This window comes from Schistocerca cancellata, chromosome 9 (assembly GCF_023864275.1).
Source record: "Schistocerca cancellata isolate TAMUIC-IGC-003103 chromosome 9, iqSchCanc2.1, whole genome shotgun sequence".
NCBI classification, from domain to species: domain Eukaryota; kingdom Metazoa; phylum Arthropoda; class Insecta; order Orthoptera; family Acrididae; genus Schistocerca; species Schistocerca cancellata.
Genome location: NC_064634.1, coordinates 505,742,007 through 505,814,095, shown reverse-complemented (window position 1 = coordinate 505,814,095; position 72,089 = coordinate 505,742,007). Strand labels below are relative to the sequence as shown.

Genomic DNA, 72,089 nt, shown 5'->3' with positions numbered 1-72,089 from the left:
GTTTGTATAAAGCGTTTATTTTGCATTTTGTTTACGACCTTCCACTAAGGAAGGGATTCTATTTGTGTTTATCTGCTCTGCATAGTAACTAACAGTTCTTGATAAAACTTTACGTAGTTTTCGTGTTAGATTTCTTAGTGTTTTCTTGATCGTTTAGAACAGAAAGCGCCCTAAAACCATCTTTTGTTTGTTTCGCGGCCGTTAGCCACTAGTCACTTGAATCAGCAGTTGTCTTGTGACAGCCAGAGCGAGAGCACCAGCAGCAGCGAGTACTGTTTGTATAAAGCGTTTATTTTGCATTTTGTTTACGACCTTCCACTAAGGAAGGGATTCTATTTGTGTTTATCTGCTCTGCATAGTAACTAACAGTTCTTGATAAAACTTTACGTAGTTTTCGTGTTAGATTTCTTAGTGTTTTCTTGATCGTTTAGAACAGAAAGCGCCCTAAAACCGTCTTTTGTTTGTTTCGCGGCCGTTAGCCACTAGTCACTTGAATCAGCAGTTGTCTTGTGACAGCCAGAGCGAGAGCACCAGCAGCAGCGAGTACTGTTTGTATAAAGCGTTTTTGTACTTATTTGCTGCGCTTAGCTTTTAAATAGTTTTTCTGGGAAAACCTAGCGTAGTTTTCGCGTCTCGTATTTCAGTGAGTGTTTCTTGATCATCAGAGTAGCTCATCAGAAGATTATCTTGGGAATTTGTCACCGTATAGAGTAGGGTAAACATAGTCATGTGTAGGGACTGTGGTTGTTGTGAGCGGACGCAAGGAGAATTGGCCACTCTTCGGGGGCAGGTGGAGGCTTTGTCTGTTAGGCTCATCGAGCTCGAGGCGCAGGCGTCGGCTCGTAGTGGCGTTGGGGCAACTGTGGTGAGACCTATGCCTACTTCGGTGGCCTTGGAATCACATGGAACCCCTGATGTCGCTGCGTCTTCCGGCAGTGAGCATCTTACCGGTCAGCCATCACTCCAGGGTGAATGGCGGACAGTGGTGGGCTCGCGCGTGCCTGGCCGAAAGGCGAAGGTGGGATCTGGCCGCGTGGCAACTGCCTTACCCCTTTCCAACAGGTACGGGGTGCTTCCTAGTGGTGATGACATCGTTTCCGAGCCACCACAGGATGCCTCGCCTGTTGGGCCAGTGGCCGATTCTCCGGCAAGGTCCCGACAGTCACAGAGGGCGGGCCTATTAGTTATAGGGAGCTCCAACGTTAGGCGGGTTATGGAGCCCCTCAGGAAAATAGCGGGTAGGTCGGGGAAGAATGCCAGTGTGCACTCGGTGTGCTTGCCGGGGGGTCTCGTCCGTAATGTGGAGGAGGCCCTTCCGGCAGCTATTGAACGCACTGGGTGTGACCGGCTGCAGATAGTAGCACATGTCGGAACGAATGACGCCTGCCGCTTGGGTTCTGAGGCCATCCTTGGTTCCTTCCGGCGGCTGGCTGATTTGGTGAAGACAACCAGCATCGCACGCGGAGTGCAAGCTGAGCCTAATATCTGCAGCATAGTGCCCAGAGTCGATCGCGGTCCTCTGGTTTGGAGCCGTGTGGAGGGTCTAAACCAGAGGCTCAGACGACTCTGCGACTATAATGGTTGCAAATTCATCGACCTCCGTTATTGGGTGGAGAACTGTAGGGCCCCCCTAGACAGGTCAGGCGTGCACTACACACCGGAAGCAGCTACTAGGGTAGCAGAGTACGTGTGGCGTGCACACGGGGGTTTTTTAGGTTAGAGGGACCCCCCCTTGGGCGAAACGATAAAATACCTGACGGCTTACCAGAGAGGACATTATCATCGTTGATAAAGAACGTCCGTCCTCAGAGACCAAAAACAGGAAAAGTTAACGTAATATTGGTAAACTGCAGGAGTATCCAGGGCAAGGTTCCTGAATTAGTATCTCTTATTGAAGGAAATAGTGCGCATATAGTATTAGGAACGGAAAGTTGGTTAAAACCGGAAGTGAACAGTAACGAAATCCTAGACACAGAATGGAATATATACCGCAAGGATAGGATAAACGCCAATGGTGGAGGAGTATTTATAGCAGTAAAGAATTCAATAATATCCAGTGAAGTTATTAGCGAATGCGAATGTGAAATAATCTGGGTTAAGCTAAGTATCAAAGGTGGGTCAGATATGATAGTCGGATGCTTCTATAGACCACCTGCATCAGCAACCGTAGTAGTTGAGCGCCTCAGAGAGAACCTGCAGAACGTCGTGAAGAAGTTTCGTGATCATACTATTGTAATAGGGGGAGACTTCAATCTACCAGGTATAGAATGGGATAGTCACACAATCAGAACTGGAGCCAGGGACAGAGACTCTTGTGACATTATCCTGACTGCCTTGTCCGAGAATTACTTCGAGCAGATAGTTCGAGAACCAACTCGTGAAGCTAACGTTTTAGACCTCATAGCAACAAATAGACCGGAACTTTTCGACTCCGTGAATGTAGAAGAGGGTATCAGTGATCATAAGTCAGTGGTTGCATCAATGACTACAAGTGTAATAAGAAATGCCAAGAAAGGAAGGAAAATATATTTGCTTAACAAGAGTGATAGGGCACAAATCGCAGAATATCTGAGTGACCACCATCAAACGTTCATTTCTGAGGAAGAGGATGTGGAACAAAAATGGAAAAAATTCAAAAACATCGTCCAGTACGCCTTAGATAAGTTCGTACCGACTAAGGTCCAAAGCGAGGGGAAAGATCCACCGTGGTATAACAATCATGTACGAAAGGTACTACGGAAACAAAGAAAGCTTCATCATAGGTTTAAGAGTAGTCGAATCATAGCTGATAAGGAAAAGCTGAACGAAGCGAAAAAGAGCGTAAAGAGAGCAATGAGAGAAGCATTCAACGAATTCGAACATAAAACATTGGCAAACAATCTAAACAAGAACCCTAAAAAGTTTTGGTCATATGTAAAATCGGTAAGCGGATCTAAATCCCCTATTCAGTCACTCGTTGACCACGATGGCACCGAAACAGAGGACGATCGAAGAAAGGCAGAAATACTGAATTCAGTGTTCCGAAACTGTTTCACTGCGGAAAATCGTAACACGGTCCCTGACTTCAGCCGTCGCACGGACGCCAAAATGGAAAATATTGAAATAAACGATATCGGAATTGAAAAACAACTGCTATCACTTAGTAGCGGAAAAGCATCCGGACCAGACGAGATACCCTTAAGATTCTACAGTGATTATGCTAAAGAACTTGCCCCCTTTCTATCAGCAATTTATCGTAGATCGCTGGAAGAACGTAAAGTACCTAGCGACTGGAAGAAAGCGCAGGTCGTTCCCATTTTCAAGAAGGGTCATAAATCAGATGCGAATAATTATAGGCCTATTTCGCTTACGTCAATCTGTTGTAGAATAATGGAACATGTTTTGTGTTCTCGTATTATGACGTTCTTAGATAATACAAATATCCTTCATCATAACCAACATGGATTCCGCAAACAGAGATCATGTGAAACTCAGCTCGCCCTATTTGCCCAAGAAATTCACAGTGCCGTAGACACTGGCGAGCAGATTGATGCCGTATTCCTGGACTTCAGGAAGGCATTTGATACGGTTCCGCACTTACGTTTAGTGAAAAAAATACGAGCTTACGGAATATCGGACCAGGTTTGTGATTGGATTCAGGATTTCCTAGAAGAAAGAACACAACATGTCATTCTTAACGGTTCGAAATCTGCAGATGTAGAGGTAATTTCGGGAGTACCGCAAGGAAGCGTGATAGGACCTTTATTGTTTACAATATACATAAATGACTTAGTTGACAACATCGGTAGCTCCGTGAGGCTATTTGCAGATGACACGGTTGTCTACAAGAAAGTAGCAACATCAGAAGACTCGTACGTACTCCAGGAAGACCTGCAGAGGATTAATGCATGGTGCGACAGCTGGCAGCTTTCCCTAAACGTAGATAAATGTAATATAATGCGCATACATAGGGGCAGAAATCCATTCCAGTACGATTATGCCATAGGTGGTAAATCATTGGAAGCGGTAACGACCGTAAAATACTTAGGAGTTACTATCCGGAGCGATCTGAAGTGGAATGATCACATAAAACAAATAGTGGGAAAAGCAGGCGCCAGGTTGAGATTCATAGGAAGAATTCTAAGAAAATGTGACTCATTGACGAAAGAAGTAGCTTACAAAACGCTTGTTCGTCCGATTCTTGAGTATTGCTCATCAGTATGGGACCCTTACCAGGTTGGATTAATAGAAGAGATAGACATGATCCAGCGAAAAGCAGCGCGATTCGTCATGGGGACATTTAGTCAGCGCGAGAGCGTTACGGAGATGCTGAACAAGCTCCAGTGGCGGACACTTCAAGAAAGGCGTTACGCAATACGGAGAGGTTTATTATCGAAATTACGAGAGAGCACATTCCGAGAAGAGATGGGCAACATATTACTACCACCCACATATATCTCGCGTAATGATCACAACGAAAAGATCCGAGAAATTAGAGCAAATACGGAGACTTACAAGCAGTCGTTCTTCCCACGCACAATTCGTGAATGGAACAGGGAAGGGGGGATCAGATAGTGGTACAATAAGTACCCTCCGCCACACACCGTAAGGTGGCTCGCGGAGTATAGATGTAGATGTAGATAATAATATGTGCAAAATATTAACTTTCAGTGGTTTATATGTATTATTAGGTAAATATAGCTCCAACTACTTGTATCAACTCAAAACTAGCCAATGAAAAATAATTTCTTTAAAAGAGCAGAAGTTTCAGCTAAGCTGTCAACAACTCGATCCTGAAAGATTCGATTCCCATTATCCTTGATCAGATCTAATTCTGTGTTTCAAATAATCAACGAATCCAACACTTCTCGCCCCAGTAAAGACCTAAATCTCGTCTTAAAGCGCTTCAGTGCACTGAAAATCGTGTTTCAGAAGTCACTTGCGTCAACGAAATTGTCAGTATTACACAGTAAAGCAACGTACAGGTTGGCGAAGGTACCGCTGTGCTGTGTCATACTGTGACAAAAGTTGACATGCACGTCGTACGCAACTTCGCCAGGCGTCAGAATCGCTTCGGGATAAACAAATGACGTCCTTTGCAATTTGGTCCAAGCCGTTTTCGATCGGCGTCTTGTTCCTCTGAGAATATGAACCGTTCACGTCTTGTTTCCTAGGTGGAACGTGTTGATCCCAAAGAGTTTCAGACGGTTCATTAAAACTTTTGGTGAAATATTGTAATTCTTTTCACAGAAATTCTCGATCGGCATTTGCAGCTGATGCGAGAGACTTTAATGCGGCATTAGGAAACCCATTTTTGTTAATTTCGTCGAAGTTTTTCGGGTACAAAAACGCGAGCGTCTTCATTAAATGTTAGTTGCAACTGAACTTTGCATCTGATTTAACTAAATCTGCGTTAGTAATGACTCTGTAGACGGAAACGGAATAGAATCTCTTCGGGTCCGCAGACAGTAATGCCACTTCGTCCTGGCATAACACACCGTGGTTTTTGATTTTTTAAGATATTCTTCGTAATGGCAGCGTGCACCGTTTGACGATATGAATATTTTTAGCTTGCATTAATCCTTGTACGTGGGATCTAAACACAGTTGCAGTTCTGGAAACGTCGTCAAAATTACCTGATTGGCTTCTTTAAACTTATCTCCAAACATTTGATAAGACCCCAAGCTTTACGATAGTCTACTGTTGCGGTTTGGGGATACTGGCTTACCGCAGTTAGTATGTCAAAAATTTTGTTGAATGTAAAGGTTGTCAGGATGATTTCCGATTTCAAAAATGAATCCATCAGTGCCTACGCTTGCAACGAAATCTGTAACTCGAACTCCATTCTCGAAGATATGACAGTTAAAACTTTTTTTATCAACGCGACGTGTCGAGTGTTCTCCGCAATAGTTGTCAAGGCTCTGTATTGGGCCGACAATCCCGTTTTCCGATGCTCTGTAATCGTCTCAGTTTGCCTTAACCAGTTGTTAATTCCAAAATTTTGTCCACCCATACAGATGTGCGCTCAAATAATTCGTGCATAAATACACTGGTAGACTCCAAGGAGCCAAACACACTCTTTGCTTCAGCGTAGCTTGGAGTCACGCCTCCCAGCACTGAATTTAAAACATGCGCGTAACAAGGCGCGAAAATTAATTCTGGCACTTCTTCCTTCGGTGCCGCTGAAGACCAGTATACTTGCTGTCATCTTTCGACCGCCATCAAAAGATACGCTAATTAGATCTGGAAAATTTAAGCCTCACTGGGCTAATTCGTAAGTTACAAGAGCTCGGTAAGCTTCTGCTATCGATTTCTGAACAGGAACCACACTGATCGCCAGTTCTTGTGCGACTGAATTATTAACATAGCGCACGCAGGTTAGAGACTGATCAAAAACGCCAACGTCTTGGCGAGAACCCGCATTGAAGCTGAAAGATTACGCTGTCTGAATTTCCTTCACGATCTATTCTTTAACTTGAATTGGATATATATTTATTAATTTATTTGTAATGAATTTTGACCAAATGGTAATAAGACAATCTCTACCCTTACCTTTTGCTGACTTTTTTTAACTTTCGATCATTGCGTCGAATATGTGGCCTTTAGCCACTGGATCTTAGTTCAATAACACGACGACTACATTTAGAAAGTCACAAAGAAATTGCAGATATTGTCTGCGAGTGGGCATTGATGAACATCAATGTGGAATATTGTAAATTTGTGCCTGACCGAGATTCGAATCCAAGTCTCCTGCTTACCAGGACATATCGACCATAAGAACAGACACCAACTGTACGCAGTTAAGGCGAAAACGGCCAGTGATCATTTCGAATGCCCACCCGGCTCGAAATCTGCAAAATGTGTAGCTCCTCTCGCAATTTCCGTCAGTTGTAGGTGACATTTTTTTAATCTGCCTTCATTGTTTTTTTTTGTAATTGAATTAAACATTTATGTTCAATATTATTTAAACACAAAATGATCTCTAAGAGTAGCAAGCAAAGGAATAAAATAATGTTGTGCTGTAGATTGTTTCGGTCTATACAGTCTACTACACCACATTGATAGCTCTCTTTTGTTTCTCGCTTGCTGATTGCTGCAATTGTTGCTAATTTAAGGTTACTGATTGCATTTCTGGCGTTTTCACTAAAACTGCAGTTAAAGTTTTATTTATTTGTGCTGTGTAAAGAAAGTATTAAACATACAACGAAGTTGATTTTAAACAGTGTACGTCTTTCGCGAAAGGCAAAGGTCCCGAGTTCGTGTCTCGGTCGGGCTCACAGTTTTAATCTGCCAGGAAGCTACTATTTGACGTTCACAGAAACAGACTGAGTACCAGATACGCTTCCCTACGTCATTATTTTACTGACAAAACGGAGATTCGAATACTAGATAACAATTCTATCATCGCAAATGTCCCGCAGATGGGTTTCTCTCATATTGGGCAAAGACTTTGAGATAGTCTCGTAGATATACAAATCGCGCCGATTTTTGGTACAACTTTGCCATGTCAACTGGTGAAACGCGACGGATAGCACGTTTAATAAGAGGAAATAAAAATGACAAATTTGTTTTCTTGGTCATCAAAAAAATTGCGAGTTTGTTTTAACATATAGCAAGAATGTGAAACCGTCTACGGCAGAAGTTCGAGATGTGAGACGCTGCAACAGAGAGCACGTGATCCCTTTGTCGAGGCGAACACAAAGCCACGAGGAGCGTAAAATCTTGCGCTTGTAGGCCGGTGAGTTAAAACACGATCGGACATATCTACCATTTACACGCTTTCAAAGTGTGTTTATATCTATACTAACAAAAAGAGTCGTATTAAATGGGGAAAAAAATAATCTGTCCATAAAAGCGTGATCTTTTTAGTGTACTTAATGCATTATTCTAGTAAGCTAAAAGGCCCTGCTCACTTGATTCCAGGGATAGGATATGTGGCAGTGCAGAACTGTTCGTAATGAATGAGACGCGAGTCTGGATGTTAGGACGTCACCATAGGGCATCAGAAACAGACGCCTGCCGTTCCTTTAGTTAATGAAGTCCTATCCAATAAAATAAAAATAAAAATAAACTGCACAGATACTCACTAAACTCTTGATAGTACGAGATAAAAATAATAAAAACTTTTTCTTTTCGCGTCGGAATGGAAAATGCCATAATAAGGACAACATATCAAGCAGTCAGCTCCTAGAAAACGAGCAAGGCCAGAGTAATTACATGTAGGCGACAGAATTGGAAACGGTTACATACAGCCGGCCGCGGTGGTCTAGCGGTTCTAGGCGCTCAGTCCGGAGCCGCGCGACTGCTTCGGTCGCAGGTTCGAATCCTGCCTCGGGCATGGATGTGTGTGATGTCCTTAGGTTAGTTAGGTTTAAGTAGTTCTAAGTTCTAGGGGACTGATGACCATAGATGTTAGGTCCCATAGTGCTCAGAGCCATTTGAACCATTTTTTTGGTTACATACAAACGGCTGAGATGTTTTTAGAGTGTATCGAAGCTAGAGCCAGACGAAAAGTAAGCCCTCGAAATTCCTTAACTTCCTACAACGACGGAGCTGCTCGGGTGCTAAATGTATTGTCTTAGTGTGGCCAATAATAGACCAAGCTCTGTCGCTTCCAGAATACTTGCAAACTATAATAACCAGTTTTCTAGGCTAGCAAATTCGTCTCAGATGCTGGTTTGACGGCGGTGAGTTTTCTGCACTGCTAATGGTGCATTTGTTTGCCGAGGGCCAAAAAAACACATGGGAAAACGGTGAAGATATTACGAAACCTGAATATATTTAGGACGACAATGCGAGAAAACAGTAATAAATGTAAATATTCGCTGCAGTGTTTTAGGCAAAATGAATTACGTTATTTATACTGAGGTACAACCAAGGGACATCAGTTCCGTGAAAAGACAGGCCGCAGAGACGACAATGTGCGGCAGCGACTTCTACCGCCACGCCGGCTGTTGTCTTAGCGTCGAGAAGCTACAAAGGATCTCCGAGACCTGATAACGTGTCAAGCATGGTGGAAGCAGCGTCGCAGACATCGTCACCTTGTTTACCCTTTTAGTTAGTTTGATGGGGGAGGGAACCAAACTGCCAGGTCATCGGATTAGGGAAGGATGGGGAAGGAAGTCGGCAGTGCCCTTTCAAAGAAACCATCTCGGCATTGACCTGAAGCGATTCAGGGAAATACGGAAAACCTAAATGAGGATGGCCGCATTCGGGTTTTAACTGTGGTCCTCCCGAGTGCGAGTCCAGTGTGCTAACCGGTGCACCACCTCGTTCGGTCTACATAAGCACATTCATTTTATCGAGGAATGAGTGCTTAACTTTACGTTTATCGAAGTTGTGAGCGAGTAAACTTTTAAACTGTAAACTACCTTGGTGGGGCATGCCTAACTGTATGTAGTCTATATAAACTAGCATTTAGAGTTAGGTCTTCTACACACAAACTCGGAAAGGTATCGTTCTGTCCAATCGAAATTACGCGTCGTATCCTTCAATGAAAAATGATACTGACTTCTACTAATGACTTGTGGTGTCTTGCTTGCGTAACACTTCCACGTTTCGACAGCAAACGATTGTGTACTACTTTACACATTCTGTCCGCACATAAAAGCACATCAATATTTCCCAGTAGTAATGGGCGAACTATAAAGATTTATCCCTTCTTAATTATCATGGCGGCATTCTCATACGTAATGTGAGCTTCGAGCACCGGTTTGTTAAGATGCAGTGATAACGGTTTATTGCTGTGCAATAGCGGTTAAAATTCGATTGCAGACGTGGAAAGCGAATCGCAAAAGTCGTCGTTCGTTCCAACAGAAACTACCTACCGTATTCATCACTACAAAATGATATTAACTGATATAAGCCACAATAATCTACATAATCGTTCTCTTTCCAAAGATAATTGGTTTGTTGGCTCATCATCGTAGAATGAGGAAAGACAGGAACTGATGAATAAGTACCCGACCAAAATTGAACGTAAAATTGTTAATAATCATTCTGGTCTTAACAAAGTATTATAAAGATCGTTTAAATTTATTATATTTGTGGTGTCACCGCCAGACACCACACTTGCTAGGTGGTAGCCTTTAAATCGGCCGCGGTCCGTTAGTATACGACGGACCGCGTGTCGCCACTGTCAGTGATTGCAGAGCGTGCGCCGCCACACGGCAGGTCTAGAGACACTTCCTAGCACTCGCCCCAGTTGTACAGCCGACTTTGCTAGCGAAGTTACACTGACAAATACGGTCTCCTTTGCCGAGACTATAGTTGGCATAGCCTTCAGCTACGTCATTTGCTACGACCTAGCAAGGCGCCATTACCAGTTTATATTGAGATTGTAATTATGTACCATCAAGAGCGATGTTCTCCAATTATGGATTAAATTTAAGTATTCCAGAAACTATGTACTATTTTTGGCTACTATAATTCCTTGTGATTTTCCAGACCTCATGCCAGCCTGCGTGACCTAAAACGCATGCCTTTCGGCTTCCTCCAAACTCCGTGAATTGGCTCCTGCCAATTCACAACACATGGCGACGAGTATAGAAACGGTCTTCTTCTTTATATTGCACTAATTTACTTGTGTCATGGCTTCGCCACAATCTCCAGATGTACTGTCCGAATTTTATCGCTTGCAGAATCAGCAGACGCAGGCCTTATTGGATGCCCTTGGACAGCTCTTCCAGGGTCAACATGCAATGCAAAACGATGCGGCCGCCGCCGTTTCACCGCTACCGCAGCGACAACATGCTGTTTCACCACCTTTTCGTCCTTTTGATGCGGCCGTGGGAAGTTGGACGGAGTGGTCACGCAAATTTGGATTCCATCTCGCCGCCTACAGAATTCAAGGTAATGAGCGGCAGCCTTTTCTCCTTTCCGCTGTAGGCGTCCACACGTACCGTGTGATAGTGAAATTATTTCCCCGAGGCGACGTAGCAACTCTGTCCTAAGACATTTTGTCTGCATTAGATGCATATTTCAAAGAATCAGTCAATGTAGTTGCAAAAAGGTATGCCTTCTTTCGTACAAACCGTACGGCAGGTCAGACTAATAGGGAGTGGGTTGCAACTTTGCAAGGCCTTACTAGGGATTGTGCTTTTGAGTGTGAATGTGGACTCCCTTATTCAGATACCATGGTACATGATGCAATTGCACAGAACGTTTCTGATGTTCGTATACGGGAACAAATTTTGAAACTAGTCAATCCCTCCCTTCAACAAGTGATGGACATATTGGATCGGCAGGACACACTTGACTTTGCTCAGGAATCATTTGAAACTTCGCCACCTGTGTGTCAGGTTCACCGGCCCGCCAGGCGAGCTGCACGGAACGGTAAACAGTCCTCGCGCCCGGTCGCGCCAAATCCGCTTGGCCCTCAGCCGCGAGTCCCGCGCCAGCAAGCACATGCAGTGAAATCATGCCCACGGTGTGCTACTAGACATTCGCGTGAGAATTGCCCTTCCCGCCAAGCTATTTGCTTTTTCTGTAATAAGAAAGGACATGTTCAAAGTGTTTGCCGGAAAAAGCTCAGGTCGGACACTCACAACCATTCCAGGCCCTTTGCTTCGCGCTGGAATCGAACCAAGAATACTCGGGCTCGTCAACCTTCGCCCATGGAAATTCATGTAGTTCATTCCACTCCGCCCAGTGCTACTCTCTCTAACAGTGACTGTGTTCGTCCCACAAATAGTGTGCGTCGACGTCGACGGAAATCCCGTCAAGTCGCAAGTGATTCTGTACCAGCGTCAGTTCACGTTGCACGAGACAGTCGCTCTTGTCGTCAGCAGGACAATAAACTTTTTGTGGACTTGGACATTAACGGTACAGTAATACCATTCCAGATCGATACCGGAGCTGCAGTTTCACTACTCAGTCACGACACGTATAAACAGCTGGGCACACCTCCGTTGTGTGCCGCAAATGTTAAGTTAACTAGTTATTCAGGACAAGCTATCCCTGTGTGAGGACAGTGCAGCCTTCTTGCAACATACAAAGGACAAACAAAACTTGTGTCTTTTTACGTCCTTCGTTCTTCTTCTGCAGTGAACTTGTTTGGTTTGGATTTATTTCAGTTGTTTAACTTGTCTATAGTAAATCAGGTCCTCTCAGTGAACCAGACTGCCTTCAGCCAGTGTTTCTCGTCTATGTGAAGAGTTTGCAGACATTTTTGCACCGGGCCTTGGTTGCGCTAAGAACTATAAAGCACATTTGGAACTGAATGTAAACGCTTAACCGAAATTTTTCAGAGCGCAATGTTCCCCACGCATTGCATGATGAGGTCGCAAAAACGTTACACGATTTGGAATCACAAGGTGTAATTGAACGTGTGCAGGCTTCTCTCTGGGCATCACCTTTAGTAATTTTCCAAAAACCTTCCGGAAAATTGAGACTTTGTGTGGACTTCAAGGCAACAGTGAATCCACAACTAGTGACTGCAACTTTTCCTTTACGCCGTCCGGAAGATCTTTTTGACACACTGTGCCCGGGTAAATATTTTTCGAAGTTGGACCTAGCAGATGCGTGCTTGCAAATACCGGTGGACGAAGAATCCCAGCGCGTCTTGGTGGTTAACACACATCTTGGTTTGTATCGATTCAAACGACTGCCATTCGGGTGTGCATCCGCCCCTGCATTGTTTCAGCAATATCTACAAATTGTTTGTGCGTCGGTCCCTACTGCAGCAAACTATCTGGACGATATTGTGATCTCCAGAAAGACGGAAACAGAACATTTAGCCAACCTCCGAACATAATTTCAGGTCTTGCGACAAAATGGTCTTTGCTTGCGAAAGGGCAAATGTGTGTTTTTTGCTCGTGAATTGCCATATCTGGGACATGTACTCAATGCCCAAGGCATACATCCCAGTCCAGAGCACCTCTGTGCCATACAGGACTTGCCTTTGCCTCAGAATTTGAAGCAGCTACAGAGTGTGCTGGGAAAAATCAATTACTATAACAGATATGTGCGCCACGCCTCTTCCATTTCAGCTCCGCTTCATCGCTTACGCCGTAAAGGTGTTCCGTTCGTCTGGACGACGGAATGCGAAGGCGCTTTTCGCCAGTTGAAATCGGAGTTGCTTTCCACTACTTGCCTTACGCCATTCGATCCCCAGAAACCCCTTTTGTTCATGGTAGATCCATCGGATTTCGGGATCGGTGCTGTGCTTGCGCACAACGATGGATCGCATGATCGCCCTATTGCCTTTGCGTCCAGATTGCTCTCGTCTGCGCAAAGAAATTATTCACAGATAGAGAAAGAAGCTTTAGCTCTCGTATTTGGTGTTACAAAGTTTCATGATTTCTTGTATGGTCGTCACTTTACCATCATCAAACCTTTGACATCGCTTTTTCCGAACAAGCCTGTACCTCCACGTACAGCGCAGAAATTCATTCGCTGGTCAATTTTCCTCTCGCAGTACCCCTACGATATCTTGTATCGGTCCACTGCTAAGCACGGAAACGCCGATGCGTTGTCCCGTTTGCCTGATGCTGAGGATAGAGCATTCGATTCCTCTGCACTTGCTTGCATGTTCATTGATGCGGAAACCGATGACGTGGTTGAATCGTTTCCGATTGATTTTCGTCGTGTAGCTACAGTCACAGCTGCTGACCCTGTCCTTGCTACCGTTCTGCGTTTTGTTGCTAAGCAATTGCGCTTGTCAAAGTCACGGATCGATGATCCGTTGGTTCGCCGATTTTTTTCTCACAAGGAGACTTTTTGTACGACGTGGTGTTTTGCTGTTGCGTTCTGATAATGATCAGTCCAGGGTCGTGGTCCCACGTTCGTTACAGTCCTCTGTCTTACGGCTTCTCCACCAAGGACATTGGGGTATAGTGAGAACGAAACAACTTGCTCGTCAGCACTGTATTTGGTTCGGAATCGATGCTGCGATTACGAATATGTGCTCTTCTTGCATGGCGTGTGCCGAACAACAATCCGCACCACCGCGGCAATTCTTTGCGTGGCCAAAAGCCACTTCCCCTTGGCAACGCTTACACGTCGATTTTGCTGGTCCATTCTGGAATGCTCGATGGTTGGTTGTGGTAGATTCATTCAGTAATTTTCCTTTTGTTGTCCGGATCTCTTCCACGACGTCATCTGCCACCATCCAAACATTATCCGCTATCTTTTGCATCGAAGGTCTTCCGCAGACTGTTTCCGACAATGGCCCACAATTCATGTCCGTAGAATTTGTCATTCTGCAAGGCCAATGGTATTCAACATCTGACGTCCGCACCGTTTTCGCCACAGTCCAACGGTGCCGCTGAACGATTGGTCAGGACTTTCAAGTCACAGATGTTGAAGTTGAAAGAGTCGCATTCTTGGGAGGACGCGTTATTGCTCTTTTTGTCATCGTATCGCTCTCAGCCCCGCGATGGTCGCTCGCCGGCTGAGTTGCTTCACGGTCGCCCTCATCGCACCTTGATGTCTTTGCTACATCCGCCGCATCAGGTTCCTGTGCAGCGGCAGACACCTACTTTTGCTCCAGGCGACGTTGTATACTATCGCAACTTTCGAGGTTCACGGCGTTGGCTCGCAGGGCGCATTCTTCGCTGCCTCGGCCACGCTGGTTTTGGGGACCTCTGGTGAGGTGCGTCGGCATCTCAATCAGCTGCGCCTCTGTCGTCGCCTGGGTTCTGCCGCTCCCCGTCTGCTTTCAGCGACGGTGCCGTCCGGTCAGCGCCCTGGGGACCCATCTACTGGCTCGCCTCATCCCCAGGTGTTACTGACGCTGCCTCCCCCGCCGCCGCCGCCTCTTCTCCCGCCGGCGACGCCCGCAGTGGACGCGTCGCTGCAACTGCCGGGCGCCTCCCTGGGTCACGCGCCGCCGATCGCTTCCCGTGACCAGTTGTCCTCCGCCATGGAACTCTTGCTCGCTCCGGACCATCTGTCGTCTTCACCCGTCGGGTGCTCCGACCCGATGGAGGTCGACCCTTCGGCCCCTCCTGTCTCTCTACGGACGCGTACACCGCATGTTGGCGTGCACCCTGGACTAGGTTTTCAGGCGTTTCCTAGCTCCCCTCGGACCGAATGGCCGGGTGCGGGTGGCACAGGCTCGCCTGTTGTTAGGCTCCTCACCTCGTCGCATACGTCAACGTGGGGTCCTCCCCACGTCGGGCGGAAGCCTTATAACACAACCGTACGCCGATTTGCGGGGGAGGAATGTGGTGTCACCGCCAGACACCACACTTGCTAGGTGGTAGCCTTTAAATCGGCCGCGGTCCGCTAGTATACGACGGACCCGCGTGTCGCCACTGTCAGTGACTGCAGAGCGAGCGCCGCCACACGGCAGGTCTAGAGACACTTCTTAGCACTCGCCCCAGTTGTACAGCCGACTTTGCTAGCGAAGCTACACTGACAAATACGCTCTCATTTGCCGAGACTATAGTTAGCATAGCCTTCAGCTACGTCATTTGCTACGACCTAGCAAGGCGCATTACCAGTTTATATTGAGATTGTAATTATGTACCATCAAGAGCGATGTTCTCCAATTATGGATTAAAGTTAAGTATTCCAGAAGCTATGTACTATTTTTGGCTACTATAATTCCTTGTCATTTTCCAGACCTCACGCCAGCCTGCGTGAGCTTAAACGCGTGCCTTTCGGCTTCCTCCAAACTCCGTGAATTGGCTCCTACCAATTCACAGCAATATTGATACCTACAAAATATAGTGGTGTTCGAATGTGATGATATGCTCGATAAGGAGAAATAAATGATTAGATACAGCGAAACACGTAGCGCGTGGTCCAGGGAGACAGGGTTGCCATGTGACGTCACACGTCCATGTGGGCTGCTGCTACGTCTATAACGGACATCAGCCGCTGTGGCCGCCATTAAGATTTCACGGACGTGTCAGCTGTCATTACGGCTCTATGATGGCCGACATCTGTAGCCGAGTCTTAGTATTTTGTGCTCGTTGTTCTTTGCTGTCGCCAAAATTGCAGCATTCATTCACACTATGCAGTACGTAATTCGGTTCGCCCTTTTACTAAATACTCAGTTTATAAAGTTAAATATGAATTACATGCAGAGGTAATTGTAAAATCATTCCTGTGTCGCAAAAGGAATTCCTGTGGCTGGAGGAATTATTTCCTGGATGACTGCATGACAGACGCAAGACTGCTGTCTCGTGTGAGCATTTTGCTCATTCCTTACCTAAGAAAAATACGAGAGTGGTAGTAGAAATAGTCAACTTTGTTATGAATTACTGGCTCGGTTATGTGTAGTTCATAAGAAATAGTGTAATTCAGTTGCGTGTAAAATGAAACTTGGCAAGGACGATAACTTTAGTGAGTTTGTCTGTGGAGGCCCCAACTTAAAACCTGGGTTTGTGTAATTGCTGTTAACTCAATCGCATCACGAAACTCATCGCTCAATATTGTCACCGCATTAAGCTAACAGAAACGTACTGCTTGATTCCTAGTGGCCCCGTCCGATACTTCTTTGTTTTCATTGCTTTAATAGAAGCCCAGTTACTCCGGAGTAACTCTGGATGTAACTGCCATCATTCTGTGGCGCCAACAGCAACAATCGACCGCTGATGCAGCGACAGAGTTCTGTGGACTGCAGTAGACGGAGAATTAACGGAAAGATAAACTCGGCTTCTACATTACTATGATCTGCATTTGCGATTAATGTCTGAATGTGCTTACAATCAGTACAGTGTCACTATGCGAATCTGGTACTGGTTTCGTGATTTTGTGGATCGCGTGCTGGCTTTCCAGAGACGTGGCGGAACATAGGGGGACAATCTGGCTGGGTGTCATTCAGTGACATACGTGTAACGAACGTATAAAGTGAATAACTTACACAGTGCTGTAGGAGCTAGTTTTGGCATCCAGCATCGATATACAGGGCGTGCAGAAACAATTTGACCAATATTGCAGGGCTGAAGGACAGCATGTAACATAGGAATTTGTGTATGGGAACTAAAAGTCGTAAATGTATATTTTCAGTGCTGCAGAACCGTAATTGAAATCTGACATATGGAGGTCCTTGTTCAAAATGATAGGTAATTTACAGAAAATGTATACGTAAACAGAACGTTCGGACTGACCAGTCGTCACGTTGAGAACAAGATAAATTTAAAACATCACTAACATGTCTATCGTATCTAGCTGACGAACGAGATGGTACTTCTTCAGGAATGAGGAAAATCACATGTTTCTTGTTTGGATATATCTCAAAAAGGTCAAAATTAGTGAAAAATGAGGCACCACTTAGTTAACATGAGTATGTATAGGAAATGTTCAAACTGACCACCGTTTTCATGCTGGCATAGTGGTTTAAAGATCTAATTGCGACCTGTATTTTCTATACTCAGATTCCTTCATTTGATACTGTCTTCGTCAGATTGGTTTTCCGCGCCCTGTGTATGCCAGACGATGCATTACACTCTGTTGTTCGAATTCTCACGAGTCAACTACACTTAATCTTTGGTAGAAAGTGCTAAGAACGGCAAAATGGCGGAATGCGTTGGTAGCGATTAGTAACTTTAAAATTCAGTAGACAGTAACTACGTAAAAGGAAATGTGACACTTATAACGAAGCACTACGGAATTAGACGTGAAATACGTTTCTTGATTACAAAACGTCCTCTAGTAGAGTGGTGAACGCAGAAATGTCGTGACAAGAGTGTCAGTCACGCTATTGCAGGGCAACGTATGAGGCCCCACAGAATAGGTATTAGTGAAAGCAAGCACCGTTGGTCGGTTGCCAAAGCGTTTAAAATTAAAGACGAAATAAATTTATACCGTCTATGATGTTGAAGTGATGTTTCGGAGCAGCATGAATACGGTGAAATTGATTACTCTTTCTTAGTTCGATATGTATCTACGACACAAGGACGATACTCTATGGAACCAAGTTGCCCCTACTCCTTCTCCTGACCAGAAGCAAACACTATTCTACTTATTAACTGTTTTGACAATACTGAAATGTGGTGAATATTGTTTCTAGCCCTGCATCAAGGTGGGCTAACAGAATCGGATACCTGCTGCGAGTTTCCATATTTGTGCTGAGCAGTCAAGGTGAACGGCACGACACAGACGGTGACCACGCGGGACACAACATTGGGATGACCAAAATTTCGGAAACCACTTTTCTGTAGTCATGTTTACATGTTAAACCTTAATCGATTCTACTAGCCGGAACGAACGTCTGCGGTACGTTCCAAGATTCATACGTTTCAGACCCATGGCCTCCGCTAAGCAACTCTCGACGATGAAACGAACTTAGTGGTGTTTTCGTATTGCGCAACGAAGAGGTCAACAAGTCACGTAGAGTACGAATCCCTTGCGGACGCCAGTGAAAATATAAGATGGAACAGTATGATGAGAAGATCAGACGTAAGGGGATGTTCAAAAGTTTTGTCCAGGCCCATTAAATCGTTGGTGGCTCCTCTGTTAACCGACCAGGATTACGCTCGTTGTCGAAAGAAATGCGAGGCGGGCACTGGTGGAAGGGTTTTGCACCTGAAAAGATTAGGCGTTTAGGGATGGCCAGAGAACTTGTGATCGAGTAATCAATCAGTGTTGTGTACTGGAGCCTATGCCCCCAAGCGAGAGGTTGGCTGTGGTTATAAGGACATTTGCAGCATCGATATTGCAGTGTTTCCGTGATAAGACAGAACTGCTATTGACAGATCGATTTGCAATGACGGCCCTATGTGGAATGTATTAAGAGTCCTACTATTTTACTGTCAAAGAGACGATTTGAAGATCTCGTGCATATCCCTAAAAATGTATATCACCAACAAATCAGAGATTCTAACAGTAGATAATAATTGTATGATAACAAATTTCTCGCAGATGTGGTTGTCCCACACTGGGGAATGATTTAGAAAGAGTACACAGATATACAAATCGCACTGACTTGTGGCACAACTCTGCGATGCGACACGAGGGACAGCTCATTCAGTAAGAGGAAATCAAAATGATAAGTTTTGTTTCACGTGATAATAAAAAAAATTGTCAGAGTGTTTTATGGCAGGAATATGAAGGACACTACGGCAGAATTTCTAGGTTGGCCGAAGGTACGGAAAATAGTGTGAGTCCAAAGTTTTACACTGGCCAACGAGCGGGAAAAAACGCATTCAGGCACCGTGAATGAAGCTTTGGTGGCGTTCGATCACGCGACCGGCTCTGCCCAGCAAAAGGACAAAAGAATATGGGTGACACAAAGTTTTTATTCTAATTCTCTACCGCCGTTTGTCTAGAACGTGATCTTTGTTCTCATAGATGCAGTGTGTGAAGGTCCTGGATAGATCTTTATTTTTCAGTTGCCAGTTACTAATGGAACATGTACAAGCAGAGAAGCAACTGCTGGACACATTGCCCCAAGAAAGGAAACAGTTTCTCACACTGCCTTTAAATTCCGCATCGGCACAAAACAGATGATACTGACGACTGTTTTTATTACATTTTCACAATCCATGCCTGTTGACAAAATACACGTTGATAATACATATACGATTAAGATTTCGCCTCGACTCAAGACGAATCTTTCTAGCCGTTGCAAGTCTTCATAATCTTGGAGCGCATCGCGTGTCATCTAGGTCAGCATAATAAAGCAGAATCACATGCGTTACCTGGCACGGATAAATATGTGTAGACGGTATTTTTTGACGTTTTCCATCCGTGTTTTCCTGAAGATTTGACCGCACGAGGATTCTGGTACAGACGTCGAAATACTGGGACAGCGTTGTTAGAGAGGCCATCGAAATTCGCACCAACGACGACCTCATAAACCGTGACTGCGGCTATAATCTTAGCAATGCTTGGGAACCAGCGATTGGGTTAATCAAGAGTAAATCTAGCAAACGTATAGTTGTGACGACCACGGCGGACAGAGCCATCACACCGACGTCATCTCAGACGCCGTCGCAATCTGTTCCACCGCGCGACCGTGGCGCGGGGCGCGGACGGCGGAGGGAGCGCGCCGCGGGCGGAGGGTATTTAAATCGGCCGCTGCCGCGACCGAACCCAGTTCCCTCTGAGCAGCCATAGCGTACGGATCTCCTTGCCGGCACGTTCACAGGAGCTCAGTCCGTCAGTTCACCTGATGATGGCGACATGTATGATCGCCGAAATATTGTGCCCGTTGGACACTATAGACCGGCAGCACACCCGTGGATATTTTGACTATCAAATACGCCGGGAGAAACTCAAGAATCACAAAGTCCATTATCTTTAAATATTAGTCTCAATTATTTTCTAAGTTTTAATAACTTTCACTTATAGAAACACACGAAAATTCATGAGCTAATTTAATATTGATAATCTTTTTCATACCTACACAGACACTCGGTTTCAATTTATAATGACACGATAGGTTCTCACTTGACAGTTTTTCAGATTAATGCCCTTGTGGCACACTGTTAACGATATGTTGGTAATTATTCACAAGATGAAATTGATACGCCGGCTAGCCTTGATACAGTTCTAAACATTATAGTTGGTCTGAGCTTGTTTCAGTGAGTGGCTGCTGCAGCTGCGAAAGGTAATAATCGTGGCAACAGGCTCTTCCTAACGTCACTTTGCAATAAACAGTATTATGTGTTGTCATCCGTTTCTGGGTACGAGAAATCTCAAAACTGAGCTTTGTCTCACCCCTGAATGTCACATTAGGCTATTTAGAGGTGAGACCGATTTCAACTTTGATAGTTCCCATCCCCAGCAACAAATGGAATTTTTTTTTCATTTGATAGTTAGCCTGTTTTTCCAAGAATGTCTTCAATTGCGAGCACAAGGTGTTCCTCTTTCATATTAATTCCTCTTGGTTATGTTTGCACTGTGCCTAGTTAACGCTGCAATTATGCCTAGCCATAACGTGCAGTTCCTCCAGTTTCTCGCTCTACATGCCGCTAGCAACCACTACGCCTGCGCGCTCCTGACAGACTCCACTGCACAACAGCTCGCGCCATGCGCAACTGCACTGTGCACGACAATGTTCCCTACTTCAGATATACTCTTTGACTGTCCAAGGTAGCAAATCGCCGTGACTAGACCAGCGTTTTTACTACATGATATTACAAATTCATTTTTGACATTGTGTTGAAAATAATTAATCATATTCATTCATAAGAAAATAATTGCAAAATAGTGACAAAATATATTACATTTTTATGTTTTCATTTACGATTCTGCCACAATCTTTCGTAGCAGTGAAAGAACGCATGTCCTAACTCAATAGCAATTTTATGCATTACATCATTATCAGTACTGCACGATCGATTTGATTGTTCATTCAGTCTACTGCGAAGAGCAGTCTAGATGTAAAAATACAGGGGAATCAAATAAAAGTGGCGGGGGAACAGAGTCTCGGGGTACAAAGAAACACAACAAAGGAAAGGAAATGCAGTACTAACATGACTGTAGCAGATGTTGAAAGTGACCACCATTCATCTCTTGGCGCTTCTGAGGGGTCGCCAGCAAGATGCTGAAGGCGGATGGAGGCTGGAGTTCTGGAATTGTTGCAGTCTCGTCCGGGATGTTCTTCTGCAGTTCATGAATACCGTGAGGGTTGTTGCGATACATCTACGACTTAAGGCCACCCCACACAAAGTAATCGCGCACTGACAGATCACGTGACCTAAATGGCCAGCTAAGGCCACAATCAGACTGGCCTCTGCTAATAAATCTACCAGGTGTGGAGGTTGTGCAAATGTGCTCCAAGCATCGGCCGACGGTATGGGCAGCTGCTCGATCCTGTTGGAAGTAATTGAAGGTCTTTTCCTCCACCATTAATGCTGCCACAAATGGTTACAAAATGTTGGCAACGTAACACGCCGAAGTTAACGTCTGATGAAACAAGATGGGACCAATAATTCAGTGTGCAGGCACTGCACATCAAATACCAACATTCCGATCATGCAACGTGTTTCGTGGACGATACGTGGATTCTTCGCTACCCAGAACCTGTGATTCTGTGAGTTGACGTAATCACTCAGGTAAAATCAGTCTTCATCAGACACAAAGAGCAGGCCCATATCTCAGCCATTCATTGTTACCAATGTCAACAACCACTCACAAAACCGGAGGCGCTCAGGAGCATCTGCTGGCTTTAATCCACGAAGAACAGACACTCGGTAGGGATGCAAATGCAAGTCCACGTGGAGTATGAGTCTGCAGGATTGCCGTGATATTTCGGCTTCTTGCGACAGACGTCAGGTTGATTTTGTAGGACTCTGAAGCATTTTCTGGCGACCAGGCACCTTTATAAATGTTTTTTGATTCGGTCAGTACAGATCCCTCGTGAAGCCATTTTCGGACTAAGCGTTTCATGGCACACTCTGCTGGCACTTTCACACCATCAAACTTCTCAACAAACAACGGACCACATCATTTCCACTTCGTTATTATGTAATTTTCCTACTGCACCACTGTGAGAACCATCATCCTATTTTCAACGCTCCACTCACACTGACACAGCCCGCACTACACTCTGAACATGTTCGGTTCACGTGACGGTGTGCACGTCACAGGGTGTGTTTATGCGCCTACATACACGTCCTGTAGTACCAACTGGTCGGGGCCACTTTTGTTTGTCCCACCCTGTATAACTGTTCATAACGTGATGAAAGACCACATGTAAAAGTCATTGTACCTCATCAATGGTACAAAAATTCTGTATCTAAAAGTGATGCACTCCATGTAAATCTCTGTGCGAAATGTAGGTCTCAGAACTGCGCCGGCCGCTGTGGAAGTGCGATTCTAGGCGCTCCAGTCCGGAGCCGCGCTGCTGCTACGGTCGCAGGTTCGAATCCTGCCTCGGGCATGGATATGTGTAATGTCCTTAGGTTAGTTAGGTTTAAGTAGTTCTAAGTTCTAGGGGACTGATGACCACAGCAGTTGAGTCCCATAGTGCTCAGAGCCATTTTCTCAGAACTGCTGTAATGAAATAATTGTTTGATTTCTCTTGAATTCTTGATTCATGTGAAGTGCGTCCTCGATAAAGTGCCTCGAAAATAAAAATTGTGTGTTAACGCCGGCAAATTCACTCTTCCCGTACGATAACACATTTTGTATGCCCTAGTATCAAGTATAGTAACCTCTGCTATGAAACGTTTTCTATTACAAAATCCGCACTGTAAATTGATCAAACCACAATTGTTACTGGCAGAATGGTGTGGCATTAAAATGTATCATTCAATAAAACATCATTTGAATGTCCACATTACTATTACTTTCTCGAGGCAAAAACTGCGTCTGTTTCGCTCTGCGACTTTTGCTCTGATCCGTTAGTGTTTTTCTTCTAGGCGAAGCCTAAAAAAAATATGGTTTCCGTGTAACAAGGGAAGCTGGAACTGGTAGTTACTCAAAATGAAGAAATGGTGGCAAATGACCAGAGTGTTATTCTTGCAGAAAAATAAGCGACATAACTACGCCAATATACAACGTAATTTACAGACTTTGTTACAGCGATATATTGATTTCCACTGTGAACATCATCATCATCATATTGGCAGCTGTCGCACTGTAGCTGTCGGGTATGTGTGTGTTACTGCAGACGAACCGCGTAAATATGAAGGTTACTAGAATTAGATTTCACGATACATCGTTATTTTCGTAGGCCTTTTCTACCATAGCAGATGATCAGCACACAGGGCAGTAGTTGGTAGCACTTCATTTGTAGATCACGTATTTGAATTCAATGCATGATAGTGAAGTTATCACCTGAGTTGCGAATATGAGAGCATCTACTTCCCGACGCCACTCTTAACGGCTACATACACACACGGGTTTTTCTTTGTGCACATCTATGGCAAAGTACCTTTCGAATCAAGTAAGTTTCATTTTCCTCCTTCCATAATTAATATTAAAATTGTAGACTTCAGTTTTCGTGTTCACATGTTAACATTGTGATGTATTTACCAGACGCTATCAAATAAAAATTGCCCACTGTTCTATTTACAAGTACATAACATCAATGGTTTTCAAGATGTGTAAATGGATGTAATTCTCTGAACTCTCACTTTTCGTAAAGTTAACTTTACTGGCACCCTAACATGCCACTGTATATTTATAGCAGAAGTGTTGTAGCTGTACTCATTTTCAGATGGTGTAAGGAACAGCTTGTACTAACCGGAATGCCCTAAGATCATACCTTAGCAGCGTAGCTGATGTGTATTATTAAGTAAAATCAATTTTCAATGCACAGAGTATGGCGGTGCAATGAATGAGGAGTATATCTGAGAGATTCATCTAGGAACTAAATATTTTAAGTATTTATAGGCATGTACATAATGCTGTGTAATCAGTTAGTGCATCAGATACACTAAGTGAATAGATGTTTATAAAAGAGCCCAGGCAGATAATATCTACACTTTAATCCATCAGACACTGCTGTCCAGAATTAGTCTAGTTTCCTTATAGATCATAATTTGACAGAAGTCTCAAATTGTCTTCACAAGATAGATAAATACTTCAGTCTATATGGAAAATGACCATTCGGAACCGACACCTAATGAATTGTGCAAAGTCTTTTTCGCGAGTTAGTTTCTTGCCGTGTTTCAATACATCGTCACCAGATCATAGCTCCGTAAAACGTAAAAGAAGAAATACAACATAAAACACGACAGACAATTATATGCACAATGGTCAACCGTTAAACAAATATTTATTAACCGAATGCTTTCAGTTGGTCAAACGGAGGAAGTACCTGGTTATGCGGGGGCAGCAGCAATGTTCAGTGCCACACTTTGACTCAGCTAGCAAGCAAGACATGAGCGCTGTACGAGGAAGACAGTTGATCTCTAAAACACTAGGAAAATACTCAGATATGATATTTTTTAACAACATTTGATCAAAGGCTACTTAAACGGGAATGATCGTGAATGTCCGGTATGGAACATTTTATTGAGAATTTTTGTACGCCAAGTCGAAATCTGTGTTCCAACAAGCCGTAATACAAGTGCTCTGGGATGCTATCTCACTAAATCACTATGAAGAAAGGAGCACAAATAATTTGTCACACTATGAGAAAAACTTTGATAGTGAGACCGCCCTTAGTGCGTTTCTAACCAGAAATTCATTCCTTCGATATGGACCGTGGCTGTTTATCTTTGTTCTCAGATTCACTGAATTAAATAAATATTAAGAGTTGTACACAGAAATGTGCGTTAGGAATACTTATTGTTTAATATGACTTGATTGCAGTATTTGTAAAAAAATGTAAGACATCTATTTTTTACTTCAGTTAGTGACTCTAGATGTGACGTCTACAACAAACTTACAGGAGACCAACATTTAACATTGCGCAGTTCTGGGAGACGAATACTTCAATCAGTTTTTGTGCAGGTCTAGATTGCTCTAGAACGTACAGACGTAAGTGAAGTATTGGAAGGTTAAGCCAAGGTACAGAGCCAATGTTCTCATCCACACATTAAGCACAGCCATACTACTACCGTCCAACCCTTTTATCCTCTATACCAACGTTAAATCCAATTCCGTTATTCACCTGGTGTCTTCATTTCATAAACGGCGTTTTACTCCAGTTTAAAGCTCACCTTGTTGAACACATAATTTGCATTCCATAGAGCATTTCCTTTATTCTCTTTCTCACTGTCGTCGCTTCTGTCCCATACGTCTCAACACTTTGCACAAAAATCTTCTATAACCACTTTTTTCTGTCTTTAGATACAACTGCACTCAGAACATTCATGATTTTCACAGTGAGTGGTATCAAGTATTTCGGATATACAAGTTGAAGTCAGACAATCAGCTACTTAGATCGTCGCCATCCAAGCTGCACGGGAGACTTGCATTTGTTAGGAGGATTCTCTGAAACTGTGGTGTAATTCGTATAAAAGGGACCACTGCAACCTACTCTAGGACACTTACCCAGTGTTTGCGATCTGTGGCTGTAGCCCCCACTGTGACCTTAATGGGATTGTATTCTGTAGACGAAGGGGTAACTGCAAAGAGCTGGGATTTAAATGGCACTTTTGGAAGAAAGACATCATTTCCAAAGAACCCAGTTCGATAAAAATGTAGGAAACTGGTGCTGAAGGTTATATAAGCAGCCTTTCCGCTGGTTGCTTGCTTTATCAGTGCAGAGATCTCTGGAATTATCTAAAGGAGGCTATGGACCATATGAATGCAGTACGTACTGGCCTAGTCGTCTAAGATATCAATCAAAATTGTTATGGGGCACACTCTGGTCTGTATTTTACATGGCTCTGGCAGGTTTCTGAACGTTTCTACATCAACATCCGTACTCTGCAAACCAGTGCTTCTCATCATACTACACAATATCCTCTCTTTCCGTTTCATTCGTTTAGGAACTGAGGGAAGTATGATCGCTCAGTCACATTTGTGCACACTGTGATTAGTCCGATTTTGTCTCTGCGATCGCTTATGTAGGGGTGGTTTGCTATTAGCATAAGTTTCTCAAGTAATACCAGTTTCTTCAACATACAAGTATATTTCCATGTGGTCGTTGTCGTCTAAGTTAATATGTCTACTACTTACTGTTTTTAGCCATTTCTATGATTCTCTGACATGGATTAGACAAATCTTTGACCATTCGTTCTGTCCATTTTGCAAATATTTAATACCGCCTGTCAGTTGTATTTGCTGTGAATCCAACACTAAAGGACAATATTCTATTATTGATGAACAAGTGATTTGTAATGGATCTTCTTAGATGACTGAATGCATTTCCCCAGTGTCGTATCGATGAACGAAGATCTACCACCTATTCTACGTACATCTAAGCCCACGCTATCTTTATATCCCTAGAAACGGTTTCCGCCAGGTATGTGTATCAGTTGAAAAATTCTAGTTTTAATTCAGTGATATTGAAATCAAAGGAGACGAGATTTTGCATTTTTTGAAGTGCACAGTTTTACATTTCTGACCATTTAATGCAAGCTGCTAATGTTTGCACAATCCTTAACTCTTAAACGATGTGAATATTTGTAATGTTTTTGTGTCACAGAACACTTCATTCTGTACAACTGCATAAAATGACAATATGTATAATGTTGTGCTAAGTCCTTATCATACAACATAAACAACAAGGGTTGCAACGTATTTCCCTGTGGCACACTCGCAGTTACCTCTACTTCTTCCAATCATTCCACGTCCAAGATAACATGCTGTGTCCTTACAAAATAATCCAAAACCCAATCTCAGATTTATTTGGTGCCCCATAAGGTCTTACTTTAACTAGTAACTTAGCTCTAGTCATGATCCCAACGCTTCTTGCAAACAAGAAATGCTGCATTCACTTGTGTATGTTGAGCCATTTCTTTCAGGGTAATATGTGAGAAGAGCGCAACGTGCATTTTGCTTGATCAATGTTTTTGAAACTCATGTTGGTTTGCAGGGATGAGGTCTTCCTTTAGGAGATAATCATTCACTGAATATTAATCGACGCCTCATTTACATCTGATGTCCTAGCGACAGATCAACAGTACTCTGCATATACGAAATCTTAGTCCTCTAAAAGAATTTTGAAATAATTTTCGTATGAAATATGGTCATTGTAGTTTTAGTCTGTAGCTGATGACTCCCTCAGTGAGGCATATTAGTGGTACAGCTGTATTGAGGTACTGATGTACGAAAGGCTCCTAATAGTTACACTAACTTTTGCTGCACTTTACTGAAACTATATAATTTACATTAATGAGGATATAAACAATTCATTTAATTAAAGTAACAATAACTTAAGTAGTTTTATTTACTTGATGGCAATAAAAATACACTGAAAAAATCATACAGACAATACATAAACTTCTGTTTACTGTCCCAAAAAAATGTATAAATATATTACTCAACTTTGTGCTAATCAGCATCCTCATAGTAATCCAACCAGCGCATTTTTAAAAAAGAAATAACTGGTGGTCTCAATGCGGTCACACACACTGCCGGCTGCTCTTACTTCAACAACCCGTACATTAGGGCAACCAAGCAACAAGTACACTCGCTGCAGCGCAAATCGTTCAACGAAGCGAAGACACCAAAATCACTTAAACCTTCGATGGAGAGCGTGGTTCGAGATGGTCTCCAGGGATGGGTCTCTCCGAGACTGCATCATCTGGACACAGTGGTCTTCACAGCTGCAGACTACCCTAGCACTCCCCCTGTCAGACCAAAATCTAAACTTATCCACACACTATTGATCTAGTGCACCTTGCCTGTTATCCTCAGTACCATAAAAAACAACAAACTTCACATATAATTAAGTTGAGGATGGCCAATGATCACTTTAATGCAGGTGCACACCACGCTCGAACTTTTATTGGAATAGGCGAAGTGCCACAAGTAATGAAGATAATTATCAAGTGGTAGTACAACAGTAGTGGGTGGTATATGTTGAGAACTTAAATCTGTCAGGAGGTGTGCTAGGGTAGTCTGTGCAGTTGCTATGATCACTGTGTCTGTATGGTGCAGTTGTCTGGACATCTGCCTAGTAAGCAGAAGACTCGGGTTCATATCCCAGCCTAGTACAAATTTTCCTCATTGATTTAATCAGTGCTCCCCAGCAGCTACATAATTGTACCCTTTGTATCTTGATATTTGAAAATACGACTTTTCACCCTTTCAAAGGCGTATAGCACTCCTGAAAAGTGTTTACAATTCTGACTGGATTACCTACAATAATTCGTCGTTCATTTTTACTGTTCTTGAGAGCCGTAGTTTGTCAGACTGCCAGCTCGGTCAATGAGGGCGCTCTTGGCAGAGTTTATAAGCAGTGGGTTGCATGGCGGCCACTGCGGAAGCTCCAGCAGCATGACAGTGGCCTGAGGGAAATGCACTGCAGATACACAGAAGGGAAATGTGGAAGAAGAGAAAATCCGCTGCAGCACTCTGTGGAGTGTGATTGGAGATACGCGTCACCTGGTACGTGGTGATACATCTTACAACAGCAGCACTACGACTGTGTGGGAACTGTACTATTTGATGTTGTCCTAAGATCGTTTCCAAATGGTGATAAACTAATGATGAGATTTCAAATAAGCAGATCGTGTGACTATTGCAACCGACACCACATTGTAATTAAACACAGTAGCTGTCAAACGATCTGTACTGCAGACACGTGAGTTAATTCAGTTTGGGTTGATAACTAATGCCGTGTGACTATTGCTAATGGTGTCACACTGTAAGTACAGACACAAATTACTGCACAGGAGACACAGAAGTAATTTCAGTGCTGGGTCTGACATGAAGATGCATTCAAGCTATAGAGCAGTACGTGGCTGTTACCTTGGTAGGGTTGGAATCCTGCCTGGGGCATGGATGTCTGTGATGTCCTTAGAACCACTTAAATCTAACTAACCTAAGTTCTGGGGGACTGATGACCCCAGATGATAAGTCACATAGTGCTCAGAGCCATTTTGAACCTGGGTAGGGTGAAACCTGCAGTAGTTTCACTTGGCACAAACCACTACTTTTCTGTGTTCAGATGCTGTAATAACTCGTGTTCTTAGTAACAGACGAGTTTTAGATTTTTGTTGTTTGCACAAAAGGAAGCTTGAGTCTTATTGGATTAGTTTTTAAGAGGGTGTGATGAAAAAGATACCTCCAAATTTTTTATATTTGAAAACTCATATCTTTACTCTTCGCGTATGCAAATCTATATCGAAACATAGTCACCCTGCAGGAGAACAGATTTCTGACAACGAGAGACGAGTTTTTTGATACCGTCACTACAGAATGTTTGCTGACGAATCCACAACCTGCGCTTTTCCATCTGTATCAAAATCAAAGTGAAGCCCTCCAAGGCGTTCTTTAAATTTTGGGTACACACGAAAGCAGGACAGGGCCAAATCAGAAATGTATGGAGGATGGTCAAACAGTGAAGTCTGGGTATTGGACAGTTGCAGACATGCAGCGCTCTAGTGTGGTACAGCATTGCCGAGCAGAAGGAGAGGATGGTCCGCGTGTGGACAGTTTTCTGAGAGTCTCACAGTATGCTGAGACAGTTACGTTACACCAAGCCTTGTCACATGCTACAGTTTAGTCGCAGCAAGCAGTAGCCTGTGCCATATCAGTGGTGTAAAGAAAGCGTTGTAGGATGGAACATGTGGTATTTGCAAATAAACTATCTTTAATCTCATAACAATTCCACCTGCCTTGAGAACTGAACATTATGTTAGTTGCCAGTAGCTCGTATTTCAACATGTTTTTAATTTTTAGCGGTTTTATTATAAAACGAATTCTTAATTTCATTTAATTTAATAATTATTGGTGTGTAATTGAGTAATAATGTAACAGGTATATTGCTGCTATCGAGAAAATCTCTTCAGAAGTGTATTTATGAATTTGAGTCGAATATTTGTTCCTAGGTTCTTGATCGTGGGAACCTTCGAACACGTTTTCACATTTGAGAGAAGCTTAATCTTGCAGCATTTTTTATAATTTCCGAAAAATCCTGCAAAAATCAAAGGAGTGTGCTATGAATTGAAACTGGAATAATATTATGTACTAAACATCTATTGAGGGATTCACTAGAAGTGGCCATAAAAGGCTGCAGAGGCACCCTTTCTCCTTGAAGTGGGAGTAGAGAGACAGTGAATGACTGCAGGTTTAAATTTATCACATTCTATATTTTAATAATGAAGAAAAGTCATGCAGTTCTTTTCGTTTTACTCCAAGAATGTCTGTCCGACTGCCACCTTCACCTTAGCATGTCTATCAGCTGCTGGTGGTTGTTCTTCCTGGCGAGATCCAGTGGGGTTTCCCCGTCGTTATTCCTGGCCAGACGGTCGGCTCCAGCCTCTAGCAGTGCAGATGCCGCGTCTGCGTGGCCGTTCAGAGCCGCACAGTGCAGCGGCGTTCGCCCCCACTGATCCCTGGCGTTGTGGTAAGGAGTGGCGGCCAGCAGCAGCCGCACCACAGCCACGTGGCCATAAACTGCAGCCAGGTGCAGGGGCGTGCTCTGCGTTTTGTTCCTGGCATCAGCCTCCGCCCCTGCCTCCAGCAGCAGCCGCGCCACAGCCTCGTGGCCATTACTTGCAGCCCTGAGCAGGGGCGTCTCCTGCCAGCCGCTGGTCCTGGCGTCCACGTCTGCTCCACCCTCCACCAGGCACCTCACTGCCTTCAGGTGTCCTCTGGTTGCTGCCCAGTGGAGGGTGGTCCACCTGTCATCGTCCTCATCCGTCGCCCCCACGTCAGCACCAGCTGCCAGCAGAGTCTGCAGCTCGGTGACTGCATCCTCCTTCGCTGCCTGAATCATCCTGCTGTTCTTCTCCTTTTCAGGAAGGCTCCTGTGCAAAAAGGACAAACTGTCTCATTTTCCTCCGAGTACACACTCCTGATTAAGAATACTGCAGAAGAACCTGAGATAAGATCAGTTCCAAAATAGCATCTGTCATAACGACCACTAACTAATCTGCAATTTTCACCACTGAAAGAGATGCCTCATGAAGGTGTAATAGTCCTATGTGCTGCAACCCCATTTTTAGTACACCCAAACGTGGCACTCAAACATAGTCATGTCTTCGGGTATTTAAATTTCCTGTCATAGCAATTATTTTACTTGAAAATTTATCAAAACAGCCTCATCAACAGAGTCAGCTATTGCTTAACAGGGAACAATTTAATCCAAATACTTCAGATATAAGAATAGCCGTAGATTACTTCTTTATCCGTACACACAAACATGTGTTGGCATATACACATGTACAAGATTGATGAGAAGAGTGTTTGCATAATAAGAAGCATATCCACATGTAATCTCTCACACTCATGTGCACACACATTCACAAGTACACACACACACAGAACCACACCACCACACTTCCCCCTTCCACACACTCACACACATACAAATACAAACATACTCTTAACTTAATTTCTTGTAGATGGTCGATGTGCTTGGTTGGATTGCTATTTGTAGTAGAGGTCCTGAAAACTATAGTCCTGACGCTGTTCATGTATTTACTGATGAACACCTCATGTCCTTCGTGTGTGACAGCCTCATTACAATGAGTTTCCTTCACAATACCTACATTATGACTGTATGAACAGCGTTCCATTCTGTCAGAGGTTCGCGTCACCTTCAGGCATGGGTTTGTGTGCTGTCCTTGGCGTAAGTTAGTTTCAGTGAGATTAAGTAGTGTTTCAACCTAGGGACCAATGCCCTCACAATTTGCTCCCATAGGAACATACCACCTACCTGCATTCTATGTCATCATGAACAAAATGTAGCAAATTCTTTATAGTCTAGACTCTAAAGCAACTGAACAACAAATTCATACTATTACTCTTGCAAGTGAGATAGTATAGCTTACAAATGAAACAGAACATAAGCACGGTGGACAGAATATGGGCAAATGTTAACGGAGAATATGAAAGACTTTAAAGAGGGGGTCTGAGTGTGGATTATGCCATCCTAGTACATAATACTGAAAGGGTAGCGGAAGACTCAACCCTACAAAACACGTCCTTCTGTGCCTCTCCCAGGCCGCCTTCAGTCTAGTGGGATGAAGAACACAAGACGGCAGCTAACAAGGGGTGACAATCTCTAGACACCTACAAGCGACAGGCCACAGTGGAAAATTTCCTGTTCTTTAAACATATGGAAGCTAAGGCGCACAATCTATACAAAAATAAAAAAGGGAACCTGCTGAAACTTACGTAATATATCTGCTGAATGATCCATGACTACCGTTTCGAATAAAATCTAGAGAATAAGATGTATTAATACAGCAATGGGAAAACTACAGGCAACATCTGAAATCATTTGTGAAAACATTTTACGCAACTCGACCCCAAGCGGATCAGAACAGCAAAAAGCGTGTTCATGGCAGGGCGTCAGATGGAACATGCACTAAATGGGAATTTCTCCCTGTTGGAAACGCCTCGAGCAGCATGGTGCAGAAGAACTCTGAGGTCCGGACCGAGTGACTTTGATTGCTTCATCATATGTCGGAGAAGGGATGAATTCGTTTATTGAACATTTGAAATAAAATATGGACCAAGCAAACCTACAAACCAGGAATGAAGACTGCTCGGATGTTACAAATACATAAAATGCCTCAGTGCTCTCCATCATACAGTTCCTTCATCCATTCCTAGGTCTCGTTAACGCACGAATGAAAAATGATAGAGGAGAAACCCTTGGACAAACGGGTTTTAGAAAGCGTAACGGCACAGCTGAAACACTGATATCATTATCACTAATTTACTAGCTGCGTTCAGTGACAATCAGTATTTGCTGATTATGAAAGTTTTATTATGACGCTATTGATAAATGGGTTGAATAATCATCACATCCCGCAGTCATTCATTCACAGGATATACCGATTGTTTTTCGATAGAACCCAGGTTATACAAGACACTATGAAACAGTAGGACCAAGGAGAGAAAGCAAAAGGATATCAAAATGCCCACCATTAGTGTTTCGTCTTTTTACATCAGACGAACATTCAGTGTTTCACTAAAGTGCAGAATGTAGATGCATGCAGAATCCAGATGGTTTACGTATTTATACTCGTATCGATAGTTTCACTGTGTGTCAGCAGAAGATGCATAATGCTGTGATAGTGCTCAGTGAACGGCTGAATGAGGACTGCCTCGACATGTTGCCTGATAAATCAGCTGTGTGCGTGTACATGAGACATAGGCTTAACGAAAGAAGACTTGTAAGACTAGGACTTTACATTCTCTCTAAAGAGTGCTCAAGTATTTAGGACTTTATACCGATCATAAGTTAACATGGTCACATCACACAAATCACGTAATTAACAAATCCGAATGTGCCAGGGAAATCCCTTGCACTGTGATAGGAGTTCGTTGGGAAGCACACTCAAGAATATTCGTTAGCATATATAGCGTGCAAATAATACCTTACTTGGATTATGGATGTCTAGGCGCTCAGTCCGGATCCGCGCGACTGCTACGGTCGCAGGTTCGAATCCTGCCTCGGGCATGGATGTGTGTGATGTCCTTAGGTTAGTTAGGTTTAAGTAGTTCTAAGTTCTAGGGGACTGATGACCATAGACGTTAAGTCCCATAGTGCTCAGAGCCATTTGAACCATTTGGATTATGGATGGATCTGTTACAGTTCAGAACGCATAATAGACTACAAAAACTGTGTGTTACTGTGAAGCTACCAGAGCATCCAAATCAACTCCAACTAACACATGGCGAATGGAAGTAAATGTATTTCCGGTGCAGATGTAATAACCTTTCACCACTGTCAAATTCTTCACCGGATTCCTCCTGGAACGTTCTTACATATTAAATGAAAATTTGATAACAGAGATCAAAGTGCTATGCAGGCATGAATTGAATTACAAAGAAATTACCACCTTTAGCAGAATTTTACTTCGATGCTCCCTCCTTCCTCAAATACGTGGCCACTTCGCAAAATATAAGATGCTTCAGCACGCCCTATGCTCACACCTTACTGAAGCTGAATATCAAAACGCAATTTCGTTTCAACAAAGATACACTGAATGAGAAAATTTTAGCTAGCAAATTAGCACCTGGACGGTCCACATGACTGATCTACGAGGATGGGTCTAAATAAAAAGAGGGGCAGGAAGTGCATTTGTAGGTGGCAAGGCTAATAGCTGAGGCAAATTCAAGCTCCCTGAAGCGGCGTCCACACTCCCTGCAGAACTCAAAGCGATTTTAGACGGATTTAAATACGCAAAAGAAGTACAAGAAAAAAAATCAATTGTATCACACTCACGTTCAGCAATGATGCTGTTAAAATACTACTATGCCAATGTACCGAAAATTATCAAGTATATTGCATTATAGAAGCAACGCAGGACATTTCCCGCATAAATAAGAAATTGGAAACTTGTGGCAAGTTCCTATGGGACCAAACTACTGAGGTCATAGGTCCCTAGGCTTACACACTTCTTAATGTAACTAACACTAACTTTATTTACTTATTTATTTATTGTTCCGTGGGACCACATTAAGGAGAAGTCTCCATGGTCATGGAACGAGTCAATACATGAAATTACAACACGATTGTAGAAACAGATAAAATGAAATATAAGAAACATATTCAGTTGCAGATTGTAGAAACAGATAAAATGAAATATAAGAAACATATTCAGGCGATACGTCGTTAGTTTAAATAAAGAAAAGCAAGAATGTAACACTGGAATTTGCTTAACTTTTTAGCTCTTCCAGGAGTTCCTCGACAGAGTAGGAGGAGTGAGCCATGAGGAAACTCTTCAGTTTAGACTTAAAAGCGTTTGGGCTACTGCTAAGATTTTTGAGTTCTTGTGGTAGCTTATTGAAAATAGATGCAGCAGAATATTGCACTCCTTTCTGCACAAGAGTCAAGGAAGTGCATTCCACAAGCAGATTTGATTTCTGCCTAGTATTAACTGAGTGAAAGCTGCTAACTCTTGGGAATAAGCTAATATTGCTAACAACAAACGACATTAAAGAAAATATATACTGTGAGGGCAATGTCAAAATTCCCAGACTATTGAATAGGGGTCGACAAGAGGTTTTCGAACTTACACCACACATAGCTCGAACAGCCCGTTTTTGAGCCAAAAATACCCCTTTTGAATCAGAAGAATTATCCCAAAAAATAATACCATATGACATATGCGTATGAAAATATGGGAAGTAGACTACTTTTCGTGTTGAAATGTCACTTATTTCAGATACTGTTCTAATGGTAAATAAAGCGGCATTTAGTTTCTGAACAAGATCCTGAACATGGGCTTTCCACAACAGCTTACTATCTATCCGTACGCCTAGGAACTTGAACTGTTCTGTCTCGCTTATAACATGCCCATTCTGTCTGATTAAAATATCAGTTCTTGTTGAATTGTGAGTTAGAAACTGTAAAAACTGAGTCTTACTGTGATTTAGCATCAAATTATTTTCCACAAGCCATGAACTTATTTCATGAACTACATTATTTGATAATGTTTCAATATTACACACAAGATTCTTCACTACCAAGCTGGTGTCATCAGCAAACAGAAATAATTTTGAATCACCTGTAATACTAGAAGGCATACCATTTATATAAATAAGATACAGCAGTGGCCCCAGCACTGATCCTTGGGGAACACCCCATTTAAAAGTGCCCAATTGGAACTGAAAATCATTACCACTCTCAATATTGCGGAGAATTACCTTCTGCTTTCTGTTCTTAAAGTAAGAGGCGAACCAATTGTAAGCTACTCTCCTTACTCCATAATGTTCCAACTTCTGCAGTAATATTTTGTGGCCAACACAGTCAAAAGCCTTCGTTAAATCAAAGAAAACACCTAACGTTCGCAACCTTTAATTTAATCCGTCCAAAACCTCACAGAGAAAAGAGACTATAGCATCTTCAGTTGTTAAGCCATTTTTAAAACCAAACTGTACATTTGACAGAAAATTATGTGAATTTAAATGCTGCAGTAACCTTGTATATACAACCTTCTCGATAACTTTAGCAAACACCGATGGCATAGAAATAGGTCTATAATTATCAACATTATCCCTGTCTCCCTTTTTATAAAGTGGCTTCACTACCGAGTACTTTAATCGGTCAGGAACCCGACCACTCCTAAAGGAAAACTTACAGATATGGCTAAGTACTGGGCTAACATACATGGAACAATACTTCAGTTTTCTGCTAGATACCCCGTCATATCCATGAGAGTTCTTGGTCTTTAGTGATTTAATTATTAACTCAATCTCCCTCTTGTCAGTATCATGGAGGAGCATGTCAGGTAACAGTCTCGGAACACTTTTTTCTACAAGCGCTATATGATTCCCTGTTGGGACTAGGTTTCTATTTAGTTCACCTGCTATATTCAGAAAGTGATTATTAAATACTGTACATATATGCGACTTATCAGTAACACGGACATTCCCACTACGCACTGATTCTATATCCTCGACCTGTCTCTGCAGACCAGCCACTTCCTTTACGACTGACCATATGGTTTTAATTTTATCCTGAGACTTAGCTATTCTATCTGCATACCACATACTTTTTGCCTTCCTAATAACTTTTTTAAGCACCTTACAATACTGTTTGTAATGGGCTATTGCATTTAGATTGTGACTGTTTCTAACGTTTTGATATAATTGCCACTTTGTTCTACAAGATTTCTTATACCTTTAGTCAGCCACCCAGGCTGCCTGTTTGTGCTAGTACCCTGTTTTGAACGTTCTAACGGAAAGCAACTTTCAAAGAGCACGAGAAAAGTCTTGAGGAAAGCATTATATTTATCGTCTACTGTATCAGCACTATAAACATCTTGCCACTCTTGTTCCTTGATAAGGTTTACAAAAGTCTCTACAGCAACTGGATCAGCTTTCCTAAAAAGTTGGTAACTATATTTAACATGTGTTGCAGCACAAAAATCTTTTAGACTTAAAATTTGTGCATCATGATCTGAAAGGCCATTCACCTAACAGAATGCCCTTCTAGTAATGACGAATGAACAAAAATATTGTCTATGGTTGTTCTACTGTTCCCTTGCATTCCCGTTGGAAAGAATACGGTTTGCATAAGATTATATGAATTAAGGAGGTCTACCAGCATCCTTTTCCTTGCACAATCACTTATACAATTTATATTGAAGTCACCACATATAACTAACTTTTTGTATTTCCTATAAAGTGAACCAAGAACCTCCTCTAGCTTTAGCAAAAATGTTGTGAAATCGGAGTCTGGGGATCTATAAATAACAACAGTAAGAAGTTTAGCTCCACTAAATTTAACCACACCTGCACAACATTCAAACACCTTTCCAGTGCAGTACTTTGAAACATCAATTGACTCAAATGGGATACCGTTTTTCACATACATGGCTACTCCCCCACACCGAGCTCCTAGAAAAGCTGCCAGCCAACCTGTATCCTGGTAAAGGAAGCCTCTGAATTACCTCCTTCTTTAAGAAGTCTTCAGATTTACCAATAATTTCAGAGTCAACATCTATAAGCAGTTCACTAACTTTATCTCTAATTCCTTGTATGTTTTGATGAAATATACTAATTCCCTCATTAATCGGATACCTAAGCTTTGTCGAAAGTGGTTTCTTTGTTAGAGAGAGACTTCCCTTAAGCAGGAATACCTGTCAACTGACTTCAGTCTAAAAAAGGTGCAGCTCTAACACCCACAACTACCGGAATTTTCCCATGAGTGATCCCACGACCCCCACCTATGCTGTCACCTATAAGCTTTGCCAACCTCCCCTTTCCATACCTGTTGAGGTGCAGGCCATGTCCATGAAACCCGTCCTGCTGATAGACTCCAAGGACACCACTGAAATGTGACTCATGCCTTCTGTCATTAGCGCACCCCCAAGTCTCATGTTATTACGCCTGACGGCTGTATTAAGATGAGGCCGATCGTGACGCTGAAACAGTTCCATGAAATGCACATTCGTGTTGCCAGTCTGAGTGGCTATCTTTTCCAGGTCACCATCTATGTCATACTCCCCATCCCTATCAATACTATTACCAGCCCCACCCACAATCACTACCTGATCCTATTTTGTAAAATCCCTACATAACCCCCCTATGTTAAAAGTCACCTGAGCCAATCCTGCATTAGGCTTCACAATGCTGGTGACCTGGTACTCACTCCCCAAAACTTCCTGCAACTGCTGGCCTACACCTCTACCATGAGAACTACCTAACAGCAGAACCTTCTTCTTTCTCTTAGACTTTGCAACTGTCCTAGCCACCGTAACTGCTGAGGTCTGCTGCATATTTCCTACATCTACAGCTACTAGAGATTCCTCTCCACTAGACTCTGACTGTTGGTCATATCTATTACAAACACCAATAGTAAAACTATATGAAAATCTCCTTCTCCTAGCAGATCTCTTGCAAACAGCCAGCTCCAATTCCCCAAGCCCCCTCTCCCTCCTCATTCTATCTAGCTCCTCCTGTGCGTTTTTCAACTGCACCTGAAGGGCACAGATCTTACGCTCCTGCTCCTCTATCAACTACATAACCTGCAGTTCCAGGAGAGGATCTCACCAGAATGCCCACTGGCTTCCCCACTGCATTCCTCCCAGTGAAAATACTTCGAACAAGTCTCACACCGCAATCCACTACTCATGAACCTACGGCAAAGCCCACACTTCTCACTCATGGTAAAATTTTACAGTTATTGAAACAAGAAAACAACTTTATCTAAGTTCCGCTACTACAATACGAAGATGTTAAAAACTGAGTACAATAATCACAAACTTGCTCTAAAAGGAAAGTAACTACTGTTATTGACAGCATTAATCAACAACAAATGAGAATATAGAAAAATACTAACACAGAAAGAAAATCAAACGTCTAATGACAGTAACGAAACTGAAAGCAGTTCGCAAAAGTTTCTTCTGAAGTTATTTCACCGGAAAACACCAAGAACACGGGTTGAAGACTACTAAAGTCCTTAAATAAACTATTATACACAAACAATTAATTAGTACTTAGCTTTCGATGGGCTGCTACAGCAGCAACTAGTCATCGTGGAATGTAAACACAGTTAGAGGTTAAGTTGCTCGATACGAAACACTCACAAATATCAGGTCACAACACAAGAAAGGCAGAGGTGAATGAAGAAACCACTAATAAGTCACTTATATAGTAAATATTATCACAAGAACCGTTAAAATATATATCTGAAACCTAAAAATAGATGAAAACTTAGAGAGCGATCTCACACGCAGTCAAGCGCTTATGACGTCACACCAAAGATAAACTAACTTATTCTAAGGATAACACACACACACACACTCACACACACCCTCAAACGGCACACCTACGCCGTGCGGCTAAAAAATAAGACTACCCTCATGTTACAGCTCAAGATGCGCAATAGAATAAAGATAAATGAAAATGTAGGCAAGCTGGTCAGGAAAGCTCTTTACACCGCTGCAGCGAAATACAATTAAGTGCCACCCGACAATGTTCTTCACAGGATAAGAATTATAATCATTGCCAGATGGAGTGAAAATCTACAACGGTTTGCGGCATTGAAGAAAGACGCTATCCCCCAGTGGTAGGTAATCTCCCATCACGTACTAAGTACCAAAATCGTAGATGTAGTAGAAACTTTGCACTGAGATAACAAAAGTCACCGAATACCTCCAAATACCGTGTCCTTTTGCCCGGCACAGTGCGGCCGCTCGGTATGGGAAGGACTCAACAAGTGGTTGGAAGGCCCCAGTAGCCGTCTGTAACAGCAAAAGTGTTGCCGGTGTAGAATGTTGTCAACGAACTGGCCTCTACGTCCCATGAATTATATATGGGATTCATGTAGGGCGTTCGAATTCTCCAGAATGGATCGCAACTGTTCGCGACAGGTCAGAAGAACAGTGACGTGACGCAATGTTATCCACACAAATTCCATCGATTTCAGGAAACATGAAGTCCATGAATGCCAGCATATGGTCTCCCAGTAGCCGGAAATAACCATTTCCAGTCAATGGTCGGTTCAGTAGGGTCAGAGAAGCTAGTTCATTCCATGTAAACACAGCACACACCATTAAGTAGCCACCACCAGCTTATACAGAGCCTTAATGACAACCTGGGTCCATGGCTTCGTTGGGCCTGCACATCACTCGAATCCTACCATCAGCTCTTTCCAGCTGAGATCGGGACTCATCTGACCAGCCCGCGCATTTTCAGTCGATATGGTCACAAGGCCAGGAGAGGCACTGCAGGCGATGCCGTGCTGTTGGCAGAGGCACTCACGTCGGTAGTCTGCTGCCATAGCCCGTTAACGTCAGATTTCGCCGCAGTGCCCTAACAGATACGTTCGTTGTACGTCCAACATTTATGAAGTTATTTCAGGTAACGTTTCTTGTCTGTTAGCATGTACAACTCTTCGCAAACGCCTCTGCTCTCGAAATTTAAGGAAGGCCATCTGTCACAGTGTGGTCTACAGTGAGAGGTAATCCCTGATATCTAGCATTCTACGCATTCTCTTGACACTATGGATCTCGGAATACTGGATTTCGGAAAACGATTGTCCCATGCGTCTAGCTCCAAAGAGCCTTCCGCATTCAAAGTCTGTTTATTCGCCTCGTGCGGCCATGATCAAGGCGGAAACCTTTCCACATGAATCACCTGACCACAAATAACAGCTTCGCCAATGCTCACCCTCGTGCTACACCTTGTACTTAGATTGTATTGGTTTTCCTCTTCTTCCCCTGACATGTTTGTTTGATATATTGTCTGCCATTAAGTGGCTGCTTAGTTGTCTTTTCCCTCTGCTATCGATATCTGCGTTTTGCTTCCGGGAAACTGCTATGGAGGAAGTGAGATCTTTGACCGGTTGTAACCTCGTGTGGTAAGTTGGAAGTAGGGGCGTTGCGCGCAGAGAGAGAGTGGTGGATACGGGAGGGAGTGTGGCGAAGCAGGCGTGGTCGGTTGTACCGAGTCGCCACGTGATGTATGTCGGTTGCGTGTAACGAGCGGGTCGAGTTGACGGAAGAGCTCCCCGCGTGTTGGTTGTATACAGCATCGCCCCACGAGTAGTTGCTGTTCATTTCCCCTTGGTGGGACGTTAACAAGCTTCTTTAAACCCTCCGTTTCAACACTGGAGTTTAAAAGGAGACACCTAACATGAAAGAGTGGTCACTGCCCGTCAACGCTGCAGAGAAGACGTGAACTCCGGTGACAGAGCGTGTTGTCGCGTGACCGTGACGTGTTGGGTACGTTGGCGACGCGTGCGCGGTCGAATGTGAGGATCCATGCCACCGGAGGTCGTGTACTGCCTGTTCGAGCATAATTGCAAGTTAAGTTAGTGGAAGGTTGAATCATTAAGTAATAATTTTGCGTAACCAGTGTCTCTTCTGCCTTGTGGCCTCCGGCGAACAGGTTTCCTGTCCCTGCCACCGGTGTAATTCAAGACAGTGATCTTTCCTCACCCTCTCGTTACTGCCCGATGGGAGGTGTAGTTTCGGCAGTTTAATTGTTTCGCTGTTCTGTCGTGTGTTATGAGTAAATTCATGCTTCTTGTTGGTCGATCATGTGGTCGCTCATTCAGGACTGCGCTCTACATATGTCTAAGACCTCGAGCATAGTACTTAATTTACGATCCATCTCTTCCTGTATGGGAGTCACAGAGCTTTCTCGTTATCTTAGGGTAAAATTAGAGAGTGAAAGACCATCCTCACAATGTCATTCACCAGCTCACCATGTAGCACCGTTACCCAATTAATCTGCAACTGATCAGAGAAAGAAGACCTCTACACTCCATGTCTCGTGAATGAATTAAGCTTTCTGAGTCCTAACGCATCCAAGTGCACGAGATTTCTCGAGATGCGACCATGACGAGGAGCTTAGCACTCCGTATCGATTTATAGCAACAGATTTCAAAGTGCCGTGATGTAGTAGTAGACAGTTAAGAACAAGAAACGATTCAAAACTTCCTGGCAGGTTAAAACTGTGTGCCGGACCGAGACTCGAACTAGGGACCTTTGCCTTCCGCGGGCAAGTACTCTACCAACTGAGCTACCCAAAAACAACTCACGCCCCGTCCTCACAGCTTTACTTCTGCCAGTGCCTCGTCTCCTACCTTCCAAACTTTGCAGAAGTTTTCCTGCGCAGGCGATTTTGAGAAATATATTTCAAGCGCATGATATCCAACCTTATTCCCGATTTTTCTACGATGAACTATCTTATAGAACCGTAAAACGAAAAACAAACTACTTCCGTAAAACACTCGCTCTGCGTGATAGGAGCACAACTTAGCTTTGGTTAGATCCGTAGTGTCCACTGTTCACATCGGATCACGGTTCATAGATTATACAACGCCTCCATCAGGCCTATATAAAAGGATTATTAGCAGTGGGGGATACCTCCAACATGGAAACAGATAAACACATAGCAGCAACGTCCTACATGTGAAAATTACAAGTCGTTCCGTCACTAACTCTAAACACCACATCTGTGCTTGAATGGTAAGACCTGATTACAAATGATGGACATAATTTCTAACATATAGGGTAATACTAGAGATTTGATAAGCTAGTGTACATTTTTCTTCTTACGACCTCAATCAGCACATGATCTACTACTATCGTTTATGTTCGTTCTCAATCAATCGCCAATAACTCAGTGCATATACGGCAGAACCTCTGATATGGTCTCGACACAGAATGTGTTGCAAATTCTAAAGAATGATCTAGTGCGGCTCGGTGTGAAGGAGTAGCACATACAGCTTACATGCCATGTTCCTTAGCCGGATCACTTTCAAAGTTCATTGACTTTATACTGAGGTTGCATCATGGAGTTACAAATTCCTATGATCACCGTCACGGTATTTGCCGGAAAAAAGAAAATCACCTCATTCCGACGTAATGTACCACGATTTGTAAAGCGGATATAGCTTTTAATATACTTGTGGTAGGGAAGGTACCGATTTGACCGGAGTACTGTGATAGGAAAGGGAAGAGTATGTCCAGTCGTATGGAAGGTACAGATATTTCCAGAGCCACAGCAGTGTACGGAGTTTATTTCCGATACTTCGCTCATTGTCGAATCTGTTCAACTGAGACCGCGATCATAACATTTTAATGAAGGTATAATGCTAGAACATATATGTGACCAGGAATGATTCCTTGTATGCATTGCCTGTGGTGGGAATGATTCTAGTTTCCAATTAACGGCAGCAGTCGTCCAAATGCAGAGGCCTGTTGAAGTGTAGGAATGTATGTAAGTTAACTTTGCCCTCGTGTAATCGTCCGAATAGCGAACTACTACTTAGTACGTTTTGGACGGCTTTCGTGGTCAAGTGGAAATTTGAGAAGATTGTGTATGGTGGTGCGTTTGCGCTGGACTGATATTCTGTCCAATGCTGCTTCTGCATATTTCGCGCCTTTATTTAGTTGAGAAGAAGATCGATTCTGGTGTGTGCATCTAGCGTGTCTAAGACAAGGTTCCCCGTTCTCTAGACATGGGAAAGATCTTAGTTCGCTCGTAAATTATCTGGATGATTTAGTGGTTTACAGCATGCTGCACGTCGCTAAGGTTTGGGGTTTGTAGAGAAATAATTTCCAGTCTATACCTCGGGAATTGCCTAGTGCTTGATATTGAGAAGTATTGCGAAAATGATATAATATTGTGGCGAAAATACCTGTGCTCTTGTAATCCACGAGTCTAGATATGTGCGTAGAAAAGTGAGCAGGCAAGGAAGCCGATACAGTAATGCGTTTGTGCCAAGGGGAAGCGGTCCCGAATTTGTAGAACAGTTCTGAGAGTGACTTCGTCCCACTGATGAAAAAGTGATCATTTTGTATGGTGGAGGATATGAAGTGTATGTTTACTAGATCGACACGGTACTCGGTGATATATTGCTGAGGTGGTGATTGGTTTCACACTCCAATATTCTTGCGAGTCTCGTATGTATTTGATGATCAGCAGACAACTTTTCGAGGTTTAGTTGCTGGTGCAAAATGCTGGTCAATTGTGAAATAGTTTATTACAAGTGAATGTCGCGTCTGTAGAAAGAAAGAACAGGTTGACGGTGTTTCCCTAGGACTAGAGGAGCATCGTGATATATAGCCAGTGTGAGTGTGGGCATACCATAATATTTTCATGTGCTGTAAAGATATAAAAGATATTTGCACTGTTTGTGTAAAATTTGTACATATTTTAAAGTTACTGTGCCTTACCTTGTGTAAAATGTGTATATATGGCATTTTAAAGTTAGTCTGGTTTATGTTATGGCATGACTAGAGAGGAAGACTGTGTGTCCTATCATGAGGGACGTATAGATTCAGCACATAGATAACCGTGAGGGTATGAGAGAGATTTTTTTAAGTGGAAAATTATATGCGCTATAAATAATGAGATTAGTTGCAGGACAGTCTTCAATAGGAGACATTGCCTCTACATCGACAGTGTCAGGATGTAACAGCAATCGCAATATTTAATTGTATTTGTAGTAGTTGTTGTTGTTGTGGTCTTCAGTCCTGAGACTGGTTTCATGGAGCTCCCCATTCTACTCTATCGTGTGCAAGCTTCTTTATCTCACAGTACTTACTGCAACCTACATCCTTCTGAATCTGCTTAGTTTAATCACCTCTTTGTGTCCCTCTACGATTTTTACCCTCCACGCTGCCCTCCAATGCTAAATTTGTGATCCCTTAATGCCTCAGAACATGCCCTACCAACCGGTCCCTTCTTCTTGTCAAGTTGTGCCACAAACTCCTCTTCTCCCCTATTCTAACCAGTACCTCCTCATTAGTTACGTGATCTACCCATCTAATCTTCAGCTTTCTTGTGTAGCACCACATTTCGAAAGCTTCTATTCTATTCTTGTCCCAACTATTTATCGTCCATGTTTCACTTCCATACAGGAGAGCTTGCACAGGATGGAGTAGCATGGAGAGCTGCATCAAACCAGTTTCAGGACTGAAGATCACAACAACAACAACAACATGGCTACACTCCATACAAATACATTCAGAAACAACTTCCTGACACTTAAATCGATACTCGATGTTAACAAATTACTCTTCTTCAGAACCGCTTTCCTTGCCATTGCCAGTCTACATTCTATATCCTCTCTACTTCGACCATCATCAGTTATTTTGCTCCCCAAATAGCAATACTCCTTTACTATTTTAAGTGTCTCATTTCCTAATCTAATTCCCTCAGCATCACCCGACTTAATTCGACTACATTCCATTATCCTCGTTTTGCTTTTGTTGATGTTCATCTTATATCCTCCTTTCAAGACACTGTCCATTCCGTTCAACTGCTCTTCCAAGTCTTTTGCTGTCTCTGACAGAATTACAATGTCACTGGCGAACCTCAAAGTATTTATTTCTTCTCCATGGATTTTAATACCTACTCCGAATTTTTCTTTTGTTTCCTTTACTGCTTGCTCAATATACAGATTGAATAACATCGGTGAGAGCCTACAACCCTGTCTCACTGCCTTCCCCACCACTGCTTCCCTTTCATGCCCCTCGACTCTTATAACTGCCATCTGGTTTCAGTATAAATTGTAAATAGAATTTCGCCCCCTGTATTTTATCCCTGCCACCTTTACAATTTGAAATGGAGTCTTCCAGTCAACATTGTCAAAAGCTGTCTCTAAGTCAACAAATTCTAGAAACGTAGGTTTGCCTTTCCTTAATCTTCCTTCTAAGATAAGGTGTAAGGTCAGTATTGTCTCACATGTACCAACATTTCTACGGAATCCAAACTGATCTTCCCCGAGGTCAGCTTCTACCAGTTTTCCATTCTTCTGTAAAGAATTCGCGTTAGTAATTTGCAGCTGTGACTTATTAAACTGATAGTTCGGTAATTTTCACATCTGTCAACATCTGCCTTCTTTGGGATTGGAATTATTATATTCTTCTTGAAGTCTGACGGTATTTCGCATGTCTCATACATCCTACTCACCAGATGGTAGAGTTTTGTCATGAATGGTTCTCCCAAGGCCGTCCGTAGTTCTAATGTAATGTTGTCTACTCCTGGGGCCTTGTTTCGACTCAGGTCTTTCAGTGCTCTGTCAAACTCTTCATGCAGTATCGTATCTCCCATTTCATCTTCATCTACATCCTCTTCCATTTCCATAATATTGTCCTCAAGTACATTGGCGTTGTATAGACCCTCTATATACTCCTTCCACCTTTCTGCTTTCCCTTCTTTGCTTAGAACTTGGTTTCCATCTGAGCTCTTGATATTCATACAAGTGGTTCTCTTCTCTCCAAAGGTCTCTTTAATTTCCCTGTAGGCCGTATCTGTCTTACCCCTAGTGAGATACATCTCTACATCCTTACATTTGTCCTCTAGCCATCCCTGCTTAGCCATTTTGCACTTCCTGTCAATCTCATTTTTGAGACGTTTGTATTCCTTTTTGCCTGCTTCATTTACTACATTTTTATATTTTCTCCTTTCATCAATTAAATTAATTATTTCTTCTGTTACCCAAGAATTTCTACTAGCCCTCGTCTTTTTAACTACTTGATCCTCTGCTGCCTTCACTAATTCATCCCTCAGAGCTACCCATTCTTCTTCTACTGTATTTCTTTCCCCCATTCCTGTCAATTGTTCCCTTATGCTCTCCCTGAAACTCTCTACAACCTCTGGTTTAGTCAGTTTATCAAGGTCCCACCTCCTTAATTTCTCACTTTTTTGCAGTTTCTTCAGTTTTAATCTACAGTTCATAACCAATAGACTGTGGTCAGAGTCCACATCTGCCCCTGGAAATGTCTTACAATTTAAAACCTGGTTCCTAAATCCATTATGTAATCTATCTGATACCTTTTAGCATCTCCAGGGTTCTTCCATGTATACAACCTTCTTTCATGATTCTTGAACCAAGTGTTAGCCATGATTAATTTATGCTCTGTGCAGACGTCTTCCTCTTTCATTTCTTACCCCCAATCCAAATTCACCTGCTATGTTTCCTTCTCTCCCTTTTCCTACTCTCGAATTCCAGTCACCCATGACTATTAAATTTTCGTCTCCCTTCACTACCTGAGTAATTTCTTTTATCTCTTTATACATTTCATCAATTTCTTCATCATCTGCATAGCTAGTTGGCATATAAATTTGTACTACTGTAGTAGGCATGGGTTTCGTGTCTATCTTGGCCACAATAATGCGTTCAAAAAAATAGTTCAAATGGCTCTGAGCACTTTGGGACTCAACTTCTAAGGTCATCAGTCCCCTAGAACTTAGAACTACTTAAACCTAACTAACCTAAGGACATCACACACATCCATGCCCGAGGCAGGATTCGAAACTGCGACCGTATCGGTCGCGCGGTTCCAGACTGTAGCGCCTAGAACCGCTCGGCCACCCTGGCCGGCTAATGCGTTCACTATGCTGTTTGTAGTAACTCACCCGCACTGCTAATTCTTTATTCATTATTAAACCTACTCCTGCATTACCCCTATTTGATTTTGTATTTATAACCCTGTATTCACCTCACCAAAAGCCTTGTTCGTCCTGCCACCGAACTTCACAAATTCCCACTATATCTGACTTTAACCAATCTATTTCCCTTTTTAAATTCTCTAACCTACCTGCCCGATTAAGGGATCAGACATTCCACACTTCGATCCATAGAACGCCAGTTTTCTTTCTCCTGATAACGACGTCCTCCTAAGTAGTCCCCACCTGGAGATCCGAATGGGGGACTATTTTATTTCCAGAATATTTTACCCAAGAGGACGCCATCATCATTTAACCATACAGTAAAGCTGCATCCCCTCGGGAAAAATTACGGCTGTAGTTTCTTTCCCCTTGCTTTCAGCCGTTCGCAGTACCAGCACAGCAAGGCCGTTTTGGTTACTGTTACAAGGCCAGATCAATCAATCATCCAGACTGTTGCCCCTGCAACTACTGAAAAGGCTGCTGCCCCTCTTCAGGAACCACACGTTTGTCTGGTCTCTCAACAGATACCCATCCGTTATGATTGCACCTACGGTACGGTACGAAGCCCCGGGGGGGGGGGGGGGGGGGGGAGATTGCAGTTATGGTGGCAAATATCTTCCTGGCTTGCAATAGTCTTTTGAGTCTCGGATGTACTTGATAATCTGTAGACAACTTCGTCGGTTTAATTGTCAATGCAGCTTAGCGATCTGTGCAAAATAACCACAGAAAGCCCCAAAAGGAATAGGTGGATGGTGCTTCGCTACCGGCAGCATCAGTAATTCGGCGTGTAAATTCGGTAAGAGCCAATCTGAATGCTCGATCGATTGACATCTTTTGCACTGGGATAAAGCAGTCTCTACATAGCGGAGGGAACATTTTCGATGTTGAAATCTGGAAGGGTAACATGTTTGGAGCGCTGGGATGAGTGCATTTGATGTAATTTTTGTAAACAGGCTCTGTTAGAGTAGGAATTTTCGTGCATACAATCTGAGACATCTAGAAAGCGAGCGTTAACTATTTCTGGGACACTATACAATTCCAATATATATATACAGGGTGAGTCACCTAACATTACCGCTGGATATATTTCGTAAGCCACATCAAATCCCGACGAATCGATTCTGCAGACCGAACGTGAGGAGAGGGGCTAATGAAATTGCTTAATACAAGCCATAAAAAAATGCACGGAAGTATGTTTTTTAACACAAACCTACGTTTTTTTAAATGGAACCCTGTTAGTTTTGTTAGTACATCTGAACATATAAACAAATATGTAATCAGTGCCGTTTGCTGCATTGTAAAATGTTAATTACATCCGGAGATACTGTAACCTAAAGTTGACGCTTGAGTACCACTCCTCCGCTGTTCGATCGTGTGTATCGGAGAGCACCGAATTACGTAGGGATCCAAAGGGAACGGTGATGGACCTTAGTACAGAAAAGACTGGAACAGTACATTACGTCCACATGCTAACAGCTTTTTGTTGGTCTTTTTCACTGACGCACATGTACATTACCATGAGGGGTGAGGTACACGTGGTTCCGTTTTCAATTACGGAGTGGAATAGAGTGTGTCCCGACATGTCAGGCCAATAGATGTTCAATGTGGTGGCCATCATTTGCTGCACACAATTGCAATCTCTGGCGTAATGAATGTCGTACACGCCGCAGTCCATCTGGTGTAATGTCGCCGCAGGCTACCACAATACGTTGTTTCATAACCTCTGGGGTTGTAGGCACATCACGGTAGACATTCTCCTTTAACATACCGCACAGGAAGAAGTCCAGAGGTGTAAGATCAGGAGAACGGGCTGGCCAATTTATGCGTCCTCCACGTCCTATGAAACGCCCGTCGAACATCCTGCCAAGGGTCAGCCTAGTGTTAATTGCGGAATGTGCAGGTGCACCATCATGCTGATACCACATACGTCGACGCGTTTCCAGTGGGACATTTTCGAGCAACGTTGGCAGATCATTCCTGTCTGAGCCAGCGGAGATTGTCCACGGACCAGTAATGCATGTTCCGTAGATTCACTGCCCCGTGGTTTGTGAAACCCGCTTCATCGGTAAACAGGTAGAGCTGCAACGCATTCTCTGTTAATGCCCATTGACAGAATTGCACTCGATGATTAAAGTCTTCACCATGTTATTGCTGATGTAGCGACACATGAAACGGGTGAAAGCGGTGACGATGCAGTATGCGCATGACACTACTTTGACTCAGTCCACCGGCTCTCGCAATGTCCCGTGTACTCATGTGTGGGTTCATGGCAACAGCAGCTAACACACCAACTGCACCCGCTTCTCCTGTGACGGGCTTGTTACGCACCCGTTTGCGTGCTACGACCATACCTGTTGCATACAGTTGGCGGTAGATATTTTGCAATGTGCGGCACGTTTGATGCTCTCTGTACGGGTACCGTTCTGCATACACCCTGCAGGCTTCAGCTACATTTCGTCGACACTCGCCATAGATGAGTATCATCTCCGCCTTTTCAGAATTCGAATACACCATGGTCACAGTTCCTACAACACTACACTATCACAGACGTCTGGTAACACGGTGTACTACAGTTGGTCTCCGTGCGGAGACAAATGCAGAATAACAATAGCAGCAAGCGCTACATGCGGACACTGAGACAGCTAGACCAAACCACAACAGTGCACTACAGCCACGCTCGTAAACACGGTCGTCATCGTAAACATGTCCCTGCAGATGCTGCTCGCCGACCGTGGCCCGTGTTTGTTACAACAAGCAACTGAACGTCGGAGGTTTCAATCGTCAACTTTAGGTTACAATATCTCCGGATGTAATTAACATTTTACAATGCAACAAACGGCACTGATTACGTATTTGTTTATATGTTCAGATGTGCTAACAAAACTAACGTGGTTCCATTTTAAAAAACGTAGGTTTGTGTTAAAAAACATACTTCCGTGCATTTTTGTATGGTTTATATTAAACAATTACACTAGCCCCTTTCCTCACGTTCGGTCTGTGGAATCGGTTCGTAGTATTTGATATCCAGCGGTAACGTTGGGTGACTCACCCTGTATATATAAAGCCACGTGACGTAAGAATAACATTGGGAACATTGTTAGACGCCGGGTCAACACACAGGCGTTACGCTGGGAGAGGCGGCGTGAGCCATGGTGGGGCAGGTACGCACGGCTGAATACGTCACGCATGGTCCATTACAAGCACTATGGGTGAGAACAGTCCGTGCTATTCTATCATCAGTGGTAAAGACAATTCTGGCCTGAAGTGTCTCGAGTATGGGGACTGCACCCTGGAGTTCAGTGACGCCGGTATAACGGAGACTGCAGCTGTGTGAGAGCGATGGCACACGCTGGCTTGCGTTCTGCGACGGCGTCGATCGCATTTGCGCGTGGCACAGCTTGGAGCATCACCATAGGCGTGTAGGTGAACACGTATTTCGACAGGAATTTCTGAAGCATCAAGTATGGAAGGGATGTTGCTGCCTCATGCTTAAGGGCAGCTGTGTGTGGTTTGACGGCTGACGGCCGAGTCACTTCGTTGGGGCTGTCTGTACGCTCTACTGGACAGAGGGTGGCGGAGGGTGCTTGCATGCGTTGATTGCATTATTTTGTGAGCAGATGTGTAGGCTGCGGTATGCTTTATTCGTTCAAATGGCTCTGAGCACTATAGGACTTAACATCTCAGGTCATCACTCCCCTCGAACTTAGAACTACTTAAACCTAACTAACCTGAGGACATCACACACATCCATGCCCGAGGCAGGATTCGAACCTGCGACAGTAGCGGTCGTGCGGTTCCAGATTGAAGCGCCTAGAACCGCTTGGCCACCAGCGGCCGGCATATGCGTTATTTGGGCAGTTTACGAGTACTGAGTGTATCTACACATTTGTGTACTCCTTTATTGAGGAGCAGTTTGCCATTGTCTACTGAAATTATTTCGGTAAATTAGGAGTTGTTTGCAAGTCTACAGATAGCGTTTGTGGTCCCAAGCAAATCAGGGTGAGTGCTTTGTGTCACTGTGATAAATATGCTCCATCCCTGAATAAAATGTTCCAAAATAAATAAATAGAGTACACTCCTTACTTACTCTCCCCAGCAGCAGTTTACCCCTTCCAGATCACCACATGGTTTACATCACATGAGAGATGAAAGCACCCTCTTGTGGCAGTATGACCGGCCTAGGTGGCCGAGCGGTTCTAGGCGCTACAGTCTGGAACCGCGCAACCGCTACGGTCGCAGGTTCGAATCCTGCCTCGGGCATGGATGTGTGTGATGTCCTTAGGTTAGTTACGTTTGAGTAGTTCTGTTCTAGGGGACTGATGACCTCAGGAGTCCCATAGTGCTCAGAGCCATTTGAACCATATGTGGCAGTATGTGCACTAGTTCAGTTGGACTCTAATTCTCGTGGTGGAGACACTGTCTGCAAAATAAAGACTTATGTCCAGAATCGTTTTCCCGCCATTTGGCCTCACCACCTGCAGTTACGTTACGAAAAGGACGACAGCGTCCTCTGCTGGTGGTACTGAGTCCTAGACCTCGTGGTGAACACACTGTTGCCGCCATCGTGGATAATTGTACTTACATCATCACCTGATGCTACGGTAGCGGCCTCTGGCGTCGACGAAATGTACTTAGTCAGTTGGACTTTGGACCCAGTGGCCAACACACCTACATAAAATTGTTTAAATAAGGTAGACAAGTCCTTTTTCCCAAGAATCCTCGGAGGAGGTGGCAACTGAGGTTCGTACAAGCGAAATCCCAAGTGATCTTTGTTTACCACCTAAATTCAAACGTGGCGCCAGTTCATATCAGGAACTAGCGGTCACGTGACTTAGGTTAGTGGAGGTAGATTTCGCGCGCTTTTCTTTGCCTAGTAGAGATAACGGAGGTGTGGCCATTATCCTGTTGGAATTTGAACTAACAGCCATTTTTCTGTGGGAGGGTAGGCGTGGCTCTTTCCCACCAAAATTCAAACTTCCCACCATCATGCACTGTTGCCAAGTGCACACGACGCCATCTTGGATGACGTCTTCGCCGCTATCTTGGATACATCTGGGAACAATGCAGAGTGACCTGTGCCCCCTTGTCCCAACACTCGTGATACTACCGCCATCTGTTAATGTGCATGTCGCTATCCCATGGCCGTCGTCACTTCAGTTTATAGTAACATTGGCACGACTTTGTTTCAATCATGGGACATTCCGCCGAATCTCTACTACCTGAACATGGTCAAATCTTCTTCATGTGAATGTGGAAGTTAAGAAGGTGGTTATCACATTTTCTTCAGGTGCCACGAAAGGTATCAAGAATTTGAGAAACTACTGCGGTCTCTGACGCTCTCTGTCTACTAACATTAAGATACTTCTAGCAACAGAAGGCACAGAAATGTACAGTTCCTCTATAGGTTTGTAACAGAGGGTCAAATAAGAATTTAGGAAACGAAATATAACATGTTTAGTGTAGTATAAGATAAGAAATTCTCTTTTCCTATATTCGATCATTGAGTTAAATCCAGTTTAATAAGCTGTAACAGGTTAGTGTTGTTCGTTGTCGTCTGAGGCTGGTTGTATGGTTCGCTCCTGAAAGCCATTAATAAATCCAAACGAAATGTATTCCATACGTGTGTCGTGATCTGAAGTTGGAATACGTGGACAGAATAAAACGTTCTGTTTCCGAAACACTACTGAGGAAATTGATAGAAGCGGAATTTGAAGGTGGACCCAAGACTATTCTGTTGCATGTTCCAAGGCAAAAACATAAAACGCAGGGGCTGGATATATATGTGCCTCTGCTTGCCCGTTATCCATTGGCTCGTGAACAACACCGACCATTCCTATCGTGTATCATTACTGGTGTGGTGTACTGGAACTGCTTGTAAGAGGTGTAACCGCCACTGTTGACATTTATTGCCAGCAACTGAGACGTCTTGCAGACGCAATCCGAGAGCAACGGCCAGGACGATTGTGTAAAGTGATACTGCTCCACGATAATGCCCTCCCGCATTCTGCTAGACTGTCGTACGCACCTGATCTCACGCAACATTTCCACCTTCTGCGCTCTCTATGGAAAAATCGTGAAGGAACTTGTTTGCTGGATGAACATGCGCTCGGAATTTGGCTCGAAGAGTTCTTAGAGTCATATCCACGCAATCGAAAAGTTGCTCCAGTGTTGGCAGACTGTCGTACATACTGAAGGAGAACAGGTTAGTGCTGACTAAAGCCTCTGTTATGTTGTGTTTAATTAACATATGGAAAAAGGCTACGAAATTATTCACCAACACACTAGAAGAGAGAATGGAGGTCTGAGCCAAGCGTGGTCGTCTGTTGAGGAGAGCAATACACCCCAGCCCAGCAGGGCCTAAGTTTTCAGGGCTCAGTGGTCTCCGAAAAGTCACTTAAACCTACATATACAAAATCTAAACACTCCATATCCTTATTCTGCTGCATTTTATTTTTGTTTGCTTTTTCCTGCTAGCGATTCCTTCAACATTTCTGTTTCAGTATCACCAAAGAATTGCATTCCAAATTATTTATTGGCATAAAATGGAAGTGTATAGGAGTTTCAGTGCATCAGCAGCTTCTGTCTCACCTATTTGCTAAACGATTCATTATCAGAGAGCCATCACCGATAGAAGAAATTGCATCCAATGCATCAGTATATTCAGTACCTATGGAAAAGAATTTAGTTTTATTACATCTTTCCCTTATAACTGCAGTGAATGATATCTTGAGTCCTAAACTAAATACAACTCATTCTGTGAACCCAGAGGGGGATGTAAGGAATCCCTTAATCCATGGCTATTCGCCACCAGAATTTATAAAAGAAATAAATTCTCTCGATAACTATAGCCTCTGTGCTACCAAATATGCACTACAGCGTTATTCAATTTCCTTGCACCCAACCCTTGGTTGATGCCCCCACAGTCGCAGGTGCACTCTGTAGTGGCGGAACTCACCGCAGGCGAGAGACGGCAGAGTCATCTGGCGGAGGAGCGGTGCGGCTGGCCGTGGGCGGCGCAGCAGTGGCAGGGGTGTGGCCGCGGTCTCCCTGCGGCCCACTGCCGGGGCGCGGACTGCCGTCTGCAGAGGCCGGCGCGCTGCAAAGACAGACAGGCAGGGTGTGGTGAACTCTGTGCACTTGGAGGCCAGAGGGCAGGTTACTACATGCATCGCTGCTGGGGGATCGTCCTCACACAAACAACAGAACACACACTGCCAATGACAATAGTAGGTCTGCTACGACGATTACCTTATCCTCGAACTAACCAGTTTACACACCGCTTCTCCTGAGTTCCTCACACCTGTAGCTTAGCATAACAAACAGCAATAGAGGGTACATAGATACAAAGACATCAGTTTTGCTAGAGTATACGAAAATAGAATACACAACAAGAATCACACGGAAATTGCAACAGCAATAACCCTTGAATCTACTTATTGTCGTGTTGTTTTAATCAGATGTTTGTGGTAGCTCGTGTGTTACGGACCAGGCTGTAGGAGGCTCACATGATAGTGAGGCGACAAGCACCCTCCGAACAGAGTGGTGAAGGCAACTGAGGTAAACAAAGTGAATAGAATTTACCAAACCATGGTTTCCCATTCGTGTAATCAACACATATCAAGTGCGCCTGCTTTTTCACTCAAGAATCGATGCATTTGATTCTATGTTTGGTTTTGTAACGATTGATATTATTGTCACTCGTTACAACAACATTGCAAATGTGTTGTACAAAACAAATTTTATGGTTAGACACTGACGTATCTGACAAATAAGCTACCTGTATGGTAAAAGCTACCTGTATGGTAATATAGTTTAAATTTCCTGTGGGGTTGACTGTGGTGACACACCCAACCATTGGAAAGTTTGATTTCGGTCGCCACCCTGGAATCCCGCTATTAAGATGGGTCATTTTGGTTTGTGTTTCCATCCAACTGCCGTAACTCTCGCACTGACCACTACATGGCTACCAGCAGAATGCAAACCACAACCACTGTAATAAGGTGTAATGTCTGTGACGTGATAGTGGCAGGTCCATATGCCACGAATGCTCACCAAAATCGAGCACCCCAGTGGTAAGAGGCCATGAGACACACTGAAATGAAGCATCCCGATGGGAACACAAAGCTATTACATCCTCGTCATTGTTCCTCGATCATGCTACACTTAGGTTAGAGCCAGACATAGAAACGGCTAACCACACTGCTGTGTACAGTCAAATTTGCAGCTCTAAATTTCGAACGTGAATATTGACCTTTAAGACACAAAAATTTACATTTACGTCTTCAACGAAATCTACAATGAAATATGTCGGTTCTTAATTGCATAGACTGGAACTCTTCAAATTCAACTATTACAGCGCCAATTACCATGTATGGTAATCAATGGTTTGGTTAACGGGCAATTCCATGTCAAATCAAGTGCTACAACCTGACCCTCTCAGATTTTTTTGAAATTAAGTATGCATATATTACTCAGAAATCATGACAAATTGATTTTTTCACATTTTTCTGACGAAAAGTTACTGAGTAATAGAACTTCAAAAATTGAAAAGATGACAAATTTTTTTACTCGCAGAACAATATTGTTTTCTTTACAGCTCGTGTTCTAATTAAGATAGAAAAATAAAATTTACTTCATTGGAAAGCTCTTTTAAATTATATATATATACATATATATATATATATATATATATATATACAACATTGTTGAATTTACAGAATTTTGAAAAAATATATTTTGAAAATTCTCAGATAAATGTATGTGAAAGATGCATTTTACATCTACATATTCTAAAAATTTCAACTTTGGATGAGCATGGGATCACTATCAAAAGCAATTTTACGTTAAGGGTGGTGATCTAAAAATTCGTAAAAACTAATTTATTTTAGGTATTAGGCCGACTTCTCACCAGCTGTATCTTGTTGTGAAATGTGGAAATTAAAAATAACTTATAATTGCAAAAGAACATAAGTTTTATGCTTCTGTAATCAATAATTACAAAATGAAAACTTAAAAAATAAATAAATAAATAAAACACAGAAAGATGAATACCTGAAATCAGACCTAAATTCACTTAGTAATTACTATTATTTACAAATAGGCATCATATCAGTGCACTTCTTCTTACTTCGAACTAATCAGTCTGTTGCACATCAATATTTCTGCACAGGATAACTTATATGTTGGCCCTGTAGCAGTTTGAGGGTTCATGATTGCCACGGCTTCCCTACTGTTTATGCAATGAATGACTCGGGAATGTAAAAGATGGTGACGGTCCATGTGGATGTAAGAAACTGTGATTTCATCCGTCTCCTGATTTTTTCCAAGTACACAGGATAACCACCAGTAACAAATCCTTTTATGTCTTGGAACAGTATTGTATCACTCAGAAACTGTCACCATTTCAATTTTACTATCATCAGAGTCTGAATACACTTTTGTTATTATTTTGTCCTTGCTAGAAGGAATTGAAGTGTGAACTTTTTGTGTCCCTACAATTTTGCAGCATTTCTCAAATCTCTCCATTACTTTCATTTCTTCATTTTTGTGATCTTTAGTAGCATACTTGAAGTTCATTCCTTCTATGTTATCCTTGGCAAACATATAAGGTTGTTTTGGTGTCATTATTTGATCACTGTATGGCCGTTGCAGACTTGCTCGAGCTGCCTTCCCATGCGAGGTGGCTGAAAAATGCCATTCAGCTTCACTTTGGAAATCATCTTCATGATGGCCTATTTTTATAGTGAGCTGCTGCTCCATCAGAGAAATAATGTATTTTTCTTGGTTTTCTACTGAATTTAACAGTCAGGAAGTCCATCAAGTATGACTGGAACAAATGCACAGCAACAGTGTCATATGTTAGGCATTCTGATATCATTACAAGACTTGTGCGCTCGAGTTTGTTCCCATCCTTGTAATAAGCAACAATAGGATGAATCGTTGCTTGCATGTTTGTCCAGTGATAGCCTTGTACTTCGTCCTGGATGACAAAGGAGTAATTCTCAGAAAAGTCACAGATCGCTAACACCTCGCCTTCTTTAAGTTCATTTCTCAGTTTCTTTTGGAAGGTTCATTGTTTACTAGCTGCAAATGAATGTCGTGTAAGCGATTTTAATTTATCAAAAAAACAATGAATAAAGTTGTCAGATGATTTTATGATTGTTTCTAGAGATGTGTGATCAACAGAAACCCATTGCTGATAAGTTATATTATCAATATCATTAGTATTCAAAATCTTGTAAATATGTCTTAAATGTTTCTGGGCCAGGGCAGAATTTACATTCACCAAAATGACAAGCAGGTAATGCCGGATCACATACAACTCTTGCATTGCAGTCTTTGTAATTTTTTATTGGATTATCTTCATCCCTTGTCAGCTGAGGAATGTTACATCCACTCAGCATGAGTTTGAAGTTTTGATGGGTAGTACACACACACACACACACACACACACACACACACACACACACACACACACACACTGAGTGTACCACTACTTCCAGCTAAAACACAGTTTTTGGGATGTAGGTCTACAAAAATTGAAAATCCAATGTGGAGCTCTGGATGGTTGTCTGTAAAGTTCGCGTAAATTTCTTTCAAATTACTTAAACCTAGCCGTTTTTGTACTTGCTGTTTTTTTATCTTTCACAAATATTTTTTTGAGAATTTTAAAAATAGTTTTTCAAAATTCGATAAATTCAGCAATGTTGTTTTTATAAACCGTAATTATATATACATTTTAAACTAATGATGGTTGGTATCATATAGAAGCTCTTTAAAAGATCTTTCCAATGAAGTACATTTTATTGTTCTAGCTTAATTAGAACACAAGTTATAAAGAAAACAACTTTCTTCTGTGAGTCAAAAATTTGTCATTTTTTCAATTTTTGAAAGTCCATTACTCGATAACTTTTTATCAGAAAAATGTTAAAAAAAATTAATTTGTGGTACTATTTATGAGTACTATATGCATACTTAATCTCATTTTAATCCATTTGTTGATTTGACGTGGAATGACCCTATCTATATGTATTTTTTTGGCATAGATTAGGTATATGCAATAAAAATGGGGGATTCCTGTTTCAAAATGAAATTTGAGACCACTCATGCAGGCGGCGTATACACATATAATGTTGTACCATACCATGTACACACACCAGAGTGTCTTTGAACTAACACATCACCAACCTTCACCGTTTACACATCATGAAGCCCATTGGGGACATGCTAGTTTCATAACTACGAAGTTGTATGGGAAATTGATGTCATCATAAGCAAGCATGTTTTCTGCACATTTGCGCAGTGGTAGCTACACCACTCAGGGAGTGTGCCTATCGGTATAGACTGTTCGTTTTGTGGCCACATCTCCACACTTAGACATCCAGTCTACTGCAGCCAAGGGGAAAATAAGCATTAATGACCTGCTCTTGGCAGACATAGTTTGAGGTACAAACGAACCTAAAAAATATACTACTCCTAATAGCTATAATAATTAGTCTATGAATGAAGCAGAGTAAATGTTCGTTATTTCTTATTATCAGATCCAAAACAATGAGAAATTAATTCAAAGTTTACACATCATGAAGGCCATTGGGGACATGCTAGTTTCATAACTACGAAGTTGTGTGGGAAATTGATGTCATCATAAGCAAGTGGATAAATAAGATGCAGTTGTGCACGACACCTGATGCAATAAAGAAGATTTTGGTTAGTAATTACAACATTGCTCCTATTTCAGTTATCAAGACTATTTAAAAACTTTACTTTGAATAACGCAGACAGAACTAGAGTTAAAGCTAATAAGTTAGTGTTACGCTACTCTTTAAAATATTGAACAGGTGAGTTTCAGTCTGAAATATTTCTCATTCAATTGAGTTTTGTAAACCAGTCAGGCTGCTTAGGCAACATATCAAATACAAGAGTTATATCAAATACAAAAGTTGTAGTTTATGAAGCAGCTCATTAACTATGGTATAAATATTTATACCATTTGAGATTTACGCGGTCCTAGGTTTGTACGGAGTATTTTTAATATGAGACAGTATGTAACAAATAATATTTGCATCTGAACATTTCGTCAGTATTGAATTTGTTTGGATATAGTTCAGTAAGAACAACAGATGACATAGGGAAGATCGCAGTAGAAGGAAACACAGAAGAATTCTTTATATGACTTTCAGTAACACTGAGAAGTTCAAGCAACGCACGAACAATCGAGCAGAGATCTGTTTACTACTCCTCAAAGAAGCAATACAGTATTTTGATCAATAGAACCTCCTCCCAGTGTGTGTAGTAGACGGGAGTGTACTTAGCTACTGCATGTATCCGCAGGAAAAACTAAACAGAAACACGAGGGAAACGTGAATAAGGGACACAATGCTGCAGTTTTGGTCTTAGGACTGGCTTCTTGTAGCGTGAGGAGCGTCCGGAATATAGAGGGAGTAAGCCCTCCACCACATCTGCTTATGTAAACTTGTTTACTCGAGTAGCCTCTTCGTGCTATGAATGGGAACCACACACTTCTTAGGGCCTAGAATACTGCCTAAAATTTATACCTAACTCAAGTACTTCGACTGGGGAACGTAAGGGAACTGTGTTATGGAAACTATGGTTGTATTACATACATCTACCAAGGGAGCTAATGAGGGATAAGCAACATGCAACTTTGTAGTAGTGATGGAGTAGTGGTTACTCTGACCATTACCTTTACTACATCTAACTAACCGTGTCGTAACATCAGAAATGATAACATAGTTGCTTGCCTGCATGATCCATGCTACAGCCTGCTACGGAGTAGCTAGTATTGGGCGACATACTTGCTCCTCATCTTCATCTTCCCTGTACGTAGCATGACACTATATATATTTACCCCCTCGCCCACAGCAGCAGAGACAAACAACAATGAAGACTCTTTTGCATCGACAGGTTAACAGTGACCCTGTACAGGAGACAGAAAAAGGCCAGCACACTTCAGTGACCTGGCTGCAAACTGTAAACATCACTGTGTCTTCTAGTGTCTTGAACAGCACATAGTTGTATTCACGACTACAATGGTTCCTGCTCTGCCCACAGTCAATGTACCTTTTATTTAGAGCATTGATACTGGAATCTAAATGCCTGGTTGTTCCATACATTGAATGTAATGGAGCTGATGACTGCAGGTAATATCAAAGCAGTTTATAAAGCTATGAAATATTTGTCTATTCTTTGATTGTAATTAGCTAGCTTACCTGTAATTAAACGAAGTTCAGTTATAGTATTAAATGAAGTTGATACATGAAGTTTAGGAAAACTTTAAGACATGTACCCTTACAGGCAGGAAATTACATCACCAAGAATTGTGGCATAAACGGAAGCTTGACCTGAAAGATCATGTCAGTTCAGATTTCAGGCCAGTCCATTAAGAATGGCGCTAGTAGCGCCACTATACGGATGAAAATCAGGTTTGCTTTAAATGCGTTCTGCAACTATCGTCAGCGTTAGTTACCTTCAAGATTGGACAGAGCGAGTTGACTGGGACAATGATGCCATCATCGAACTGCATCTGCAGCAACAACCTGAGCAGCAGTCGGCACCACAGTGACACAACGAAATGTTAGAAATCGTTTATATGAAGAGACATCTCTGAGCCAGACGCCGTGTAGCGTGCACTCCACTGACCCCAAACTTCCGTCATTTGAGATTTCAGTGGGGTGATGAAAGAGCTCATTAGAGAGAAGGGTGGAGGTCTGTCGCATTTCTGATGGAGGCTGGTTCTACCTCTGTGCCAGTGATGGCTGGAAGTTGGTTAGGAGGGGGTCAATTGAGGCCCCGCAACCAACCTGTCTGCATGCTAGGAGCATTGGACCTACAACTGGAGTTATGATCATGGTTGCAATTTGCTATGAGAGCAGGAGCACTGTCATCATTATCCCATGCACCCTGACTGCAAATGCGCGTCAGTCTGGTGAATCGACCTGTTGTGCTGCTATTCATGAACAGCGTTCCAGGAGGTGTTCTTCAACAGGATAACGCTCGGCCAGTAACAGCCGTTGTAATACAGCATGCCCTACAGAGTGTCGACATGTTGCCTTGATATGCTCGATGGCCGTATCCACCTCCAATCGGGCACTTATGGGTCATCATTAGATGGCAACTCCAGTGTCATCCACAAACAGCGCTATCTCTCCCCGTATTGACGAACCAAGAGCACTAGGCAACGTACTCCATCACACAAATTGACATCTGGTAATTGCACAACACAATGCATTAACGTTAGCATGCTTGCATTCAACATTTTGGTGGTTACACTGCTTATTAACTAGCCAGCATGTCACATTTGCAATGGAAAATCTGGCGCTTACATTAACATGTCATCTTAATCAGTTACGTGTGTTACCTAGACAAATGTGTTCCCAAAATTTCATTGCTCCACATTTAATAGTTTTTGGTGTTGTGATTTTTTTCGTGTAAGATGTGCCTATGCTCTAAAATACTTGTACACTAAGTACAGTTATTGGCGCGGAAATACAAAAACACACAGAAATGTGCAACACAGATAAGTGGCTCATTACGTGCTTACCTTGTTTGTGCTGGAGGATCCGCGAGCAGCTGACCCAGTGTGACGATGTCTTCAGGCTGAGTGCGCACTGCGTCAGCCCAGCCCTGTGTGGTCATAACCTGGGTGACGTTGGCCTTTATGAAGTTAACGGCGGCCTGCCTGAGGCTGGTGCAGGAGTGCCTGATCGCCAGAACAGCTGCGGCCGCCGCAGTCTCGACGGACAGCTGAGCGGCCACGAGCTGCTCACACCGAGCCTTCAGGGCCGACACGCCGTATTTATCAGCGGCTGCCAGCAGGTCGGGGGCCAGGCTGGGCAGCTGAGGGGCCTGGAGGGTGTAGAGGTAGGCGACCAGCTGGCGCAGCACCCGGCCCTCCACGTCCGGGACTGCGACCTCACCGGCGCTGGCTTCCAGTGAGTCGTGGCGAAACATGCCGCCAAACACGGGACTTCTATCGGCCAACAAGGCCCTGTGCGCCACGAGACGGGTGCCGCCCGCCACCAGTGTGACGACTGCGCCGTCCCCTGCGTCAAGAAGGGCGCCCAGGTCCACGGCTGTGGTCTCCATAACTTCCTGGGTGTGTTCCATCGTGGATGACTCTGGAACATGGCGACACTCAGCAGGCATTTCTCCTCGCACAGCACACTCTATACTTGTATGAGCCATAGACAGAACAGTGTCAAGCGAAAGTTGGTAAATGTTTTGACATGTGCACACTCGGCCTTCATGTCTTGAACTGGCCTCTCAACCCTCTGCCTTTCGAAAATCGCGCATGTGCAGAACCAAGTATAAATATCAGCCTTGCAAACTAAAAACGCAGAGACCATACTGCAGAATGGAAAGTCTGGCCATTATCTCAATTAGTTTAGAATAACAGATGCAGTTAGTGTCTCAGACGCTAATATACAGCCCAAGCGAGTATGCAATCTACGTAAAGCGAATTGGGAACATTGAAACGGAGCATTCAATGTACTGCCACTGCAAAAAATCGGTACTGATGTTCACGCCACAGACAACAAGTTTATCCAAATGTTGCAGACGGCGCACATTAAGGCGATCCGTATATTTGTCAGGTAGCCAACGGTTTTTAAAATTCCCTGATGTTTCACCCCATAGACAGCACAGCAGATGATAAGGCACTACCATAGAACCTTAGGGGAAACAGAATGACAAGGCTGAGTTTCTATCGAACAGTCAAATGACAATATAAAGAACTGTTACACCTAACAAGAGCAGAAAAATGCGAGCTACATTTGAAGAACCAAATGGTAGCAGGCATCTAGTGTTTCACATACAAACTTTCAACAAACACGATTCGATACCTACTGTTATATCGACCTTGAGATGATCTAGAGGTATGACGACGATGGACCAGAAGACATTAGGACTCTGTTGCCGGAAGACATGACAGTATCTTCGCTCTGAAATACTCCAGCAGCATGTGAATAATGATGTTTTGATTCGATTTGGCAAGAAGCACATAGGTCTGGGCAGTAATAAAATTCAAATAAAGAAAGAAGCAATAGAGCTTGATATAGTTACAGCGCAAGTGTTGCATCAGCTAGTGGACCAGACTTTACCGTATATAACAGCGTCATTCCACAATTTCCTTTGCAAGTGTGAGCAAACATGATCTGCAATGTCTCAAGTAAATTTACGGAGAACACAAAGATCCAAAACAACTCCGCCCTAACAATATCGAGTAATTTTAGTTAACTTCCATTACCAAGGGGGGGAGGGGAGCAGGGGAGGGGGCAGTGGGTGGGGGAAAGTGGTACTTCGTGCCGTTGCTAAAAAATTAAAATTATGGTAACTACACGCTTTTGAAGAGGTAATTATGTGTAATTAGGGTCCAAAAGGTGAAAATACCGTTTAAGAGATTGTTATCAATATCAAAGTACCTTCGAAAATGTATACTACTAACGTCATAACCAACACAAGCAATATAAGAAATGCACATTTCTTTCAATGTTGTTGTATTTTACTCTAAACGTAATTTTTAAAGAGGTACTGATGAGTAAGTATGGCCCATAACTTGGATATACTGACTACGAGTTTCACTGAAGAGAGTGAAATCTACTACTCTTACTTAAACTTTTACGTTAACTGAACTGAAATATTTAAAAGATATATTAAATATGATAGAATTCATTAACAACAACACATACTTTTTCGAAATTTTAAAATATAAATAAACTGTCTAGATTACAATATAGACGGGCATAACGTATCCTAATCTCTGCCCACCTTGGTATTGTGAGGTATAAGTCTTACAGCACAATTCGTCTGGTAAATGCCCAGCGAAAGTACAGGGAAACGCCCCGTGCGTCCATCTGAGCCATCTTAGCGTCATGAGAGGCATGAACTTCTGTATTATGGTGTCACGAAAGAGAAATACACTGAGGGTGCTATAAATCACGGAAGGGATATTGAGAATACCTCAGAAAAGTAGGTTATAGTCATAATGACTGATAAAGCTGGCGATATCGATAATTTATGGTTGCCTACGCAGTTCAAAGAGCGACGCAGATGTGTTGTCCCTGTAATGTCTCTTGCAGCGGTCTCTCCGCGATATTTTCAGAAATTTTTTAAATTATATAACTCAGTACATATCTCGAAATATCTCTTCTCATCTTACCGATTATCAATGCAAAGTAGTTTCAAGCCCAAGTATTCCTTGGAGCGTCCATTTACTCCATGGAATAGCTGCTCTGCTATCTACGTTTGCTCTTATGAAAAGAATGAAGGAACTTCTTGCCGATTAGTCGTGAAAGAAGGAGGATGTATATGTATGTATGATTGGGCTAGTCACCATCTCGATGAGATTCTGTATGAGAAGGAATTTAATACATGAACTAAACTAAAGTAAATGTGTTCGCGTATTATTTAACGGATTATTATTATTGACAGTGTCTGCTTACTACGCTGTGTTGCACGGGATCAGTGGGGAACGTCTGATTTACATTGGACGAACCTGCCGTTTTGTATGCTCAAGATATCCAGTTATTTCAAATAAATAGGCTAACACGGTCTTACCAGCAGATCTCCGGTCTTCCCCATGTGATCACCGAAAGTTAATAATTATTACAAATGTTTCCAGGAGATCGACTGACAATTTTCGTCGCACCGAGACTACGAAATTGCTTCACTGCCTTATGGAATTTAAGTTAAGCTCAATTTAATCAGGATAGAACAGTACTGAACTGTGTGAATGTGATAAGCCTGCTTTGTGAATGAAAATTCCCTTAATATACGCATGTTTTTACTATCCTGATCAGTGAAGCTAAATCAGGCCGGTATGAGAGAGGTTTTTAAATTTTAGATTCCACAAAAAAGAATATTAAATACCAATAGTGTCTATAACATCCTAAGAGGTTACTCCATCGACAGGCTAGTGAAACTGGAATACCTCGAAAGTAAATTGTGATGAACGTCACCAAAAGCTGCCCACAGGTTTCTGTTTGTTGTCATTAACGAACCAGCTTCAGAGCATAAAAAATACTAGAGGCTGAATCTCCTTTGCAGATGAGCTACTAGGTACTCGCATAGGATCTGTCAATGCATGAGATGAATTAGAGGAAATTAGTTGGGAAGTTCTTGCAAGACTAAGTAATTGCAAAGGAAACAAACTAACAATAGCAGCACACTAAAATGTTTATATGTAATACTGAATCTTATCAAGACTCTAAAAGCCAAAAATCGGAATAAATTACCAACCAGTGAAAAGAGCTGAATCGTAAACATGCATCAGTATAAATATCAAGCATAACACCTAGTAATCGTGTACCAGAGAGGCATTAATATCCTCAGCAAAACAGCAATGTAACAAGCTCATATGACTTGCAAAATTCTGGCTGCTTCCTTGTGACTAGCCAAGCTGACAGTTCTAAGGATGTGATAGACAGAGACAATATGAGTGCGGATGTTAATACGGACTTGATAGCTATTTCATGAGTGTTAGTGGCAATGAACAGTCAACAGAACTTTAATCATTTTCCCACATGAAGGTTGAACCTGGACGCCCGCTATTTATAACGAACTTCCAGGAAATGATTTTTAGGTAGTGTTTTGCTGCGATTGCCTAGTGGGTATGGGATGGATGGTAATTTTATTAACGTTGCTTTGCACCACCTAGATACTAGCTGCTACGACAGAGTGAAGAAACATGGAGCAGACAAGAAGCCTAAAGAGATACGTGCATTGAACTGTGAGAATGTGATCACAATGAGAAGGAAAACCGAGCCCCAGGCCGCGGCAAAACGTAACACCATGGATGCCGAACAGATACAAGTCACGTGGCAGCCATTGGCTGTAATTAGCGATGGATGTGTTCATTTGATAACTGGGTTCAATTTAGTCTCATTTTGCAAAGTTGGGAGGGGAATTACCGACTCGAAGTACAATGGGGCAGACAGTATACCAAGAAACCGTAAGAGTGAACAGGACTTACCGTAGAGTGAGGGAGGGGTGTCTCCAGGCAAGTGATGCTCGTCGCCGCGGCCAACACACGGAGCGTCCCGGCAGCTGCTGGAGTCGCAGTGAGCTCAGGGACACGACCCGCCCTTCCTTATATGCCTGAAGGCAGCTGCGTGACGTCACCGAGCCTCGCATTACTGTAACGATGTGGCGATAGCAGAGCGTGTTTTATCTCGAGCGTCTGTCACCAGGTGCGACAACCCCCACTTTAGTAGACTTACACAATCAGTCCATCTAGTCCCACGTAGACATCTGATTCTTCTGAAGTCAAAATATCGGAGCGTTTTGTGATGCTAGTTAAAACTCGATGCTGTATGCCGGAAAACATTGTCTCAATCTCAGTTTGAACAACATCAAACTTTTAGTTTCTTTCCGTTCTGTCACTGCTGCAGAATGAGCGTGGCTCTGTTTCGTATGTTCTTCTTCAGTTCTTTTTGGCTAGAGTGCATAGTCATATGTGAGAACTGATAAACTGAAAAGTGTCCTTGTTGATCTTCCATACTGTAAAACACATATTACCTGCTGCATGGTCGTTCTTTCCATAATTTTGGAGGAGGTAGTACAGAGGAAAAAATGAAAAACGTCCGCTGTATATTGGAAGTGAAGTGCATACTTTAAGAACATGTTCAGTAGACGCGATGTGTCTCATACCTATGAGGGTATGCATTCCAGGGCCAATGTTTTCTAGCCCTTGTGTTGTTTTGGTCTTTAGAATCAAGTTTGAAAGTTTCTTGCTCTGCCACCTAAGCTCCGAAAGATCTGGAACGTGTATTCCACTGACAGGGGAGTCAGCAACATTTTCGCTTACCGCTGCCGGCTTGTTCATTTCCGGACCGGGGTCCTTCATCTCAGAGTGATGTATTTTCCCTTCCCCATCAGCTTTGAACGTCCTTAAAATCATCGCGCAGTCATCCTGCAAAGGATAATGAAAAATAGTCTGGCAATATCTATTCTCCTTGGCATAAACACACATCCATTGTGTTTCTCTACGAATAACAGTGACTCTTCCAATACGATAACATGGCGCAACAGTTATGGGCTGTGCTGTTGTTGGTGTACGATTGTCATTGTGCCTGTCTCTATTGTTTTGTCAATGAAAGCTGAAACAACGGTTGGCGTAATGACAGCGCTGCAGACGTCTTCTTGTTGTCCGTGTGGGTACTTGCCTTGCTGTTATCGAAGTGATTTCTCGACTCACCATACGTGAGATGGATGTACAATACTTCATCGTCAAGCGAACACTGACTCCTCTCCCGGACGCTAACGGGGTGAGGCTACTGAGGTCCTGAACAACACCGAGTACGCACATCGTGAACCTACTGCTTCCGTATTCGCATGACAGTCGTGGGATCCTGTGTCAGACCCGCAACTGTGGATGGGGCAGTAATGGTGGCCACAACTGCTCGCCGCAGCCGCAGATCACGACTGCCAGTGACTGGAGCCCCGCACACACGGCAGACACTGCAGGCGATGCAGCATACCAGGAGGCAGCCATTCTGGGTGGCGGGGGAAGGGGGCGATACCAGCTCACTGTCCTGTCTCAAGGTGGACTGAGTGGGCGTTGTGTGTTCCTGCTGCCCGTCCACGCGTTGCACAGTGGTCAGCACAAGCTTTACTGACATTCACTGCACGATGCTGCAACACAAAACCGATTTACAAAAACTCGTAACAGCCTGTGGCTTGCGAACAGTAGATGTTGCTGAAAGGAAAATATTTTTCAATGGAAACAGGCTGATGAATAGTGGATGAAGCTTCATGTCAAAGTTCTTGTCGTACTGAATTCATGTCGAGGAAAAGAAGATTTTCTGTGCAGAATAGTACACTTATTGTGATGATCCTGTGAGAGGCACATACTGAAGACAGTAGAGTCATTGCAAAGCCTACAATGTGTAGTGGCTTAATGAAATAAATGACATCTTGTTCCTTCCATATCGCGCCTGCCTAAATTCATCAGTCATTTGTGATACAGTTTTGAATGAGCTGCAGCTACATGTTAGGATCCCCACTGTGGGCCTCTGAACCCCTTCAGCGACTGCTCTGCACCCCAAATACTAGAATAGGTCTCCAGAACAGGGCTTACTGCAGTGCCGTGTATAACGTCACAAATATATGCTATACATTTTTGCAGACCCTTCCAAGAAACATAATTCCTTTACTACTTTCCCCAACTTACTCTCTTCCTAAGCTTTTAACTTCGTGTCACATTCATAGCGATTCATATTATTTTTATAATTAGAGTATCTTCAAATATACTATACCTTCTCATTCAAACATCCCCTGCTCCTGAAATTTAGCAACCGGATAACACGAGATTTTTCTCATAGTAGTAGATATTGTGTGTGTGAACTCCTAAGGGACCAAACTTCTGAGGTCATCGGTCCCTAGACTTACACGCTACTTAAACTAAAGCTAACTTACGCTAAGGACAACACACACACACACACACACACACACACACATGCCCGAGGGAGGACTCGAAGCTCCGGCGGGAGGGGCAGTGCAGTCAGTGACATGGCGCCTCAAACCGTGCGGCTGCTCCGCGCCGCTAGCTATTATGATTGCCTTGCACAGAGCAAACCAAGAGAAAAGTAAAGAACAGTGTTATTCTGCATCTGCGTGAAGTCATAGCAACGTTACTCGTTCCTGTACACCGTGAATTGGTCTCAGAATGCAATTTACCCTCTCTTCTAAACCGTTTAGCGTCCTCAGAATATTAGTGTTCTGTTCTACAGTCCTACTGAGCTTATACAACGATTTTCGTTTCTATCGATTTTTCTCTTTCAGTATGCTATAACTGGTTGATAATTTCGGAAATTCTCTTGGCAATGCACATGTCTGAGAGGGCAGATATTATAAGAGCCGCTCCACAGTGAGGTACACACAGTACCCAATAATTTTTCGTACTGTGAGAAAATCTACTGTATCTGTTAATCTGTGCCTGATATTTGCGACATATCTTGAGTGATGGAAGCGGATGGTTTTTGATTCGAGTGATATGTCGAGAATGGAGTCAGAGTCTCAGGCAGGGATTTCTTTCCGTCGACGGATTTCTTTTCCTTTGAATTCAGAATTCCGCGGGTCTCGGCCTTAACTTCTCCACCACCTTTCCCAGTTCGTTGTGCAGTTGCGGCCTCGACTCTTGCAGGCTCTGACCCTCCAGCTGCTCGGTCCATCAGACTGTGCGAGACGGCGTCCATTCTCGTCAGTTCAGCCCCGACTGATCCTGATGCACGCAGAGAGAAAAGTCATATGCTACTTCACCGCGTGGGGAATTCCGACAACAGGTGTTGGCGTATCAGCTTATCTCGGAGCGCTGATTGCCAGGTGCGCCGTTTCTAGATAAATCCCACCAAACGTGAGAGCAGAATCAGCGCAACTTGCACAAAATGTGTTTTGCTTTTGTATAGACAATGAAAAATTTTTATCTTTTTGAGATTTACATTTTTCAGTATTGTGTAAGAATCTATCCGTCTATCTTAGCCCTAAGACATGTATTGTTGTCAGAAATGCGAAACCTCAGAATTCTTTCAGTGACCTTTTTGAACTGGCTGCAGCAAGACTGCACAGTTCAGCAGCCTGTCACCGTGAACACATCAGGCGTCCTCTCTACGACTGGTGTTGCTCTGTCCCTGACGCGGAGATGAAATCCCTTCACGTGACCAAATGACTGGTATCAAACCGAAAAGACATGAGACACATTTTTCTGTAAATAATTTAACTGTTTTTAATACACTCGGTGCTTTTGTAGCACTGAGCAACAAAATTAAACTTTTTCTGTGTTCAGTGGAAACTGCAAGGTGTTTCATATGTTGTTGTGTCTGCTAATTTCAAATCTTTTCACGGTTTTTTCCTCACGGACATAAATTTTTTTTAAACACAAACATTTAAATTCTATGAAATTTTGTATTTATTTAGAGCCGAGAAAAGCTACATTTTTTCTGTATAGTGCCTAGAATTTACATTTCTGTGAACCAAGTTTATTACTTACACGCCAAGGTTGGAGGGAAGAAGTCTAAACGCGAGTCCAAGGAAAAGAGTGTTAGAGCAATATTAGAACCAAGTTTCCCATAACTCTCAATAATCAGACTAACGACTTCTCCATAGTTATAAGCACTATGGTTTCCCAGGAAGTTTTTTTACAGCGGTCTGGAGGGATCTCCATGCAGCTGCCTCAGCTTCTTTCACACTTTCTTCGAATGCAGGATCATTCATTACTTCCCTCATTTGTGGACCAATAAAAATGTCCCCTTTGATCTTGGCGTCACGGATCCTAGGGAATTAAGTTCTGAGGAACTCAAAACCTTTGACAAAGTTCTTGATAAAAGCCCAGCTTGATGTGTACTGGTGGAGGATAAATATTCTCTGATTTCACAAATGGTTGATTAACTGCAATTTTCGTCCCAGCATTGGGAGATTCTCTATGGCCAATGTACCATTGTTCCCGAAGGTAGTGGTTTCTTTCTGTCCCTGCTGTCACAGTCACAAAAGAAACGACAGAACTTCGTACATCCCGGTTGTAACCCAAGAAGCAGGACTATCGCCTTCAGGTCGCCACTTGAATGCCATTCATAGGTATCATATTTTATACTGTTCAGCACAAGCTTCATGTTGTCGTATGATTCCTTCAGATATGCAGCATATCTAAGAGGGATCGAAGGACAACGGTTGCCAACGTGCAGAACGACTTCTTTGAAACAAATTTTTAGAAGAATCAATGAAAATCTGCCATTTATTGGGATTGTGCGGATTTCCAATGACTTCAAATAAACTCACCACGTTGTTAAAGTACATCAAGTTAGCTTTCTTGAAGGAAAGATATTCAAACTGTTGTTGTGATTTACGAAAAAACATATCCTTGCTTTTTTTATCTAGACCATTCTATCCTTTCATCCTTTAAACCACACTCGCAGATTGCTTTATATATATATATATATATATATATATATATATATATATATATATATATGTCAGCATCACGAACCAAATCGTTAAATTCAGACTGTGTAATCAATGAAGCACAACATATGCAAGGGACCCAGGATGTACCCTGACCTATTTTACTGCCAAAATAAAATCGGCATGTTTCTCTAATCAGTGGGGTTATATTTCTCGTTTGAGAATCCAGCTATATAACGAAAAGTGTTAGGGTGGTTAACAAACATAGAGGACATTGTTAGTATTCAAACACAATATACAGAATCAAGAAGCAATAAAAAATTACGAAGTTCTAAATTACATTTGTGAACAAAGTAGAAGGTTTATGATTTCACTGATTTACGACTCTGGTTAAATATTTTTCTAAGAGGAAG

At 42.9% G+C, this 72,089-nt stretch overlaps 1 protein-coding gene across 1 annotated transcript; it reads right to left on the bottom strand.

Moving 5' to 3' along the window:
- Positions 1-30,299: 30,299 nt before the first annotated feature.
- Positions 30,300-66,829, bottom strand: LOC126101527 (poly [ADP-ribose] polymerase tankyrase-1-like). The gene is made up of 4 exons (XM_049912169.1): positions 66,755-66,829; positions 62,327-62,903; positions 54,722-54,862; positions 30,300-31,196 (listed from the first exon to the last, which is right to left on the bottom strand). The coding sequence occupies exons 2-4, from the start codon at positions 62,890-62,892 to the stop codon at positions 30,608-30,610; spliced, it is 1,296 nt and encodes a 431-aa protein (XP_049768126.1). The 5' UTR covers positions 62,893-62,903; positions 66,755-66,829; the 3' UTR covers positions 30,300-30,607.
- Positions 66,830-72,089: the final 5,260 nt, after the last annotated feature.

What these genes read in the sequence shown, in the direction of transcription:
- LOC126101527 (XM_049912169.1), bottom strand. Translation starts at nt 62,892, where the DNA reads ATGGAACACACCCAGGAAGTTATGGAGACCACAGCCGTGGACCTGGGC. An exon ending in GATCCTCCAGCACAAACAAG is followed by an intron (nt 54,863 to 62,326) that starts GTAAGCACGTAA and finishes CTGTCTTTGCAG; the next exon opens with CGCGCCGGCCTCTGCAGACG. An exon ending in TCTGCCGTCTCTCGCCTGCG is followed by an intron (nt 31,197 to 54,721) that starts GTGAGTTCCGCC and finishes CTTTTTGCACAG; the next exon opens with GAGCCTTCCTGAAAAGGAGA.